The 64,378-nt window shown below is 45.4% G+C and overlaps 1 protein-coding gene, 2 long non-coding RNA genes and 1 other non-coding gene across 5 annotated transcripts; 2 read left to right on the top strand and 2 right to left on the bottom strand.

Moving 5' to 3' along the window:
• The first annotated feature begins 4,629 nt into the window (after positions 1 to 4,629).
• On the top strand, positions 4,630 to 5,651 carry LOC116087564. The gene is made up of 2 exons (XR_004117478.1): positions 4,630 to 4,992; positions 5,363 to 5,651. It is a non-coding gene; the product is annotated as an uncharacterized LOC116087564 (long non-coding RNA).
• Positions 5,652 to 11,282: 5,631 nt separating this feature from the next.
• On the bottom strand, positions 11,283 to 16,910 carry LOC116086920. Of its 2 annotated transcripts, XR_004117201.1 has the most exons (3): positions 14,368 to 16,910; positions 12,203 to 13,204; positions 11,283 to 11,855 (listed from the first exon to the last, which is right to left on the bottom strand). It is a non-coding gene; the product is annotated as an uncharacterized LOC116086920 (long non-coding RNA). The 2 variants fall into 2 exon arrangements; XR_004117200.1 differs by lacking the exon at positions 12,203 to 13,204.
• Positions 16,911 to 17,049: 139 nt separating this feature from the next.
• Positions 17,050 to 32,479, top strand: Ino80c (INO80 complex subunit C). Its single transcript, XM_031365134.1, has 5 exons — positions 17,050 to 17,314; positions 23,096 to 23,206; positions 24,394 to 24,505; positions 25,411 to 25,478; positions 30,565 to 32,479. The coding sequence occupies exons 1-5, from the start codon at positions 17,162 to 17,164 to the stop codon at positions 30,694 to 30,696; spliced, it is 576 nt and encodes a 191-aa protein (XP_031220994.1). The 5' UTR covers positions 17,050 to 17,161; the 3' UTR covers positions 30,697 to 32,479.
• On the bottom strand, positions 27,845 to 27,951 carry LOC116087954. Its single transcript, XR_004117717.1, has one exon. It is a non-coding gene; the product is annotated as a U6 spliceosomal RNA (small nuclear RNA).
• Positions 32,480 to 64,378: the final 31,899 nt, after the last annotated feature.

The raw sequence follows: 64,378 nt of genomic DNA, 5'->3' as shown, positions 1-64,378 counted from the left end.
CGCGCCCTCAAGGCCCTTCCTCTACACCTAGCCTCTCTGGGTCTACAGATTGTATTATAGTTACCATTCATTTAATGGCTAATCTCCCTATAAGTGAATACATCCCACATTTATCTTTCTGGGTCTAGGTTGCATCACTTGGGATGCTTTTTTGTAATTCAATGGCTCTCAAGCTTCCTATCACTGTGACCCTTTAATCAAGTTCCTCATGTTGTGCTGAGAACAACCGTAAAATTCCTTTCCATGCTACTTCACAAGTCTAATTTTGCTGCTGTTATGAATCATAATGTAAATATCTGTGTTTTCTGATGGTCTTAGGCGACTCTTGCAACTGAGTCACATGACCCCCAGGTTGAGAACTACTGTTTTAGTTGCATCCGTTTGCCTGCAAACTTCATGATGTCATTGTTTTGAACAGCTGGGTACACTCCACTGTGTAAAAGCACCACATTTCCTCTATCCATTCTCCTGTCTTCTAGGTCGTTTCCAGATTCTGGCTATTAGGAATAGCGCAGCGATGAGCACGGTTGAGCAAGTGTCCTTGTAGTAGGACAAAGCTGTGAAAAGTTTTATAGTGAGTGCTTTCATGGTAATTGAACAAAGGAAGTTATAAACCAAGGCATTTAAAAAAATACATTGGTGGAAAAAAATCAGAGACATAGGTTATTGCAAAATGGGGGGATGCCAACTATAGGCCTCAATTATAGGGATCTTGATGGCTTTCATCGCCACGCCCTCCCGTTGGTGGGTCATAGGGTTTTGTGAATTAATACATTCCAGAGGTTTTTATCTTTATTGAGATGTTAGGTCTAATGTGGAGATAGGCAGGAACGGCTCTTTGTGGGGCTAAAAATAGCCCAAGAGAAATTGTAATTACGCTCCCAGACCTGTGACATCTCAAAGTCTACTACACTACATACTCATTAAAGTTTTAATCAGCCTTGGTAGCTTCTTTTCAGAAATTCTCATTTGCCAAGCTCAGTCCACAGAATGAAGGTCAGCTTTTCCAAACTTCCCAGCTGCCTTCAGCTATATTAACCTCAGAGTTGTTTATACCAGCATGACTGCCCAGCCCCTTCATGGAGATAATGAAAGAATTTTGAAATGTCCATGATTCTAAAACTCCAGTGTAATTTAAAGCATGTTTTACAAATATCTACTCCTTTCATAGTAATTTTCTGACATTTAGACTTGAACCAATCCATAACATTTTTGTTACACTCTATTTATTTATTTATCTGGGACAGTGCATTTGTGTAATGATGCATGTCTAGGGTTCGAGGACAACTTACAGAAGTCAGTTCTCTCCTTCCATCTTGTGAGTCTCAGAGCTTGGAGTCAGAGTGGTGGCCTTGGGAGCAGACATCTTTCCCCACTGAGCCACCAAAGTGGTCTCAGTTTACCCAGTTTTGATATGAGAGTTTCCGGACAGGAATTCGATATGGGTCATTATGGAAACTTGGCGTTAAATAAGTGATATATTTGTGATGCAGTTGCCAGGTGAAATCAAAGGGCCTGCGGCCTGTTCTCCTCTGACTTAGTTGTGATCCTTTGTTAAGAGATTATGCCAACTTGCCTGTGGCCCTGCTTGAAGTGACATTTCAAACTGCCATTTCTTCTGACTACAAATTCCAGTATTTCAGAGTCTTTTGGCAGGAAACCAATGGCATGACCAAGTCGGGAAATTTTGTGCAGCATTTAATGATAGAACAGTTTAGAAAGGTGGGATCCTGGAGTCAAGACAGCACAGGAGTGGTACAACCCCCACAAGGCTATTATGGGAACCTGGAAGGAATCAGGCCCTCCAAATCCTTGGCTGAGCAAGGTAGCTCACTCAAAGGGACCGTCTCCAGGGGAAGCTGAGAGAATAAATACCCAGGAGAGGTTGTGGTTTGTTTATTTAATCAATGGTGTGTTTGAAGGGAAGGGAAAGACCCAAGGGCAGATCTGGGAGATCATTTGTCCAGGGATGAGCGCTTTCTCCTTTTAAGTAAGCACATCAGAAAAGTGAGTTCATGAGCTCTCAGATACATAAAACTGGAGGAAGCTAAGCCAAAGACCTACACAATGAACAATTGCACTTTTAAAGCCAGAAGGTTATTTTATCTCTAAATATTTTTAATCTATTAATAGGAGCAAAAATATAATCACATAAAAGCCATGTAACCATAGCTTGAGCCAATTCTCGTGTGACGGGATGAGAGCTGAGTCCCTCTTGTACTCAGGATCAGAGTTCTAAGGCACTTGGCATTTGCGACACAGACTTGGGCTAACAGCTGGCCTCTGGGGATTTTATAAAATGGGAATAACTGCAGGCTCAGGTTGAGTCAGGCACAGGGCTATGCACAGATGCAAAGACACAGGGTAAATAAGGATTTAAAAAATACAGAAGTGGAAAATAAGGGGATAAAGTTCTGAGTTAGTGGATTTTGGTAGTAAAAAGTATGTGCATATACACACACATACATATTCTCCCTTCTCTCTCTCTCTCTCTCTCTCTCTCTCTCTCTCTCTCTCTCTCTCTCTCTCTCAGACAAGGTCTTCTATGTAGCCCTGGCTGGAACTCACAGAGACCCATCTGCCTCTGCCTCCCAAGTACTAGCTTTAAAGGCATGCACCACTGTGTCAAGCAAGAGTATGTATTTTTAACAATAGATTGGTATTTAAGCATGATTAATTCTGTTTAGTCAGGTGGTGTGTGTGTGTGTATGTGTGTGTGTGTAATGGACTCTGGTAGATTTTCAGTCCAAGGAAACAATGTGAGACCTCAGGCATAGAACAGTAGATAAGGTAGGCAGGCATGAGTAGTGGGGATCAAATATACGTACAGAGTAAGTATGATAGTGACTCAAAAAATGAAACCTGTTCTCTCTACCTTATGGTAGAATGTAAAAAAGACAGTTTCAGATATTAGGAGATTGTAGGCAGTTGAATGTGAAATGTTCCATTCAGGTTTCTGCATTTGAACATTGGTCCACAGCTGTTTTGGAAGGTTATTGAACCTTGAAGGGGTAGGAGCTAGCCAGAAGAAGAGGGTCAGTGGTGGGTGGGCCTTGAAGCTTGTAGCTTGGCCCCACTTCCTGCTACTGCTGTAATCATAGCGACTGCTTCTGTCAACTGCCTTCCATCCCAGGATGTACAGCACTCATTAAGCACAGAAGTTGACAAGGCATTTTAAGCATTTCAAGCATTTTACCATCCTGGTAGGAAAGTGAAGTTATATTTAACAGAGCCCAGATTTGATAGACAACATATGCAATAAGCCAGGCAGTGGTGGCACACACTTTTAATCTCAGTATTCAGAGGCAGAGGCGAGCAGATCTGAGCTTGACAGCAACCTGGTTTTACAAGTGAATTCTAGGACAGCCAAGGCCACACTGAAAGAGCCTGTCTCAACAAAACAAAACAAACAAACACGTATGAGAACAATGCATATGGAAAACCTTCGTCCTAGTGAAGCAATTTTGAAATGATCAAACTTGTGAAATTAGAACTCTCATACACAAGGCTATAATGATCGGCTATATTAAAAAAAAAAAATCGAACTCCCATCAGGTGCTCTAAGTATAAGGTGAACAGTTTACAACCTAATTAGAAAAATATACAGACGCCATCAATAAAAGCACAAGAGAGATGAGACAAAGGACTCCGTAGTTTTGGCTGCCGGGGTGTCGGGGATTCAGAGGAAGATCTGTGCGGTGCTGGCAGGCTCTCAGGGAAATTGAGCAGACACCAGCTGGGTCTGGGAAGAGGCAGAGAATTTGAAGCATGCCCCAGAGGGAGAGTGGTATCTGGAGGGTAGAGGGTATTTGCGCAGAGAAAGGGGTGGACTAAGGCAATTTAAATAGAACTCATGTCAGAGGCTGTTGGTTCCTGAAGTATTTAGGTCAACTGTGACGGGCGCTCTTTGTGAACTACCCCACAAGTTACAACGGGAATATCACTCAGATGCCAGCTTCACTCTTCCCAGGAGGGAATGGGGACCATTAAAACTAATGACGCTGTCTTCTGTTTGTTATGATGTTTATATTAGCAATGGCAACTGGAATCACTGACAATTGCTGGATTACTCCTACTGACTGTTTTAAATAACAGTCCCCCGATAGTCACAATTAGCTTTACTAGCGAGTATAGCCAAACACACTTAGAATAAGTAACATGCAAAGCTTCACAGAGAACTGAAGAGGAAGAACTAGCTTGTGAATTCAGTTTGTGAGGTTAGTGTTACCCTAGTCCAAAGCCACTAATGCCATGACAAGAAAAGACATTGCGGATCAATATTTCTCATGGACATAGATTGAAAACAAAAAAGAAACAAACAAACAAAACAAACAAACAAAAAACTTAATAAGCTTGTAGCAAATCAAACCCAATATTGAAAGTGTAAGAAAAAATTTAACATAGGAGTTCAAGGCTAGTTTAACTTTAGGAGAAAAAAAATTCTACTTTTTTTTAAAAATTTATTTAATGTGAGCTGGATTTGGTGGTGCACACCTTTAATCCTGGATCTCAGGAAGCAGAGGCAGGCAGAGCTCTGTGAGTGTAAGGCCAGCCTGGTCTACATAGTGACCTACAGAGCCAGACTCTATCTAAAAAAATAAGACAAACAAAAAAACAAACAAAACTTATGTGTATGCATGTGTGTCTGCATGTGGGTATGTGCTTGTGAGTACGGGTGCCTGTAGAGGCCAGAAGAGGGCCAGAGTAGCTGGAGTACAGACTGTTGGTGGTCAACTGATATGGAACTGAGCTCAGGTTCTCTGTAAGAGCAGTATGTGCTCTTTACCACCCAGCCATCTCTCCAACCTCGAATGTGTCATAGTAATGGTATATACAAAAGTCAAACTGTGTGATGTCTTTACTAGATGCCGAGTGAGCAAATGTTTGATGAAATCCAACCTTCGCTTTTAAACAACAACAACAACAAAAAAAAACCCTTGGCAAGCTCACACTAGACCAGACATCTGAAGGAGCGCTGGTGCCTCCCCAAAGGTGTGCTCCAGTACCTGTAAGGTGGTAGTGGGACTTAGCCACAGAACCTGCCGGGTGGGACACCAGCTTGGGCTGTCCCGCTTCTGGTAGGGCAAAGGGGGTCGAAGGTGGAGATTGAGTAGGTTACAGGGAGAGGGGCAGGATGTTAGTAAGTCCCCTCCTGGGATAGTTAACTGTGTCAACTTGACAGGGTCTAGAATCACTATGGAGACTCGCCTCTGCACATGTTTGTGAGGGGGTTTCTAGATTAGGTTAATTGACCGACCCTAGATGTGAGCAGCACTAGTCCATGAGCAAGGGACCCTGGGCTGAACAAGAAGGAAAAAGTAAGCTGAGCACTAGCATTCTGCTCTTTGCTATCCGACTGCAGGTGCAATCTAACCAGCTGCCTCACACACCTGCTACCTGACTGCAGGTGCAATGTGACCAGCTGCCTCACACACCTGCTACCTGACTGCAGGTGCAATCTAACCAGCTGCCTCTCACACCTGCCATCTGACTGCAGGTGCAATGTGACCAGCTGCCTCTCACACCTGCCACCTGACTGCAGGTACAATCGGACCAGCTGCTTCACACACGTATGGCCATACCGTCCTTGCCTTGATGAACAGTAAATGTACCTTGGAACTGTGAGCCAAAATAAACCCTTCCCTTCCTAAGTTGCTTTTGTCTGATGGTTGGTCACAGCAACAGGAGAAGTAATTCGCACTGTGCCTCTGCTGTCCTGTTAATGTTCTTCCTGCCCCACAAAGACTCCTGGTGCAGGGAACAGTGATCTGACAAGCTGATCTGCGAGAATATCCTAGGATTTGAGGACCTAACATGACTTTTCTGAGAAAGATCTGTATTTAAAGAGGTTCCAAGGTTAAGGCAGTGGCCACAGTAGTTCTCCAAGAAGTGGCAGGGGCACCTGAGCTCCTACCCAGGTCAGTCAGTTCTTTGTACACAGCCCCCTGTTCTCATTTGCACTGACTGATTGCTTGCTCTATAGCAGGGGCTGAGGAGACAGGTGAATGGCCTTTGAGAGAATGAGGCACACTTTCTGGAGAAAGCATCATGAGTGAAGAGGGGAGGAGGGGGAAAAGACAGGCATGTGGCTGTTAAACAGTCTGCCCACAGCTGGCACCCATGAGGAAAACCCAGCCATGCAAAAGCCAGATGGTCTGGCCAGCCGCAGGAGGATCACAAATTGGGAGGGGGCCGGGAGCTAAGGAGGTGGACACTGGCTGTGTTTGTGGTGTGTCCTAGTTAGTGTGCAGCTGTGCTTCTGGGGAGAAAGATGAGAAAACTACATTTCCTCTGCTGTTGGAATGAGCATCCGATCGAGTTGTTTGCTTGAGGGAGAGAGGGAGGAGGTGTAAGCCCCTGATGGAGGAGTCACAGAGCACCAGGTTCTTGGTTTGGGAACAAAGCACACTCTGTTAGGATGGCTGCTTATGATGATGAGGGATTAGATTAGCTTCCTCTGACCACCCTGCCTTTGGAAAATCCACCTTTATACCCATGACAGTTGTGTCATTTGGGGATGGGCTGGGTCTAAGGAATGGGTCCTGCAAGCTTTAACTATAGGAAACAATGAGGAATAAAATGTCAGATGAATAACACTGTTTTAACTCAGTTCAGTTGTGATTTGTTTAGAAAGCCGAAAAAGGGGCTGGCGAGATGGCTCAGCAGGTAAGAGCACTGACTGCTCTTCCGAAGGTCCTGAGTTCAGATCCCAGCAATCACACGGTGGCTCACAACCATCCGTGATGAGATCTGACACCCTCTTCTGGTGAATCTGAAGAGAGCTACAGTGTGTTACGCTGGAGGGCGCGGGGCTGGAGCAAGCAGAGGTCCTGAGTTCAATTCCCAGCAGCCGCCATGATGGCTCACGGACATCTGTACAGCTAAAGTGTACTCATAGACATAAAATAAATAAATTCTTAAAAAAAAAAAAAAAAGCTGAGAAAAAAATGACAAGCAGCCATTACTTTGGGTTTTGTTATTAACAGCAACCTTGCTCTAACAGTTTGATCCCTGAAACCTTTCCTTCTACAGAGGCTGGGGAATGCCAGGTTCACATTCCCTGAGTCTCCCCATGGCAAGGCCCCACCTGCCCAGCATGCTAGCTTAAGCTTTGTGTGTTATATGTGCACAATCATGCAGAGACCAGAGGAGGATGTGGGTCTCCTGATCTAGATCTTCCTACATTACTCCTTTGAGACAGGGTCTCTCGTTATGGCTAAGCTGGCTGCCAACAAGCCCCAGGGATCATCCTGTCTCCACTTCCTACAGCACTGAGGTCAGAGTTTTCACAGGGGCACTGGGGATCGGAGCTGGGATCTGCATGCTTGTGCAGTAAGTGATCTTATCCACAGAGCCGTCTCGTCAGCCCTGGGTGTAGCTCACCTGGCTTGGAACTATGATCCTCCTGCCTTTGCCTTTTCAGCATTTCCTATCTGTCTTAGATTTCTATGGCTGTAATAAAGACTGTGGCCAAAAGCAACTTGGGAAGGAAAGGGTTTATTTCATCTTCTAATTCTAGATAACAGTCCATTTCTGAGGGAAGTCAGGGAGGGAACTCAAGTAAGGTAAGAAGACTGTGGAAGCAGGGACTTAAGTAGAGGCTATGGAGGGATGCTGCTTACTGGCTTGCTCCTCATGACTTGCTCAGTTACCTTTAAAATAGAACGGGGGTGGGGCTTGGGGAGGGGCTGGTGAGATGGCTCTGTGGGTAAGAGCATTGACTGCTCTTCAGGGGTCCTGAGTTCAGATCCCAGCAACCACATGGTGGCTCACAACCACCCGTAATGAGATTGACGCCCTCTTCTGGTGTGTCTGAAGACAGCTACAGTGTATTACACTGGAGCGAGCCAGGCAGGAGCGAGTGGGGCTGGAGCAAGCAGGCTGTCTTGAGTTCAGTTCCCAGCAGCCACATGATGGCTCATGGCCATCTGTACAGCTACAGTGAACTCATACACATAAAATAAATAAATCTTTAAAAAAAAATAGAACCCAGAACCACCAGCCCAGGGATAGCACCACCCACAGTGAGCTAAGACCTCCCAGATCAATCATTAGTCTATCACAAATTCAGGCAAGGAATCCATTAATAAATGACATTGAAACCCCAAAAGGGGACTGCAGCACTCAGCTTATCTTGAAGATTTCAACGTACACTCATAAAGGAGATGTTTTAGTTTTTAAAAACATGTTTTTAAAAGTAGAACATTGTCAGCACCTTAAAAGAAAGCTTTATTCCTGTTGTAAATCCAATTGCCAAAGACTTTCCACACCCCATGATTACCTACAGGCAATCCAAAGGGTGAATTTTCTCAGTTCAGGTTCCTCTTCCTAGATGACTCTGACTAGTGTCAAGTTCACACCACCACACACACACACACACACACACACACACACACACACACACACACAGAATCTAACCAAGATACTATTTGTGTGTGCCACTACCACCAGATCAAACTTTATTTAGGGGAAGATTCATGGGTTGGCTGATAGGTGGCACAATGCTAGCTGTCCAAGCATGAAGGAGCAGGTATTTGTCACTGAGTCAGTGAGCATATTGGTTTGGATAAAAATGGCCCCCATAGGCTTGTGGATTTGAATACTTGGTCAGGAGAGAGTGACAGTATTTGAAGTGTGGCCTTGTTTGAGGAAGGGTGTCATTAGGGGGTTGGGTTTTGAGGTTTCAAAAAGCCCATTCCAGACTCAGATGATCTGGATGTACAACTCTCAGCTATTTCTCCAGCACCATGTCCACCTGCACGCCACCATGCTCCTCACAATGGAATAAACCTCTGACACTATAGGCCAGCTCCAGTTTAATGCTTTTCTGTATGAGTTGCCATGGTCATGGTGTCTCTTCACAGCTATGGGACACTGATTAAAATAATGTGATATCTCATCCATCAAGACTGGAATAATACACCTCTGTCACTGGCTCCACTTAAACTCTGTGGTGTTGCCAGCTCTGCCTTACGACCTGGAACGAAATAACACCATTCTGATACCAAGAATTTCTCCGTTTCCTCCCATTTCCCACCCGCCTTTCCTGAGCAGCTCAGCTGGCCAGAATCCCTGAACCACTTCAGCCCCTTTGCTGGAGGCTGAAGGCAGTACCTGGATGGCACCCGTGCAGGATGCTGTTCAGTGTCCACCTAGAGCTAGTCTTGGGACTAATTCACACTACAGGAAGCTTTTTTTTTTTTTCCCCCATGAAAAGCACAAAAATGAGCCAATACTTACAGAGGAAAGTGGTTTAGACATTAGGGCTCCAGAATGACTGTGTGCTTCACATTGTAGCACCTGGATCCTCCCGCTGCAGGGGGATAACTACTTCTAACAAATCCTATTAAAGTACCCAGGGATGTATATATACATATACAGAGAGGTGCACATATATTCTGTGTAAGTAATATATATATAGAATATACATACATACATGAGATAAACATACAGATAAACATACCCTGGTACATCAGAAAGCCATTCTTCATACAATCCAACAGGAGCATATACCTACGCACGTACAAAACACATGTGCACATGGTGTTAAAACACAAGATTTTCTGTGTGTTGGTGCTGGGATTAACACACATGCTAGGCTAGTGCTTTGTGACTAAACACCCCCATTCTGCTCCTACCCACTCCTTCTCAAAGTACTTTGATTCAAAAGAGCCAAACACCCTGGAAAGACCTTAACTGTGCTGTAGAAGGACGGACACCCGGCAGGCTCCCATCACAGCTGTGTAGCAGGGACAGTGAAGGACAACCCCATGCCATGAAATGACCGGAACCAGAACAGACACTTAAGGGGGCATGCAGGGTGTGGCTGCCTGCATTGCCATCCAGCTCGGAATCATTCCTGAGCTAGAAACTGTGGTAGTGACATTTGAGGCAGGCTAATTGTTGGTGATGGGACTGGGAATGGGGAAAATGCATTTCACGTGCTCATATTCTTTTTAAAAATAGTTTTGAAACTGAAAAGTTTACTTTGACTGATAGAAGCCTCACAGTGAGCTGGGTCTGCCGCCTTCCTCTCAGGGTTAGAAGAGCCCAGTCCTAGTAGTGTTTGACTTCTCAGCCTTTGCAATCCTGTTGTACTTTCACTTCAACCTGACAGAGCAGCCACTTTTGCATCTGCTTCTGAAGATGGTAGGCCTTAAAGTTTCTCAACCTGTGGGTCGAGACGCCCTGGAAATCCACCTATTTCATAGGGGTGGCCTAAGACTATAGGAAAACACATATATTTACATTATGGTTCTGATAGTAGCGAAGTTACATTTATGAAGTAGCGGGGGGTGGGGGGGTTACCACAACATTAGGAACTGTATAAAGGTCACAGTGTTAGGATAGTTGAGAACCACTGCCTTACAGCCACAGTGGTGCCAGTGTGTACATTTCATTTTGACACGTTGTTGTTGAAGATGCTGATATTCCCTCCCTCATCCTTCTTCTGCCACCAAGGCCGAAGAGAGCAAAAGAGAGCTCTTAGATTTCTTAAGCTGAATTACTGATGTATTTGTTTTGTAAAAAAAAAAAAACAAAAACAAAAAAAAAAAACCAAAAAAACAAACAAAAAAAAACTCACCTGCTTATATAAATGCAACTTGAGGGGTTCAGTCAGGAAAAGTGCTTGCTTCACAAGCATGAAGACCCACATAAAAGCTAGGCAAGGCCGTGTGCATGTGTAAGCCATGGCAGTGCCACGGGAGGCAGGGACGGGTGGACCCACATAAAAGCCAGGCAAGGCCGTGTGCATGTGTAACCCCAGTGCCATGGGGGCAGGGACGGGTGGACCCCAGAAATTTGCTGGCCTGTCAATCTACCTGAATCAGGGCTTCCATGTTCAGTTAGAGTCAAAAAGCTGAACAAGGGGCTCAGTGGACAGAAGAAGTGCTTGCCATCAAGTCTGACTGTCTTAGGTTGACCTCTGATTTACACACCTGCACCTTGGCACCCCCCCATGCCCCACCCCCACAAAAACCATTAAAAATAGTAAGGTGAAGAATGAATGAGGAAGACATTGACATCTACCTCCATGTGCATGGAGACACACGTGCTCCCTCCCTCCCTCCTTTCCTGTCCCAAAACAAATAAACAAACAAAAAACTAAAAACAAAAAGTGAAACAGCTCCTTATAGAGATAAACAAATCGAAGCCCTTGTTCCTATCCACTCTAACCCTAGGCAGAAGGAAGGTTCAAAGTGTACCAAAGCAGAATTCTTGGTTAGACCAACTAAATTTTCCCCAAAGGCGTTCATGTGCCTTCAGTCTCTGGATGTGCACCTGGTCCTCAGAAGGGCTTTATTCATGGACATTAGACACACTTCTAGCACTGATGGTCGCTTACCACTTTTAGCCCACAATATTTTAAAGGCATAAATTCTGTTAACATGTGTGTGCTGAGGGGACTGTCTAAATCCAGTCTTTGAAGGCAGAAAAGGAAAACCAGAAGGCAAGCACCCAAACTGCATCTGTGCAGGGCTGTGCAGCACGAAGGGAGAAAGCTCTGGACATCTGCTCCTGTCAGAATAGAGTCCGAAAGCCATGCAGCTCACACCAACCATGTGCATTCCTCCTCAGGGGTTCAGAGATGTCGTGTGGGCAGCCAGAGGACACTAACATAAATTTGCAAAGGAGTCCCATGGTAGGGCTGGGGATTGTCAAAGTGAGTGTGGGATGAGGGAGGAAGTCACATAAGTCCAGGAACTGGGATCTAAAGAGCTAAGGCAATGGTAGATCCAGTGGATCCAGGCTAGGGTGGAGCTCAGTCCACAAGAGCCCTGTAGACAGGGCTAGCATGGTCAGTTGGTGTGGTCAGCTGGAGTCGGCGAGCCGCTGCGCAGCAATCAAGTATCCTAGTGAGATTTATAAAGATGGCGTTAGGACGTGGGTTATCCTATGGAGTTTGAGTCTTTATAGGATGAAAGATTAAAAAAACAAACAAACAAACAGGAGTACATTCAGTCTCTGGTTCTTTCGATCAGCAGCAGGCTCCCGTGGGCAAGGCAAGGTGGAGAACAGGACTGTCTTTGTCCCACCAAATTGGGATTATGTCTAAGGCTGTGTCCAGGAAGAAGACTGCTGCCAACCTGGTTCACATTGTTCCTTTAACCAGAAGGACTCTCGGTCCTTAGCCACACCCTCCCCTGGCCCTACCCCTGGTGCCCCTGGGCTGGAGCATTGTGGGAGCAGGACTACTTACTTGGCTCAGCTACAGAAGAGAAGGAGCAGGGGTGTCTGATGAGGGTTGAGGAAGAGATGTTTTGGAAGGGGCCTTCGTTTCTCAGCCTTTGAGAGTTCCCCCCTCCCAAGTTTACAAAACAAGTCTTTCTCACTGCTAATTCCATAAGCAACTGTTGCTAAAGCTTTTCAACTGACCTTCTCTACTACTATCTCAATGTGCTGGTACCAAGGCAGAATCCAAGTGTTAGGCATAAACAAAAATGAACAGCGTAGCAGCAGTTAGGCAAATGATACAGTGGGAACTGAAGCAGGCTGATAATTTAAGAAGACAAGTGTGTTACAGTTGAGTATTATCAAGTTTGAGGTTTGGGGAGAGCAAAAAAAGAAGAGAACCTCAGAGATGGGAGAATTATAGTAATCATCGGTTTCTTTCTCTATGGTATGCACAAAGAGTATGCGTAAAAATAACAGCTCATGCTAAGTGATGGGTAGGGCCTCTGGTAAGAGAGGGGGGAGACCCAGTGTCCAGAGGCAGAATCAAAGAGATGAGTACTAAGGGCCAAGGGAATGCCACTCTGCTAGCAGGATCCCACTTCTCACAATGAAAGACAAGAAGCCCACTATTTGGGACATCTTTGTCAGCCTTTTTAGGGCTATATGTGTAATGCTAAATTGGTATTTACTTAACATTTAAGAAGTCATTTCAGTAAGCAAAATAGTCTATAAAACCCATTTCCCTTTATTCAGACTTTGCAAAGCAACCATCTTTGGGGATCAAATTTTCATGAGCATGGATATGCTAGCTGTGTCTGTAGAAGAGGATCAATATCTGGTCCTTCGCTCTGCAGTGGCTCTAAAGGGTGTCCTGGAAGGGATCTGAGCCCAGCCACACTGTCAGGATGCCATCCCTCGATATCCCTTAGAGTGGCTTCTGTGAGTCTTGCTCTGGGCCTTCTCAAGTCTTTGACACTTTGCACATGCTATGGTTTTCTCCTCTCCCCACTTCTTGTGAAAATTGGGCCTAAGAGATTGAGATCACGTCAACTTCCCAGCACCTCAGTGTGCCTTCTCTTCGACCCACCTTTCTCTTTCCCAGCTCAGCAGTAAGGAGAACTGGAGTTCTCTACCCCTCGCTTGAGTTCACCTGGGGCTTTCTCTAGACTGAGACCTATTCTCCAGGTCCTTGACTGGGCAGGATGGCCCTCTTTTGACCTTGCCTGTCTACACTAAGCAAGGAGATAGAAACAAGGAAGAGGGTCTGCCCGGGTTATTGGCTTCCACTTCTAGAACCAACTCTAAGTAACAAGGACCTCAGAGTCTTTGCTCAAATGGGCTTGTACCCCTTGTCAGGGCCACTGAGGACCTTGTTCCTAGCTTCAGTGCATGTTCTCACAGTCCTGAGGGGTGGTCAACAGGAGGCTGGGGTTGGAGCTCCACATGTGTTCACATATCAAGATAAACTGAGGAGCAAGGGTTCATGGGAGCTGGGAGAGCTTTCTCAGCATCCTGACCTCAGCAGTTTCTAGGTTTATGTCCATTGTTGAGGAATCCTTTACTAGCCACGTTTTACTTGGAAATTATGATTTGCATACTTCATGCACATTATCAAGAGGAAATGCACAGCTTGTTTTCCAGCCAGTAAAAACAGCCTGATCCTAAATATCCACTGTATTTCCTGAGCTTTTTTGAGAGACAATAAACCAGGCACTCTATGTCTCAAAATATGCAATAGCTTAATGAGTATGTTATTTACTTGTAATCTTTAAATCTTAACTGGGATCAAAACTCTGCTTAGCTGGCACATTCAGTCTAGTGTCACCAGCATCCCAGGAAGGCTTTAATAGCCTTTAGTGAAAGAACTGCTGAGGCACTGGTGAGGGACCCAGGAGCTTCAGGAACCAGTAAGGAAGCTGCAGAGTTTCCTTTCACAAAAGGGCACATCTTGCAGCAGAGTTAGATATGCCTTCCAAGTTTTCAGGGATGGCTGGGAGGTTAGGGGAAAGTCACTAGCTAAATATGGGCCAGAGCTGTTCACTGCTCCATGCCAACGTTCACAGATAACGTGCATTAGGCATGCAGTGAAGTACAAGAGGTCTCTCCATGTGCTGTCAGTGGGCAGTGACCAGTGTTTCTGTGGTGGACATAGAGCAGGTTTCTGGCCAGCTTAAAGCCTTTGTAACTTACATGGATGTCCTTCAGCATTCTCATCTCTTTCTTGCCACCGGCTGTTGACGCTCATCTGCTGCTTAATCCTTGATGGCGCTGATAACTGCACACTGGCAGCTTATATCCAGCTGGGAAGACAAAATATCTTTTTCCCTACTAGGCTGGGGTCTCCACAGGAACAGGAACTAGTTGTCTTCTTGGTCCTTCTAATCTCCATCCTCCAGAATTAGAGTATAAAAGGCAACCAACAGGTCCTGGGTGACTAAGACTCGTGGTAACACGGAACTGGATCAGCAGGATGGGGAAAACTAAAAATGAGCCAAGGTCAACCAAAAATGAAAGGGTAAATAGAAGTTACTAGAACTATAGGAGGGAGAACTGGGAAAAAAAAGGTAAGGCCCATACAGGAGGAGCAATGTGTGTCTAGACCTTGGGGGAGGAGGGAATGCAGCTGTTGTTTTGGGACTGACAAAAGTGGAAACTGAAAGGGAGTGCAGAGACCTGAAGAGAGTCAGTCTGCAGAGATAGCATGTTTCTGAAGGCCATTAAAACAATGTTATGGACCGTCAGCTTCATTCTAGGGACTGTAAGGAGGCACGGAAGGGTTCCAGATGGAAAGCATGATATGAAAATGCAGAGTCTGTCATCTGCAATTGAAAGTAATGACTCACACAGGCATCAAAATGGAAAGCAAGGAGACATTTCATAAGGGAGATGGCAACTCAGGAAAAAACTCAACGTAAAAGAATGGAACAGGAGATCCTGGTTCAATCATGGCTACTCATGATGACTCCTGGGACACATTAAAAATGTATCTCCATGGGGATTTGACTACACGACACAATTTTGAAAACCAGTTAGTAGCATCACAAAGCATTTGATAAAACAAGACAACTGTCAAAGAGACAACCAGAGTTTAGGAGGAAGTAAGAGGGATGGAGACATTTTAGAAACCAGGGGGAGAATTTCAGGAAGAAAGCAATCAATGAGATTACATTTGAATTTGGTGGTTGGAAGCCAAATGGTGGTCCGTCCACTTGTCCGACTCCTTCATATTTGAACTCAGTAATCATTATGAGAAGTAGGTCAAAGTCCTCAGAGACACATACACAAAATACAGAGGGTGGGCAAAGGGAAGGAAAGTACAACAGCTGCCTTATTTGAGTTAGAACTCGAACTGAGGCAAAATGGATCATCACCAGGTCAGGAGCTAGGCAACAATGGAAACAATGGAAACAAAAGCTTGAGTTCAGAGACCAGAATACCCTAGGAAACAGAATTTGTCTCTGGCAGAGGCACAAAGATTTGTTGTTAGTTGTTGTAGAGAACTGAACAAAAGAGGGATAAGCCTGAGTTATTAAGGACTTAATGTGCTAAAGTTATATGGTTTTTGTCTAGAGGATAAAGAGGCCTGTACATAAGAAAGTTAAGTGCTACAGTCAGATCTAAAAGCCTATCCTAGCAGCCAGTTTGAGTGAGGGCCTTGGAGCCAAGGATGGATTCTGAAATGACGGCAACTCAGACTTCCATTTGGAGACTGTCACAGGAATCACATGAGAGAGTGAGTCCCTGGGGTAGGAACAGAAAAGATGAAGATTAAGCAGAAGGGGTGCCTGGAGTTTTGATTCAGTGATTGGTGCTTGTGAGGCATGGGTCCTTGAGACAAGAAATAAGGGAAATCGACTAGGTGAGGATAGGGGAGGAGCTCTGGCATGGGAAATAATGTTTCCACGCCAGAACGGGTGTCAGTAACAATACTGCTCAGACTCATTTTCCTTCATTATTCTTTTGCCTCTGCATCTCCTGTCTCCAGCCTGTTACAAATATCCAGATTCACATAGCTGCTTTAACTACTAACTTGTAAGGATTATCTCCTTTTTTTGTTTACAGTACCCAAATATAATTATAATGGATCAATGACTTGCAAATCACTGCGACTGGGGACAAATATGTTTATCTCCAGTCGAACGACTCAACTGTCTGACACCTTACAGAGATATGATTATATCCTAGCCAAAATACATAGATCACCTAGTTAGAAACCATTAAGTTAGATAATGGCATCAAGTCTCTGGAGCGATACAAACAAAACAAAACAAAACAAAAACCCCAAGGTATAGGGCACTGAATTCATGACTTGGTTTAGATGTGATCTTCCTGACAACTATATGTAAAAATGTGTCTGTGGGTACGCAGCTGGTGAGGGGAGTGAAGGAGGAGTATCAGTTACATAGCAAAAAGCGACCTTGGACTCCTATGAGACTGAAGAATACCCTACCTTCCTAGTTTATTGTGCAGCACTGATACGTAGTACACTTCAACCCAGGTACGAAGTAAACCCTAGCGAATAGCTCGGCAAACTGCCCGTGCACTGACATTTAACTCTCTTTAGTCTTACAAACATTGAGATGGGTCGTGGCACCTGCCTGCAATCCTGACATTTGGAAGGTCGAGGAGGGAGGGTTTAGAATTCAAAGATAACTCGGCTACACGAGTTTGAGGTCAGCCTGGTCTCCATAGCGAGCTGCAGGAATGAAGTTCCTAAAAGACCGGATGCTCACTGGGACCCTCCAGGCACGTGCCCCAGGCCAAGGTTCACAACCCCAGCGGCAGTCACCGGCCGGACGCCTTCCGACCCGGAAGGAACACTTCCGAGCCCCGCCTCCCATGAGCCGCCGGGGAGGACTCTTGTCAAGCTCCTGGAGGCTGGCGGAGTCTCAGAGCATCAACACGGAAGTAACATCTAGCCGGAAGTTCGAGGGCTCGCCTTGGGAGGGGTGGGGGCGGGGGCCGCAGGCCGACCGCGGGCAGAATGGCGGCTCAAATTCCAATCGTGGCTGCCACTTCTAGCCCCGCCGTAGCTAGGAACAGCAAGAAGAGGCCGGCTAGCCCTTCTCACAACAGCAGCGGAGGGGGTTACGGTGCGAGTAAGAAGAAAAAGCTATCCGCCTCCGGCTTTGCTCAGGTAGCGTCCGCGCCGGCCGGGAACAAGAGCGCATGCGCAGGCCCGAGAGGCGCCGAGAACGCTTGCGCAGGGAGGGGCGAGGCTGAGGCGCGTGCGCAGTGCTAGTCTAAGAGGATCGGGGTGGGGTTCGGTACTCTCTCAGGAACTTCCTAAATTGTGCTGGAAATGAGTATATTTGAGTCATAGGTTGAACCTGTGGTTTTGGTTAAAAGGTCACTCGCGTCATATAGTAATGTGGGAGGTTATAATCGGTTTAGCAGGACCTCCCAGTTCCGTCAGGGCTAGTTTTCTGTATCTTTCTGCATGATGTTTGCGGGTCACCCGTCGCGCATCTCGCAGACACCCGGTGGGAGTCTGAGGGATCATCCCAGTGTACAGCATAGAGGAGGACAAAGATGGTTGACACCAGTGGTTGCCTTCATTCTCCTTACAGGTGTTAAATCTGGAGGATAAGAGGTTGATGTACTACGCCCTTAATCCCAGTACTTGGAAGGTTAACTCTGCAAGTTCGAGACCAGCCTGCTCTACTGAGCGAGCTGCAGGACACCAAGGTTACAAAGAGAAACCTTGTCTCGATAAACAAACAGAAGGGTTGAGGTCAATGACAAAAGTGCTGGCAGAGACCAGCAGTGTCTTGGTTAGGTTCTTGGCACTTTCTAAGGATGGTTATGCTTAAGGATGGTCAGCTTGTGCGATGCATTTGCCCAGGGATACTTGGTAGTTGGCACCCCACCCCGTTTTAGCATATTATTGAGTTACTACGCTTACTTGCAGTGAAACACACAAACCATGGATAGTCTCCAGATAAGAGAGGTCCAGAAATTTCCTGCTTATCTTGTCCCCATGCCTCAGCCTTGCAGTTCTGTCATGCTCTACGCTCCCTGCCAGAGGTAACTAACTATTCATCCAATATCTCTTACCTCAGTTAGCTTTGTTTTAGAATGTTTTTGTTTTTGTTTAGTTTTATTTTTTGTTTGGCTTTTTCGAGACAGGTTTTCTCTGTGTAGCCCTGGCTATCCTGGAACTCACTCTGTAGACCAAGGCTGACCTCAAACTCAGAAATACGACTGCTTCTACCTCCCAAGTGCTGGGATTAAAAGTGTGCGCCACCCCTGCCCGGCTTTTGTTTTAAAATGTAATATAAACGGAATCATACAGAACATATTCTTGTCTCCAGTTAATAATTAAAGTGAATACTGATGTAATTGTTTGCCTCTTTTAAAACAGGTTCTTGTTCCTTTGAGACAAGAAAAATGTAAGGCAGGCTGGTCTTGAACTCATAATCCTGGCTTAGACTTCCTAGTATTGGATTAGTGGAATAGACTACCATGCCTAATTTCTTCTGTATATACACCTTTGGGGGGTGGTTTGTGTTTGGTTTCTGACCTGGAGACAAAGGACTGAGGTGCATGTTTTACATATGAAAGCAGACCTGGCCTCCATGTTCTCCCACCATCCCTCAGTTCTTACCTGGCATACCCTATCCCCAGTGGTGAACTTCCCAGCACAAGGGGCTTCTCCTTCCCCCGGAGGGTCTCCCCTATATAATCCAGATGTTTTGGTCACTCTCTTTTTCTCTTTATGCACGTGTTCCTTTTCTCTTTCTCCTCTACCCTAACCCCTTTCTCCAAGGAGAATCCTCTGGCCTCAATCCTTGGGGCCAGAGAACTTGCCCACAAACAAGCAGCCTTTAATCTAATCTGGTTTAAATTGGCTCATTTCACCAGCGGCGGCGGCGGAGAAATAACCTATCAGTTTGAAATAGGGTCTCTTTTTAGCCCTGGCTGTCCTGGAACTTGCTCTGTAGACCAGGCTAGCTTTGAACTCCCAGAGATCCACCTGTCTCTGCCTCCCAGTGCTGAGATTAAAGACATGTTTTATCATGCCGTGTTCTTTGTGGGCTATGTTTTGTTTTGTTTGAGACAGGACTTCCTTGCTATGTAGACATTGCTGGCCTGGAAATCACAGACTAGCCCAGACTGGTTTTGTGGCAGCCTTCCTGCCTCAGCCTCTGAATTCCTGGTATTACAAGTATGTACTACCATACCTGACTTAACTTCTTTCTTTCTCTACCCCACCCGATTTTTGAGACAGAGTCTTGCTATATAGTCCAGGCTGGGCTTCTGAATCCAGATTGCTATTAGAAGTTACTGTAGTTGAGTCTCAAGTGCTAACAGAAACCACTGTCCTCTTTATTTTAAAAACACCAGAGCCGGGCGGTGGTGGTGCACACCTTTAATCCCAGCACCTGGGAGGCAGAGGCAGGTGGATTTCTGAGATCGAGCCCAGCGTGGTCTACAGAATGAGTTCCAGGACAGCTAGGGCTATACACGGAGAAACCTTGTCTCGAAAAAACCAAAAGAAAAAGGAAAAAAAAAAAGAAAAAAGAAAAAGAAAAACACCACAGAGAGAAGACAAGGTTGTCCTGACGTCTGAGTCCTACTCATGAGGGCTGCTGTTGGCAAAGCTATTTGTTTGGATTCTACAGTTCAGCAGAAGTGGGTGGGGCCCCTAGGCCTTGCTGACTCCAGTGTGTGACAGCAAAGTCTGTTTCTCTACTCTGGGACACACCGTCTCCTTTAGTAATGGGAAGAAGGCATGGCCTTTAGCTCTAAGCAGGGCTTCTTCATCTCTCTACGGGGCCTTTCATGTCTCAGGACTGGCTATTGCATCTCATGAAGTCTCGCAGTGTTCCTGGTCCTTTCACATATGGAAACAGTAGATCATCTTATATCCTGTTTTATTGCAGCAGAGCATCCCAGGCTTGACTTTCCCTCTGACTAAAGGCCTTCCTGTCATCCTGACACCAGAGTCTCACAGAGACTGTGAAGGAAAGGAACAGGGCGGTGTAACACGGGAATGGGGTTGTGGCAGAAAGGCAAGCTGAAACCAGTGTGACCTCTCTGGGGTTTGTCTGGCTAGAGGTGGCATAGACGCCTGCACCGATGGAGAAACATAGCTTTTCTGTGATACGATGAGTGCTCCACCATCAGGCCAATATCCCCTTCTCCACTCTTCCATAGGCTGCTGCAGGAGCAGCAAGCTTCTGGCCACCCTTAAGCCCCATTACTGCCAGCAGAAGCACTTGCTTTGGTGGGGTGGCTTCTCCCGGCTAGACCGTATGACTGTCAGGTCCACAGTGACTTGGTGCAGCACATGCTTCCGACAGGGTCTCCCAGGGAGTGTCCTCCTGCCCACACCTCAGGGACTTGCGTTGCCCCTGGAGGATGGAGCGCAGAGTTGGCCACACACTGTCCACAGTCGGAGGCCTGGTTTCTTTTCCTTTTAGCATCTCTTTGCTTCCCTGGCAGTTCATCTTGTTTGTCCCAGATGACCTCTTTCCTCCTAGCACTGGCTGGTCTCTTGAGAGTCTCTAGTTGCTTCTAATTAGCAGCTTCTTTTCTTCTTTTGCCCTGGATCACAGCCTCTTAAAACAGAGATTTCAGGGCCAGTGAGATGGCATAGTGAGTGGAGGTGGTAATTCGGCAATACGTGTGCAGCTGGCGCACATCCACAAATACATAAAAAAGAAGTGCAAGCTAGATTTCAGTGTGAGTTTCTTAAGGCTGAAGGTTTTTCATAGTCCTGGGAAGACTGGAGTGACTGAGAAGGAGAGCAGTCGACACTGCAGAGTGGTGTGAGCAAAGCAGAGGAGTCCAGGCCCAGGCAGACCCTGGGAAGTCTGGGAAGGAGCTTCGGGAGAGACCTTCTAAGAACTGTTGTGACAGTGAATGGCCCTGTCCTCCCTTTTCTGTTCCTGTGATAGATCCCACAGAGAGGGCACACGCATACCCCACCATACTACACATACACATACCATACACATATACCACACACATAAACACACCACATACACACATACATACATACACACACCATACATACACACACATGCACACACCATACATGTACAACAAACACACACACATCACACACACATACCCACACACACCATACACACACATACCCACACACACCATACACACACAAACACACACACACACACTCACACATCCCTTATCAAGTTAAAGATGTACTTTTTCAGGAACACAGTTACTTCACTCCTGGGTACATACCCAACAGAAGTTTGCTTTCTTTCTCTGGTGGGGCAGGGTGGGAAGGTTGTTCTGTTTGAGACAGAACCTCTCTAGACAGCTTACTTATCAGACATGTTATGTAGACCAGGCTGGCCTCAAACTCACAGAGATTTGCCTGCCTTTGTCTCCCAAGCACTGAGATTAAAAGGATGCATCACTATGCCTGCACTAGTTTGATTTCTGTCTCTGTGATCAACACCAAAAGTGTTGACAAAAGTAACACAGGGTAAGAAAGGATTCATTTCAGCTTTCACTTTCAGGTCACAGTCTGTCACTGAGAGAAGTCAAATCAGGGGCTTAATGTTGAAACGGTGGAGGATGGCTGCTTCCCAGCTCACTTTCCCACTGGCTTGCTTGGCTAGCTTTCTCATATAGCTCAGGCCTGCCTGCATAGGTTCGGTGCTGTAGAACCCACAGGAGACTAGTCTCCTAGTCAGTCAGTCATCAAGACAGCTCCCTGTGGACAAGGTCACTGGCCACTCTGATCAAGACAATTCTTCATTGTCATTTTCTCATTTCCAGGTGACATGTATCAAGTTGACAATAAAAACTAGCCAACAGCTTTATTTATTTCCATTTGTATGGCTGAGTGTGTGTGTGTGAGCTCTACTTATAATTGAAAATAAACAAGTGTTCAGCAGAAAAATGGATAAATAGGTTTTAACACATCTATGTAGTGAATTCTAGTCTGTTGAGAAATAGGAAAATTGATAACTGCTAAGCTATGTCAGGGATGTCAAAGCTTCTTCCTGACCTAAAGAGGCGGGGTACAAGCCACATCATGATTTCACTTTTAAGTAGTTCTGGAAGAGATGAAATTGATGTAAAAGAATCAGAACACTGGTTGGCCTTGGAGCTGGAAGGGCTTGGGCAGGAAGGGACAAGAGAGTGTTCTGGAATGGTGAGAGTGCACTGTCTTGGAAGGGATTTGCTTATACCAGTGTCATTATCGAGAAACTCCTGAAATCCACACCTGGCATGCCTTTGGCTCTGTGAAGACAATGCCTCTCTTCCTAAAACGTTTGTTTTGGAACTGGTTTATAGTCAGACAACATTTCTTACTTCTGCTGCTTCTCTCTCAGGATTGTTAGCCTAAAGGTCTGTTTTAAAGCAGATCAGCTTCTTGACAGGGCCCTGCATTCCTGCTGCAGCTAGCTGACCCATGTCCCTCCAGCTCCCTCTTTCTTTCTCAGAATTTCCATTCCTGCAGTCCTCAGACCAGCTCCAGCCTGGGTTTTCTGTCCAAATTAGACCCATGAGGTCCAGACTCTTAAGGCTAGCCTTTGTATTTCAAGACATAGTTGACAAGATCCTCACGACATAAGGACTTTATATTGTGTGGTGTCACAAAATGGATTTCTGTTGAAAAGTTGTGTGCTATGTTGCTGTAGAGCCTGACCCTCCGTTTTCTATAAGGTGAGAATAGTTGCACCTCCTTAATAGCAGTTGTCAGAATGAAATGAGACAGCTGGAGGAGGACAGATGTCTGAGCTTGGCACTGAGAGGCCAGGACACGTGGCACCTGGAGTCCTGCTTGTGTATGCAGTGGCCTCTGTTCACACAGTTTGCCCTGGCCTCCAGGGCATTCTACCTGCTGGAGTCCTGTGCACTTGCATGTCTGTCTTCTGGAGAGCAGAAATGGGGAACCCACTTGACTTCAATTTTTTTTTTCCACTGTTTTAAGGGCATCAGCGTTGAAGCTATGAGTGAGAGTAAAATGGCGTCCTCGGAGTTAAGCTCAGGGTCTGTGGAGAAAGCTGCCAAGCCGTTGCCATTTAAGGATCCCAACTTTGTGGTAAGCACCTAAGGTGGTATAAAAATGCAGGGTACTGCACCCTGGCCTGTGATCTTGCTGGGCCTGAGGCGGCTCTGGAGTACCCTCTTCCTCAGTCCCATTTGCCACCTTCTCCTGTGGGCTGTTGAAGACAGGAGTTGGGGTGGAGGAGTAGGGGGGAGTGGGAGGGTGGCATTGGGGGAAGAGGGATATGGGACCGGACAGGAAAGGCCCTTTGTGATCGCCCAGTGTACCACGCTCTTTCAGAATCCCCCCAGAGGACAGAACTTTGAGGAGGCATCTTTTCCATGATTGTTTCCCTATGCGTTTTTACTGGCTTTAAATAATTTTAAAAAGAAGCTTGAAGTATACAACTAAAACAGGAGCGCTCCTCACTGACCCTTTATTTACATCCCTTTGGTTCATGAAGGTTATATTAAGTAACCAGTTACAAATTATAATTTTAAAGGTTTATTTATCTTTTTTTATTAATGAGTTTTGGCAATCCACTGTAGCCATGGTCTGCAAATATGTTAGTAGTCTTTTCCATCTCATGCTTTTAATCTTTATAGCACAGAAAGAAATTTCCAGAAGGCTTGCCACACCATGATTGAAGCTTCTTTGAGTTTTCCAGGACCACTGGTGATTATGAGGCTCAGTGACACACCCCCTGAGGGGGTTTAGAGATGTAGTCTCGAGATTAAATCCAACTGTGTGGTAAACTTATTTTAAAGGAATGAGGTCATAAGTGAATTCAACTAGATTGAACCCCATAAAGAAGTTTTCCCGTGTGCATGGTAAAAAATAGCCATTTACTCCTGTCCCTTCACCAGCAAGGGTGGGGGGTTTGAAGAGCCCCCAAACTAGGTGCTTTTTGTTTGCTTGCTTATTTTAGTTTTTTGGTTTGTTTTTGGTTTTTGAAAAAGGGTCTCCCATAGCCCAGGCTGGCCTCAAACTCATCCTGTAACTAAGGCTGGCCTCAAACTCCCGATTCTTCTGCTTCTACCTCCTGAGTGCTGGGATTATAGGAATACTTACCATGCACAGCTAAAAACTATGTTCTTTCAAACAAAGATTAAAGTGTAGGTGAGGTACAGGTAGTTACTGATGGACGGAGAGGTGCCTGACAGCCCTATCGGGCACAGCTTCACAGCTCTCCAGGCTGCTCTTCCACTGACTTGTCTCTTCTAACTCCTCTCTAATTCAAGCACTCAGGCCACGGAGGCGCAGTAGCTGGCAAGAAGAATAGAACCTGGAAGAACCTCAAACAGATCCTCGCTGCTGAAAGGGCGTTGCCATGGCAACTCAACGATCCTAACTGTGAGCTGTCTAGAGCCTTCCATGTGTTTGTAATGCAGACAGGGACTTCCTTACAACAAGCCTACGCTATTTGCTCGTGTTTGTGCTATTTCAGCCTGAGAACCGTACAGTGGCACCCATCCAGGGATATTCTGCATGTATTCCCTTTCCACTGAGTCGGTGTGGAGTCTGTTTGTTTGTCATCGGTGTGTGATTTTTTTAGTATCGTTATTTAAAATTTCGGTCTGGAGAAATAGGTCCCACTGTAATAATGTCGATGTTTCTATTAAGCTTCTCATTTTAAAGTCTACTCTTTAAGTTTGTTTTCACAAACAACGTAGCCCACCTAATGGGAGCATTGAAACAGTCTCCAGCGCACAGGTACCAGCCACTCTCTCTCTGCCCACTCTAGGGTATCCTAGCCTGGGCAGAACCCATTCGATGGTCTGCTCAACTACATTGGAAACTTTAGGTTCCAAGACCTTTCCACCTCCTGCCCTGCTGTGCGTCTTTCATGGGGGTGACTCAGAGGGTGACAAGTTAGTCATCTGGGTGTGGACCGCTTGAGTCTGGGTGTGTGGATCCAGCTAGTGGCTGTGTGGCCTTTCATCACTGCCAGTCCCTCTTAGCTGGAGCCTGTGAAGTAGCCTGCGGGTAGATAAACCTGCCCCGTCCACTAGAGGAGCTGGTCTCAGCAGGGCAGGACCCTAGCCGAGGCCCACACTTAGTCTGTGATGTGCTGGGCTGGTTTTTGAGCCATCTCCCTTATTTCTCTGGTTAATCCCCAGAGGCTACGTAAAAGTATGTAATCACAAAGGAATAATAATCTTTCAGGACTGTTATCATATGTTAGCTTAGAATAAAGGAGGGGGAATAGGGATATTTGGAAAGTTATTTGGTGATCTTTTTCTTTTCGTTCTTTTTAGACTTTAGTATTGATGCTCCTCCGTCCTTTAAGCCAGCTAAGAAGTATTCTGATGTTTCAGGCCTTCTTGTGAGTATAATTACGTCTGTCTATATTAGCATTAACTATAAGATTTCACAGTTATATTAGCATTAACTATAAGATTTCACAGTTATGTCTCTCTAGACAGATGGCTCTGCCCAGAGTCGATGCTGTGACCTGAGTGTCTGTGTGGGTAGCCTGGAGGGGCCATTGCTCCAGGAAACAAGACACAGAATTTTCACGTTTCCCCCACCTCTGATAGTTAACTGTGTGTGACAACATAAATGAACCAGCCTTTCTGTTTTTACTCTTAAGGTTTTAAAATACTCATATTACACAATTGGTAGTAGTTAAAAAAAAAAATATTCTGAGCTAATGATATAATGGTAGAGCCTGCCTAACAGGCATGCCTAACGCTGTAGAATGAACCTTTAAATGAAAACAAGCACAAACTTATAAGTGTTTTCCAAAATGAAGCAGTGTGTATAACCAACAACCAACATATGTAAAAGAGCCCTCTGTCCATGTAGTACTGTGTAGATCTGGTCCTGTGCCCTCCCCTGCCTCCAGCTGTCCCTTCATGCCTCTGGAACAGAGCTGGAGGTGTGGGATCAAGGCAAAAGCTGATTCTCGGGCATGGAGAGCCTGCTTCCACTCTGGGTGCAGGACCTGTAGAGAAACTCCAGCTCAGCTCCATCCTTTTCCATCTCTAGTAAACTTAAAATGTGGCTTTTCCTGCTAATTGTAGAAACAACAAAGCATACTACGTCTAAAATTCACCTGTGTGTCATTTCCATGGTCTGCAGTTTAGGGAGGATAACTGACTTGCTGCTGTCTGTCACAAACTTGCCAAATTAATTGTATCTGTTATACTAGGAGAACCACTCAATCTCCTCTCTCAGCTCCCGGTCCGTTTCATTGTTCTGGAGTATGCTTCTGTCTGATATAGATACATGCTTGGGTCAAGGTGTTTGTTCTCTTAAACACTCATTTGCTATGAACTTGGCCTCTGTATGGTGCTGTTGAGCCCAAAGAGCTAGGCCTGGTGAATTAATGATGCTTCTTAAAAATGGGTCACATATGAGTCAGATCCCATAGGAATGGATCTGTTTCTGCAGGATTGGGCTGTCATGAAAGCGCCTCTTTTTTCTCTTCTTTCTGAACATACATGCCTTCCCTGTGCTTGGCCTGTTTTCTTCACACCATGTTGAAATGGAGCCAGGTGGGGCCTTCACCAGGATGCCAACATTGAGGGTTTACATGTGGAAGTGTGCTCATGTGTTGTGTGTGCCTGGCACCCTCTGAGGACATCCTGGAGGTGGGTGTCCCGCAGGTGCTCCTAAGCCTTGAGCCACCTCCAGCCCCATAAGCCTCATTTCTTTAAAAGCACCCAGGTATTTTTGAGTAGCACCCCAGAGTGAACTAGAACAGCGTTCCATCTTTCTTTCTGGGCAAGTTTACATGTCATATATGCCATGCAGTGGGTTTTTGTCAGTTTGCTTGTTTGTTTTCCTTAGTCTGTATTTTTGTATTTAGAGTAAGTTTCTTGTAGAGAGGGTCTGGCTTTGTACTCATCTGACTGTCTAACTACAGATGCTAGCTTCATGTGGTTCACATTTCCAGTGGCCATTAGTGTAGCTGAGTTTAATCTACCTCCCCTTAGCACTTTCCTCTGTCCCCTCTGTGTCCCTTGCTTTGGTCTTCTGTCAGTCTCATTGGATACTTTAAACACTTTGGAACGGTTTTAGCTTACAGTGAAACTGAGAGACTATTCTGGGGGACTTGTCACAGACTCCAGATTTAGCTCGTTCTGTAAATGACTATGGTGCATTTGTTCTGATTAGTGAACCAGGAAGGATGGCATTGTTTCTAGTTTCTTTCACTTTGCTTGCTTTGGGGTCATGCAGAGCCCAGTGATAAAGCTTTACCTTTCTGCATAGGGTGGTTTGATCCCTAGTACCACCAACGGGGGTGGGGAAGAGAGACAGAAGGGCAGGTTGGGAGTGGGAGTGGGTCCTTAGCTTTTGGCCAAGCCCAGTGTCCTATTCTGTCGAGGACACCATGTCAGATGTAATTGTCGTAACTCTTTAGACCAGCCCTGACTGTGACAGTTTCTCCAATTTTCCTTGGTGTTTGCCTTGTGTTGTTTGGAGATGGGTAGTCTTATTGTGCTTCTCTAGCTAGTCTTGAACTCCTGAGCTCACATGATTCCCCTGCCTCAGATTAAAAGTGCTGGGATTAAAGGCACAAGCCACCACAGCTGGCTGCTTTATAGGATGCTCTTTGATGGAGCTGTGTCACGTGATTTCCTTCTGAGGGTACCTAGCTCACTGGACATTTAGATTGTTATTTATGCCTCTGTTTTTATTAAAAAGCTGAATGGCCATCCTCATGGTCCTTTTTTTTTAAAAAAAAAAAATATGGAACGCTTCACGAATTTGCATGTCATCCTTGCACAGGGGCCATGCTAATCTTCTCTGTATCGTTCCAATTTTAGTATATGTGCTGCCGAAGCGAGCACCCTCATGGTCCTAATGCTCGTCTTACCATGGCCTGAGTTATATTCAGCACCACACTGCTTGTCTGGAGTATGAAGCTCTTGCTCTAATTCAGCTCTTTTTGGCACATTCTTGTGTTCTAAGTTGTCATGTTTACTTGTAAGATAACACAAAATAGACTATTATTAGTTCTTGCCTTAGTTTTTAGAGAAATAAAAATTTAAAGAATTTTTTGTTTATTCTACTTCTGGCTTTTCTTCCGTGGGTTGTGGCATATGTCCATCTGTCAATCTGACCCCACAGCTTTTAATAGAATGACTTCCTGAACTGCCTCTGTGAGTGCTGTGTTCATGGTCCCTGGTCTGCTGCCTCTAGTCCACTGCACGGTGTGCTTCACTCGCTTCAGTGGTTATCTGAGGCAGGAAAGCTGCTGTGGCCCGAGCTACTCTCTTGTCCTGAAATGGGAATCTTGCCCTTGCCATTTTGAGCAGTTGGATCTCATGGTTTATGAGCAGACATGGAAGCTATCCCCCTGGTGTGTGTCCACTTTCTCCTCAGCCATGGCAAACAGTTGGTTCAGTGGCTTTCACCTGTGAAGAAGCAGAGCATCGTTTTGAAAAATATTACTTCAAGCTGCATGTAAGATTTAAGGTTTCAGAACATCCGATGACCCTTACTACCAAACCACCAAGAGACAGTTCTTAAAAGAAGTGGGGAAGAGCTAGGCCACGGCAGAGGAAATAGAGATAAGTAGGGAGGGTTTCAGCCTCACTGGGAGCTGGAAAGGCCATCAGATGGAGGACTGAGGATGCTAGCTTGTATATATCATCCTGGCTGTAAATGAATTGTGTGTCCATACACTGGCTTGCAGGGAGAAAGGACATTGACACACCTTGAATGACAGCTTGACACTTTCTTCTTAAGGAAAACAAAGTAAGCTGGACAGTGGTGGCACACGCCTTTAATCCCAGCACTTGGGAGGCAGAGGCAGGAGGATTTCTAAGTTCGAGGCCAGCCTGGTCTACAGAGTGAGTTCCAGGACAGCCAGAGCTATACATAGAAACCCTGTCTCAAACCGCCCTCCACCTCCTCCCCCCAAAAAAGGATGTGCAAGGAACTTAGAAATGTTTCTGAGCGACTGTTAGCCAAGTTTTGGGGTCCCATGAAGGTTTGCTGCTGCAGTGTCTGCCTGTTGTTCTGTGAGTTCCCAGATCCACGTGTAACAACATGGATGACGTTCCAGGGTCCATTCCTGACTGGAAGATACCAAACAGTGTAGAGTATATGGTGGTGATACATAAAGACACACATGTACACACTCAATGGGTAATTTCCCTGCTTGGTTCGTTCAGTAAGGGTATAAATTTTAGAAGTCTGGAAGGGTTCCCACCTGACAGTGGCTTTCTCAGGGGAAACAAAATACTTTGAGGTAAAAGATGTTGGTAAAGGGTTCTTTCATCCTCTATGTAATGTTTTCATTTTATGTGTTAGATAACAGTATAGTTCATCTCCCTTGGGTACAGGAGGAAGGCATGGGGGTGCGTCACACCTGCGTGGAACCCTCCTTACAAAGCTCTGATGAATCTTGTGCCTCCAGAGGGTATGGGGAACTGTGAACTGTACCTGTCATCCTAAAGTTAGGGCAGTAGGGTAAAGCTGTTTGCTGAGTCCCTCTCTGCCAGGCAGCCTGTGTTTTCCTCCAGTCTCAAGGGACAGAATCCAGAGGAGGGTGGGACAGTCTTTGCTCATCTGGCTCAGGAATATTATTTGACACGCTCCTTTCTGTTTAGAGCACTGCATGTTGACTCCTGGGTCTGGTCTGTTCCAGCTCTTGTTGGTGACCATTTTGTCTGTGCCACAAGATCTCTGCATTCTAAATTGTTTATATGGCCGTTTTTTTTGGCAGTGAGGTGCGAAGTTGGGTGGCCAGCTCGGTGCAGTTTGGTGGTAGGAGTGAGGCTGTTTTGTATGGAGCCACACCCAAGGCTGGTTCATAGGTTCATATATGGAGCCAAATAATCCAAGCCAAATTCATGTGCCTTCATCCTGCTGAGAACCAGAGGGTGGCTTGCTCCTGCCTGGAAGCTAACCTAACCGCTGAGCAGCCGCAGCTCACCAAAACAGCCTTTTTACTGGTTTTCAAGTCAAGCCTTCCCCTGTATTGCTATCTTCAAAGGAAACATAATTCATAGGAAATAGTATCTGACAGGATTCCTCCCCACCCCCACTTCCCATCCCCCAACTCCTATCCCCTATTCCCCATCTCTTACATCTCTCTGCTCCTGTCCTTGAGACATAGTCCGCTTTGGGCTGAACATTTGGCAGTCAGTTATTCTCAGCACTCTAACTAGCCAGGAGTCTCTGCAGAAGTGAGAGTTAGAAGGCAGGGACGTGTCAGAACTAACAAGAAGTATCCCAGGGTCTGATGGAGCTGTTTCCTCTTCCTCCACACTGTCCCTCTGGTGTGTCTCTCAAGTCTGGAGAGATGACTGAGTCTTTGCTTAGTGTTCCTGGTGACAGTGAAACATAGTGAAGATGTATTTTACTTCAAGTAAAGTAGAAAAAGATTAAAGTTTGTACTTAAAATATCCTCACCAATAACCTCCTGTCCTTCCCTCTTCCTGTTTCTCACTCAGGCCAACTACACAGACCCTCAGAGCAAGCTGCGGTTCAGCACTGTTGAGGAATTCTCCTATATTCGCAGGCTGCCTTCGGATGTGGTCACGGGCTACCTGGCCTTGAGGAAGGCCACGAGCATTGTCCCCTGAGCCTCAGAAGTGGAGATGAAATGGGAATGGCCTCGAAAGCCAACCACACTTGTGACTTTGTTTCATAGAAACAAGCATTTCTGCTGTCAATCTGAAAATGTCAGCACTGGGCTTGGGAAAGAATGCCTGGCTTTACTGTGAGGATTTTTCGGTTTTTCTTCCCCTCCAAGTGCAAATTTCCTAGTTGAATTAAATCATACTTCAGTTGTTGCCTCAACTAAAAATTGTTTGATAAGAAAATGTAGTAAAATTATGCATTTAAATTAACTCAAGCAAGTCCCTGAATTTTGTTTGCAAGTTGTGATCTCTCACCCAACATTTTCAAAGAATGCGCATTGAACACACACAGGCCTGGATCGTTCTGGAGCCTAACTGGCATGCTGGCCTTTCTTGGATCAGAGCTTCTGTGTGTTCTCCACTGTACTGTTGAATGACTTTACCCATCATGGCCTGCCTGTGGGTGATTTATTTGTCTCTGCCGCATAGCAAATTGTGGCATTGGCTTCCGGGGGCCAAAAGAGAAATCCGGCTCTTAAAAGGAAAAATATTTAGCTATGCCGAAGAAAACAGATTGTGGAGGCTTAGCCTTTAAGGCCACTCGTTGCTTTTGCAGGGAAGCCAGGCTTTGTTCCCAGCGCTCACATGATGACCCACAGCTATCTCTAACGCCAGTTCCAGGGCATCCAGTACCCTCTTCTGACTTCACTGGACAAGTATGTACATACACACAGGCAAACTCTCATACATATAGAAATAATATAAATTTTTTTTTCTTAAGACCACACTGATATCAAGGCCGCTCTGACGTGAGTCCTTCTGATACCCGCTGCATGCCTTCCCTGTAAGAGAGGAGCCTCAAGGTGTACCTTAAAGTGACCAGAATGTCAGCAATACACCATGCAGAGCTGGGGTGAGGAAGGGCTTGGTGCCACTGTAGTTATTTTCCTTGCAGTGACCAAGTGCCCGACAAGAAGGAATACATGCCCAGTGCTGTGGGGAATCATGACAACAGGTGCGCGAGGCAGGGCAGCTGGTGACACTGCCTCCACGGCCATGACACAGAACAGGCAAGAAGTCAGGCTGGACTGTAACACCTCAAGCCCTGCTCCAGTGACCCACTTCCTCCAGAGAGACTCTACCACCCAACGACCTTCCAAAAGTGCCACCCACCCCGGGCACTAACTGCCCCAACATATTTTACACCATGTTTCCCCAGCTAGAGCATGCATTCGCCCAGACTTCAAGTTGTTGATGGCACTGTACAGAGGGCCAAAGTATTTTCCATCAGATAGCACTTTCCTGAACCCGCGCCTCTTGGAAAGAGATCACAGGACCCGAACTGTCATCAGATAGGACCAGGTGGCCTACAGGGACGTCACAATGATGGCTTCCCACGTGAAACAGTTGAGTCCGTTTCCAATAATGCTCTCATCTGAGAGAACGCATGAGACTTATTTGGATCCTGATTCAAGCAAAAAGCTTAAACTAATTTATGAGACAATTATAAACTTGATAGATTTTGATGTGTGAAGATATTTATGAATACTTTTACTCAATGCTGGTATACTGTTAAGGAAAGGGCTCATATTTTAGAGACAAAGGCTGAAACATTTATGGACAGAGTGATATGATTGTGAGATTTGTTTTAGGATGATGTGGGAGGGAGGAAATGAAGGGAAATAGTGTTGAAACAGTATTGGCCATGAGTCAGCTATTGTGTGCTAAGAAGTTCCTCACACTGGTCTACTCTGTTTGTGTTTGAATTTCCCCATAATAAACTGAACAAGGACATGTTTTGTTGGGGTGTTTTTTGTTTGCTGGTTTTTGTTTTTTAAGACAACTCTGGCTGTTCTGGAACTCGCTTTGTAGACCAGTCTGGCCTCAAACTCAGAGATCCTCCTGCCTCTGTCTCCCAAGGCATGCACCACCATGCCTGTGTGGTATTTTATTACTAGCAGTTGAATAGAGAAATTACACAGTTTTTGAAGCTTCTCAGAGAGTAGGTTAGGAAGAAGCACAGGGCAGTGACACTCCTCTAGATGCTCTGAGTTGGTGTCACCCTTGCTGAGCTGTCCTGGAGTCAGAGAACTCTGTTGGTCAACTTTCTGTTGCTGTGACGAAAACACATGGAAAAGTTAGCACCCTCATGATCCGGTCACCCCTCAAGTGAGCCACCACCTGGGGACCAATCATCCAGTTCATGAGCCTTTTGTGGGATGGGGATAGTAATCAGTCATATTCTTGACAGAAGCTGCACATGGAGCTTCTGGAATCTGTCGGCACAAATCCAGCTGTCTGTCTCTGAAGATCTTCCCAGACAGACTAGCAAGGAGGACAACAGCAACAGACAAACTGGTACGTTCTGAGCATCATTTCCAGAGTCTGGTGGTGTCTCGGAAGGCGCTTTTTCTTTAGAAAGACCAGAAACGCATCTTTATCTCTAGCTAGCAGTTTCCTCCTGTTTGTTTTCATGAGAGATAACAGTCACCAAGGCCTGGGCTGGCTTGCTGCAAATAGTCCTTGTAATATTCCACACTGCAAAGCCTCAGACCACAGTCACCAGCATTCACCCTGCAAACCCCAGGAGGAATTACATCTTTGAAGCACTAAGCACAGGCAAGCTCTTGGGGTGAGAGGAACTGCTGTCATGAATGTAAGCTGGCCTTACTAAGGAAGGACCTGGGCAGGGGAGGGGACATGGCCCTACAAAGCATTGTCATTGTGAGGTGTACTGGCTGATTTTATATCCTAGACACAAGCTAGAGTCATCAGAGAGGAAGGAGCCTCAGCTGAGGAAATGCCTCTATAAGATCTAGCTGTAGGACATTTTCTTTCTTTCTTTCCTTCCTCCCTTCTTTCTTTCTTTTTTTTTTTTTTTTTTTTTTTTTTTTTTTTTTTTTTTTTTTTTTTTGGATTTTTGAGACAGGGTTTCTCTGTGTAGCCCTGGCTGTCCTGGAACTCACTCTGTAAACCAGGCTGGCCTCGAACTCAGAAATCCACCTGCCTCTGCCTCCCAAGTGCTGGGATTAAAGGTGTGCACCACCACGGCCTGGCAGGACATTTTCTTAATTAGTGATCAGCTGGGGAGGGCTCAGCCCATTGTGAGTGGTATCATTCCTGGGATGGTGATCCTGGGTTCTATAAAAAGGCAGGCTGTGTAAGCTATGGGAAGCAAGCCAGTGAGCAGCATCCCTCCTTGGCTTCTACATCAGCTCCTGCCTTCAGAATCCTGCCCTATTTGAGTTTCTGTCCTGACTTCCTTCAATAATGAACAATAGGCAAGTGTAAGCCAAATAAACCATTTTCTCTCCAACTTGCTTTCTGGTCATGGTGTTTTATCACAGCCTTAGAAACCCTAACTAAGACATTAGGGTTACCGTTGCTATGGTGACCATGACCAGAGCAACTTGGGGAAGAAAGGAGACAAGAACCTGATGACAGGAGCTGATAGAGAAGCCACAGAAAGGTGCTGCTGAGTGGCTTGCTCCCCATGGCTTGCTCAGCCCGTCTTATAGAACCTAGGACCACCAACCCCAGAATGGTACCACCTAGAGTGGGCACCCCCCCTTCAATTGCTAATTAAGAAAATACCTTACAGTGGATCTTATGGCACTCAATTGAGCATCCTTCCTTTCAGCTAACACTAGCTTGTATCAAGTTGACATAAAACTAGCCAACCTATCGTGTCTGTTGCAGAAACAAAGCCCAGGCTCTCCTCCTGCCCCACAAGGTGATCTTTGTGATTCAGCACTCAGAGCTGGGCTTGAGTTACATTTCGTTCCACTTCTACAAGTGACCAACCAGGTAGTCTAGGCCAGTCTCTAGTTCAGTCTTAAATTATTAATCCTTCATAAAATGTACATCCTGATAGACTCAACAAACAGGATTCGTGTTAAACTCGAAAGACTCAGAACATCCCATTCACCCCCTTGAAGTCTGGCTGGGATCTCTCACCTCCCAACCTCCCATGGTCCGAGTTAGAAAGTTGCGTCTCCCCTCTCCCCCCCCCCACCATCGGAACCTCCTGCTTTGACTGTTTTCCTCATTCCTCTTGGATGGAAACTTGCAGCCCATGGGTGGCAGCTGAGCATCCCGTGACAGATCTTCTTGTGCTTGTCTTTGGTTTCTGTCAGCTGTTCTTTCTGCTTATCTTAGATATGTACCCATCTTTTAGTCTGTGTGTTTTAACAAACCAGTTCTTTTTTATAGGTCAAAGGAAGATATAGATTAAGTAGCTAAGTAAACAAAAGTCATTGAGGATGTAGCTTGGTTGGCCGTGTTTGCCTAGCAGGATTGAAGCCCTGGATTCAGTCCCTAGTGCTACAGAAAACCACTCCTGGGGACACAAGCCTATAATCCCAACTTTCAGGAGGTAGAGGCAGGAAACTCAGAAGTTTAAAATTAGCCTCAACTATGTAGTGAGTTTGAAGCCACCCTGGGCTACATGAGACCCTGTCTTAAGAAAGAGAGAGGGAGAGAGGAAGGAAGAGGGAGCGAGAGAAGGAGGAGGGAGGGGGGGAGAGGGAAGGAGGGAGAGGAGGAGGGGAAAGGGGAAAAAGATGGAGGGAGGAAGGAGGAGAGGGGGAAGGAGGGAGGGAGGAACAGGGAAGGACAGAGAGGGAGTGAGAGTGGAAGAATTTGTAACTGAGACTGGGAGAGAGTAAGGCATGGTGGGTAGAGAGCAGAGACGGTGATGGACAAGCTCCTGCGGAGTCAAAATCAAGGATCCCAGAAAAAGCACTTGCTGGTCCTCATAAGCATCCTTAGTTCTTTATGTGTTTGGTGTTCCTTGTGTCCTACCATGATCTATCTGTTCCCCATGGATAGCAGGGTCATAAACCCTTAAAAGCAAACTAAAGTGAGGGCCAGTTGTCTGCTTGTGCTGGTGACTAGATAGGGTGGAGACGGGAATCCTTTCTACTGTAAACACAGGACTCCTGGATCCACCTGGGTTTCTTCCATGACTCAGGGGCCTCTGTTCCAACTGCAGACAAAGCCCTTCCTGGAAGAGCCAGTGTTTTCCTGGTCTACAGGATGCTGGCTGTTGACAGGTGCATGGTGTACACCAAAAACAGCTCTCTCCACTGGGCTCAGGAAGATGAGTCACATCCACCAACCTGGTGACTTGGCGTCTTGGCTCTTTCCATTGTGCATGTGGCCAGCATGGCCTAGAGTTGTGCAATGTGGAATATACTGAAGGGCTTTTGCAGCTCTTCAGTCACAACCTTCGTGATATCTCCCCTAATAACTGGGGAGGAAACTGGTCACCAGTGATAAAGAAGAGAGTGTCTGGTCTTGTCAAAGAAAATACCAGACCTTGAAAAAACAATGCCTCAAAAGATTTCATATGTACAGTTGCCCACACTTCTTGCTTGACTGATACATTTTGTAGAGGAACCCTGGCCACTCATATATGCCTTTCTGTGTAGGAAGCGGTCTCAGGGACATTGGGTCATCCTCACAGGAAACATGGTCTGAGCCTGCCTGAAGCCTCTCAGAACGAGGTAGGGAGGGTGTGCATTGGCTCCCACGGGACCACTGCTCCTCACCACTCTCCTCCGGCCATGGTTTTGTGCAGCATGGCAGCCCCTCTTCAGGTGCTGATGCACTTATACCTCCAGCCTCCAGAACCAGGAGTTCTGATAGAGCAACAGCAGATCATCCTGAATGCCATTTATAGTTAAGAAAAAAAAAAGTTAAAAAATATATAATGGTTCACGCCAAGGAGCTCATACGTGACTCCTAGGCAGGGAGTAGATTATTTGGGGTGGAGGGTGGCAAAGAAGGGGACCTTAAATATTTGGAAAGAGAGGGAGAGAAATCCAATTTAGTTCAAGGTTAAAAACCCAATGATACTCTCTCCTGGAACTTGGGCTCACATTCTTGGTGTGGCACCTTTCTTCTAAGGCTTCGCTCCATAAGCCACCTCATCTACAAGGATGTGGGCCTGCCCTCTCTGTCCCTGAGTCAGAGAGCTTCAGCCATTCCTCATGGGGCAGTGGCCCCTCCTAGGAGAACATCTCTTCTCACTGTGTGTCTCCTCACAGCAAGCCTGCAGAGTGCTCACCTCACACCTAGGGAATTTGAAGTTCAAGAGTAACACAGCACAGCTCCCAGCGGGGCAGCAAGGGTTCCTAGCCAGGCAGCCATGTGTGTGCACAGGACACCCCAGCCCGTTTCCTCTGAAGAAGACTGACCTGCAGTTCCCCAAAGAGGCCAAGGAGGAGACAGGGACTCTGCACCGGCAAGCACATCCAAAATCATTCTGCAATGCATGATCCCACACCAAAATTCTGTGATGGCACCCAGGAATTCAGCTAACCGTGTCCAGATAGTGCTGAAGGGCTACTTTTGAGAATAAATTAATGTTTTAACCAGAGGACTTGAGTAAAGTGTGTTGCTCACCAACATACAGACGGGCTTCAAACCTACTGAAGGCCTAAAAGAGAAAAAGAATGAAGGATGTGTCTTACAGCAATGCACATCCTTCCTGCTGGTTCCCTGAGGAAGCCCTGGCCAACACACTCTCTTGGAAGGGAAGAGTGGGTAAACGTTTTAATTAAGCCCACTTGTCACTGGCATTACAAGGCCTCGCAGTGTGTCTCACAATCACATGTGCTTTGTAAATTTCTGGGTACGACAATTGCAAGAAAGAAGATATTTGATGTCTCTGTCAATTGTGATATTTTTTTAAATGGTTGCTTTGTTCCTTTAGGAGTCATTGAATCTAACAGAACTGAACTTGGGCTGATGAGCCTGGCGGGCCAGAGCTGGGAGCAGTAGGCAGTGAGTGATCTTATTTTCATTTCAGAAGATTTGCTGGCCCATTGTCATTCCAGAAAGGCTAGTTTTTGTTTTTCCTTTTAAATCAAAGTAATGGGGGATGGGAGGCCTGGTAGATGGCTCAGTCATTAAAAAAAAAAAAAAAAAAAGTGCTTGAGGACCTGAGTTTAAATTTTAACACCCACCCAAAGAGTAGCAGGTTACACTTGTGCCTACTGCTGGGGAGGTGGAGGCAGGAGGATCCCTGGGGCTTTCAGCTAACCAGTCTAGCAGAATTGGGGAGCTCCAGATTTGGTATAAGATTCAGAGTGAAAGAGGAAGGCCCCTGACATCAAACTCTGCCCTCCACACACATATACACACACTACACGTGCCCCTGCACACATCCAAATGATCACACACTACATGTGCCCTCCACACACATGTGCACACACTACATGCGCCCCTGCATACATCCAAATGCATACGCTTTGGGGGACGGGCATATTTTTGTGCACTGTGTATCTTGATTTTTGTACCCAGAGATCTGGTTGTAGTCCGGACTTTTGGTATTATCATTACTATGAGACATGTCCTAACTCAGTATTTTGTAAAATGTACTCTATCACTGTCTGATTGAGTTTGTGAGCAGGTCACATACTGTCCCATCAGTACTTATAGAACAACATTCTTGCTTTATTATGAACCATGAAGGAAACAGTCTTGGGGACCCAAGCTACATGAGAGTCGGTGGCCCACGCCTGTGCGGGAGTCTCCCCCTACAGCCAAAGCTGGGTAGGGGAGGAAAAGGTGGGATTTCAGGGCCTAGAGAGAGGGAGAGCATCCCAAGTGGGACATCTCAAATGGGGAGCTGCCATCGGGACACAAATGAAGGAGTTGCCAGAACAAGACTAAGATGGCAAGTAGTGGGTCACATGGCTGGGCAGTAGTCTAAGGCCAGCACTTAGACTACTGTTGGGTACTGTTGTTGGGTTAGAATAGCTCAGAATCTGTCCAGCTATAGTGCCAGAAGGTTCTAATAAATATAAATATCTGCGTTATTATTTGGGAGCATAGGTGGGCATTAAAAAGTCCCTACTTATACACACACAAACACACACAATCAGAGTAAGCTGCGGCTGTAAGAGCCAGAAGACGGCAGCACTGTTGCAAGTTCCTGGTATCTCTTGGTAATAGAGTCCCTTCCTCAAGGAAATACCCAGCCCCATTCCATCCTAGGTGACAACCTGGTTGCCTTTTGCCTATTCTTTTTCTTCCTTTCTCTTTTTTTCCTGTTTGTTTGTTGAGACAGGGTTTCTTTGTGTAGCCATGGCTGTCCTAGACTTTGTAGACCAGACTGGCCTTGAATTCACAGAGAATTCACTTCGCACTCCCGCCTTTGTGAGCAGGTCACATACTGTCTCATCAGTACTTACAGAACAACATTCTTGCTTCATTATTAACTATGAAAGAAACAGTCTCTGTGGCCCCAGCCTGGGGGGGGGAGGGGGCTCTGGGAAGGGAGAGATGAAGGAGTGTGCTGGCTCCCCATCCCACCATCCTCACCACTTCTGCAGAACAGATCCTGATGGAAGCTTCGCATCCTCAATTCATGGTTCTCAGAACTGCATTCTGGGTATGGGAGAGTGCTTAAGTATCACTGACATCTCTGATCTAGTATCTCCTGAAATAAATTGTACCCAGTGTCATAAGCCTTTTCTCACGTTATGGCAACTCCTTCTCTGTCCCTGTTTCCTGGAGCGGCCAATTATCCCTCAGTTCTCAGTTCGGTAGTTGCTTCTTTTGGAAAACTTCCATATCCCTTTGCTGGCCCTGCCATCCTCCCACGGATCCCTACTCCACAGCTGTCTTCCTCACCAGGCTGAGATCCTCTGCTCTGAGAGACTGATTCCCTGTAGACCCTGAATGCAATAGAGCTCTGGAAAGGTCTCCCAGTTGTATTACTGCATGCCCATAATCCCAGCACTTGGAATGTAGAGACAGAAGGATCAGAAGTTCAAGGTTATCCTCAGCTATATACTGATTTGAGACCAGTCTGGACTTCATGAGACACTGTCTTAAAAGAAGCTGTCAAAGAAAAACCCACATAGGGGTGGGATGTAGCTTGGATGACAGAATGCTTGCTTTGCTTAGCATGCACAAAACCCAGGCTCAATCCCCAGAACCACATAGAATCAGGCCCAACGGTGCACTTAGGAGGTGGAGACAGGAGATTCAGAAGTTCAGGGTCAGCCTTGGCTACATAGTGAGCTCCAGGGCAGCCTAGAGTACATAATAGTAACCAATAAGTATTACTAAGCTAAGAAGAAGGAGAGCGTTTCAATGGAGGGAAATAACTAGAAACTTCTTGTTTGTTGGCATCAAACAGATTTTACAGAATAATGAGTAGTGGTGGTGTGTGTGTGTGTTGGGGGAATGGGTGGGCAGTGAGATGGTTCAGGGGCTAAAGGTACTTGTTGACAAGTCTTATGATCTATGTGGTGGAGGGAGAGAATTGACTCCTGCAGCTGTCCTCTGTCTGTGTCTCTGTGTCTCTCTGTCTCTGTGTGTGTCTCTGTCTCTCTTCCTCTCTCTCTGCCTCTCTCTCTCTCTCTCTCTCTCTCTCTCTCTCTCACATACACACACACACACACACACACACACATACACACACACAAAGTGAGAGTATTGTAAGGATAGCCCAAGGGGACATCGGGTAGCACCAGTCAGCTGGGTATAAAACAGCCCATGATGTGAAGAGGGTACTTGCAATTTTAAGTCTTCTTCCCATGCATTTTCTAGACCCATTACCATCCTGTTTCTTCTCTAGAATCTAGTAATTGACAGAATGTAGTCCTAGCTATATATTCATAATATAATTTATAATCATATTATATAATTTGAAATTTGACATGATATGATTGTAGTTTTATTTAAGAGACTATAGTCTACCTGATCTCAAAGTTCTTGGTTGATACAAGTTCAAAAGCATTTGTTTTAGATGTTTGACAGCACTATCTGTCTATTTATTATATATCTATGTGTTGTGTATAATTTTTAAAAATGTCTGCTTACTCTAGCTAGGCTCTGGAATCAGCAGCTGCCCGCCAGCTAGTCAACCCCCATTGCTAGCTAATGCTTTTCCCATAAATGCCAGGAGCAGTGATCGCTCTACACCATCTACTCCACAGCTGGACTGCCAATGACAGCTCCGCAGTTATGCCTTCTCTCTTGCCCACCTGAATAGTTGTGAATGGAAAACATCAGACAATCTTAATATTTTTAAATCGGCCAAATGACACAAACGCTGGGCTCAGAATCTATTGTCCTAAACTCATCAGCTATTCCATATTAGAATTCATCCCATGGTGGAGGCCACTACTGGGTCTAATAGCCCCCAGGCCTACAGGTGTCTGTCTTCTCCGCTGCACAGCCTGGCTGAAAAGCCCTGACTCAATCTTTTCTCCTCCTCTTCCTCCTGGAACCCAGAAAACCCACCTCTATATCTTCGGCCAATGATGAGTTTCTGTCATCTTTATTTGCCCAAGCAAACAATTAGGGATTCTCCCCCTACATGTATGTGTCTGTCTGTCTGTCTGTCTGTCTGTCTATCTATCTATCTATCTATCTATCTATCTATCTATCTATCTATCTATCGGTACTGGCTGGTTTTGTGTGTCAACTTGACACAGGCTGGAGTTATCACAGAAGGGAGCTTCAGTTGGGGAAGTGCCTCCATGAGATCCAGCTGTGGGCATTTTCTCAATTAGTAATCAAGGGGGTAGGGCCCCTTGTGGGTGGTGCCATCCCTGGGCTGGAAGTCTTGGGCTCTATAAGAGAGCAGGCTGAGCAAGCCAGAGCAAGCAAGCCAGTAAGGAACATCCCTCCATGGCCTCTGCATCAGCTCCTACTTTCTGACCTGCTTGAGTTCAAGTCCTGACTTCCTCTGGTGATCAACAGCAATGTGGAAGTAAGCTAAATAAACCCTTTCCTCCCCAACTTGCTTCTTGGTCATGATGTTTGTGCAGGAATAGAAACCCTGACTAAGACACTATCTATCTATCTATCTATCTATCTATCTATCTATCTATCTATCTATCTATCTTCTTTCTTTCCCTCCTCCCTCTTTAGTGTGTGTGTGTGTGTGTATACATGTGGAGTGTAGGAAGGCCAGAGATGGACATCAAGCGATCCTGCTCTATCTATCATTTGCCATCATAAAAGACCTTGAGGCAGCATGTCTTACTGAACCTGGAGCTAGGCTACTGACTGGTGAACCCCATTGATCTTCCTGTCTCTAACAGAGATGGGATTGCAGATGCACAGAGCCACACCCAACCTTTCACAAGGGTGCTGGGGCATCTGATCTCTGTTCTTCCTGTGTATGTATCAGATGCTTTTCTCTGCTGCGCCATCACTCACCATCATTACCCAGCTCCACTTCATTTCTTTATCCATCCACAAAGAATGGCAAGACACATCCTGCCAAATGAGAACTTAAATGATGGTCAAGGTAGCTGGGCATGGTGATACACATGAGTGACATCCCAGCACTTGGGACGCTGAGGCAGGAGAATTATGAGTTTAAGGCTAACCTGAGCATACAGCAAATTCAAACCAGCCTGACCCCCATGAGTCTCAACCTTATCTCAAAAGGGAGCAAGGAAAGATGTAACAGAGGTAAAGGATGCTCAAGAAGACAAGACATTGATAAATGCATAGGTCAGAAGTATCCAGAAAGATGGTGGGAAATGGACTGAGCTGACCAGAGTAGGCTCTATTTATCAAAAATGGTGTTAGAATATTCAGGGGAATGAAGTAAGAAAGAAGTGAAGTGCCATGATATAATCAGATGTAGGGATGGAATAGGCTAGATTTTTGAGGACACAGAAAAGGTAAGAACAGAAAACTTTCCCTGAATGATAGTCATTTCTTACAGCAATTAAAAAAAAAAAAAAGGTTTGGGGCTGGAGAGATGGCTCAGCCGTTAAAGGCTAGGCTCATAACCAAAAATATAAGAGTTCGGTTCCTAGCACCCACGGCTGTCTCTTCAGCCATAAAAAAAAAAAAAGTTTGTGACATGTGTGGAGGAGAAAAGGACGAGGCAAAGACTGAGCAGCTGGTGGCCTGGTTTCCAGAGTGAGGAGCCCAGGCCGCACCAGTGACTCAGAAGGCAGGAATGTGGCCTAAGCTGCCTGCAGCTGAGATAAGGGCAGGATGGGACTCTGCGGAGGACTTCCTGCAACGGCCTTGGGACTTTCCATGTGGGAGCAACCCACAGCCCCCAAGAACTCTGGCCTGCTTGAAAGGCAGAGTGCTTGAGGATAAGCAAGAAGAAACAGGAAAAGTGCTCTCTCCACCCCTTCGCCCACTAGCGAAATCCAGTGGGCCCCATGGACAGCATGTTACAGGGCGTGCAGACTTCTGCGCATGTGCTATGTTGAATACTTTCTGACGCTGCGCTGGGGCATTCCCAGCCTGGAGCCCTCAACCCATGGTTCAAATTGCAGGATATTTCTGCTGCTGCTCTGGTTTGTGTCGTGTACATGTCAGGCTTGTGTCTTAATGTATTTAGGATGCTCTGCTTGAGCCAGAATGACTCAGAGATAAAGCAGTTGCCTAGTATGTGCAGGGTCAACCTTTTTTTTCCCCCCTCGAGACAGGGTTTCTCTGTATAGCCAGGGTCAACTCTTCTTACTAAAAACAAAACCAAAAGCTGAAGAAGCGGGATGCTCTGCTAATCAGGCCTCATTCTGAATATAACTTGTACTTCCTAAGCAAATGCCCACAATGATGAATGACCCACCTGAACTGATTCCACTGCCGTCATCCCCGGAACTCTGAGGCTTTGTTCCTCGACACCCAGTCAGTGCCCTTTCTGGATATCTACTCACTAAATACCAGTGAGTCCAGGGGGTAGGTTCATCCTCCCTCCTGCGAACCAGTCACCTTCATTCAGTGATGGGTGTCAATGGAGCTTCCTGGGAGGCAGGTGAGGCAGGTGAGGCAGGTGAGGCAGGTGAGGCAGGTGAGGCAGGTGAGGCAGGTGAGGCAGGTGAGGCAGGTGAGGCAGGTGAGGCAGGTGAGGCAGGTGAGGCAGGTGAGGCAGGTGAGAGGCAGGTGAGGCAGGTGAGGCAGGTGAGGCAGGTAGATCCTGTTTAGTTAAGTTTCTCTCCTTTTCTCCATTACTGAAGCCAGAGAGCAACACAATGCCACCCACAGTACAAAGTCACCTGGAAAGGTGTGGCTCGATAAGACATGAGGATGGTACTTCCCCACCTCTTGTGGTCTTCCTCCTGAACCCAGTAACTCCAGAACAATCACGAGAATATCAGACAAATCCTTCTAAAAGGGCATTCTATAAAATGCTTAATGAGTACTCCTTAAAACTGGCAAGGTCAGCTGGGTGGTGGTGGTGCACGCCTTTAATTCCAGCACTTGGGAGGCAGAGGCAGGCGGATTTCTGAGTTTGAGCTCAGGCTGGTCAAGATGTGCTAGCCAAGAAGACCCCTTGGAGCCTGGCAGCTGAATGTGGTATGAGATCGTAGCGGGATCAAGGGATGGGAAATAGCAAACTGGGTATAAGCCAACTATGAACCTTAGTGAATAGTGTATCGATATCGGTTTATTAATTCTAACAAATACTCTATACTAAGGGTCAGATGGCAGCAATAGGGGAACTTAGGTATTGGGGTTATGGGAAGTGTATACAGGACTTTTGTACCTAGTCTGAAAATCTGAAGTATTTTATAACTTGCATAAAGAATAAAGAGCCTAAAGCCATCCTCACCTCCACTGGCTCCGTCAGATATCGTGAAGGGAAGCCTTACTCTTTGCATTGTCTGATTTCCTTCTTACGATAACAAACAAGTAACTGAGGGGAAGAAGACTTCTTTTGGTTCACAGTTCAAGGGTACAGTCCATCGCGGCAGGACAGGTTGGTGGTATGGCACATACCGTGTTAGGATCAATAGGCAGCTGGCCACCTCGAATCCAGAGGCAGGAAGCAGAGAAAGACGAATTCAAGTGTTTGGATCACTTTCTCCTTTTTATTCGGTCTGGGAACCCAATTCATCAAAACGTGCTGTTCATTCTTAGGATGTCTGTTCCCTGCTCAGTTAAACCTCTCCAGATCTACTCTCAAAGACGTGAGCAGACGTCTGCCACGTGATCCTGAACCCTGTAAAGTTTAGGCATCAGTGAATCTCCCCATGGCATTCCACAGGAATGCTTGGGAACCCTTGTTCACTGAGCAAGCACTCCTCTGCTCTTGGTTCTTTATCAGTCTCTCAGACATCTATTATACCACCCACAGGGCTGTTAACGTGTACTTTAAAATCCTGGTTTAACTTATTTTTGACTCAAAAGACAATACATTACTAGATAGGACTTGAAAAAGCAAGACATTATAGTCAATGTGGTTTCTGCCTTAAGAAATGGTGTGTTGCAGAACTCCCTTAAGAGATATTTCGGAAAGGACTCCGAGTGCTCGCTCAGCCCAGTCCGTGCTATGCAGCAGAGACTGAAAGGAAGCAGTCGTTTGCAGTGGTAGCCAGCTGTGACAAGCTTAAGGCCCTGTCTATCTGACTGCAGTGCAAAATCTGGCCCATCTTTCCCTCCAGTGATTTGTGAGTTTATAAATGCACACCACTCTGATTTTCATCCTGAGTGAGTCTTTCAGGCTACAGGTGCTCCACAGGGAGAGAGAATTAGAGAAGGAATAAGAGGTTAACTAAGGGGGGTATTTATTATTTATTTATTTATTTATTTATTTATTTATTTATTTATTTAGGTTTTTCAAGACAGGATTTCTCTGTGTAGCCCTGGCTGTCCTGGAACTCACTCTGTAGACCAGGCTGGCCTCAAACTCATAAATCTGCCTGCCTCTGTCTCCCAAGTGCTGGGATTAAAGGCATGCACCACCACTGCCTGGCTTAAGGGGTGTAGTGGCTGGTTTTGTGTGTCAACTTGACACAGGCTGGAGTTATCACAGAGAAGGGAGCTTCAGTTGGGGAAGTGCCTCCATGAGATCCAGCTGTGGGGCATTTTCTCAATTAGTGATCAAAGGGGGTAGGGCCCCTTGTGGGTGGTGCCATCCCTGGGCTGGAAGTCTTGGGTTCTATAAGAGAGCAGGCTGAGCAAGCCAGAAAAAAGCAAGCCAGCAAGGAACATCTCTCCATGGCCTCTGCGTCAGCTCCTGCTTCCTGACCTGCTTGAGTTCCAGTCCTGACTTCCTCTGGTGATCAACAGCAATGTGGAAGTAAGCTGAATAAACCCTTTCCTCCCCAGCTTGCTTCTTGGTCATGATGTTTTGTGTAGGAATAGAAACCCTGACTAAGACAAGGGGGATTTTTAAGGAAAAGTTTTCCTCATTTCCAGGAGAAATGCCTTAAGTATAACATTAGAGTCTTTTTAAAAGATTTTTGTTTATTTAATTTTTATTATTTATGCTTTGAAACAGGTCTCGTGTATTCCAGGCTGGCCATGAATTTGCCCTGTAGCAGACCTTGAACTTCCGATCTTCCTGCTTCCATCTCCCATGTGCTGGGATTACAGGCGTGTGCCACCATACACAGTTTGTGAAATGCTGGTCTGTCATGGATCCTTGAATTTCTGCTAGGCTCTACCACAAGCCACATTTTAGCTCCTTGTTCTGGTTGCTTTTGTGTCCTAGAAAAGTACATAGCATCTCCAGGAACTGGGCTGAAAACTGTTATGAGCCAGCCTGCAGGTGCTAGAAATTGAACCTCAGGATGAGCAGCCAATGTTCCTAGCCACTGAGCCATCTCTCCAGCCCTGAACGTTTTGTTTATTATTTTGAGACATACTCTTACGTAGCCTACGCTGTCCATGAACTTGCTATTTAGCCAAGGGATGACCTTGAATTCCTGACTCCCAACCCCCATCTCTGTCTCAAATTACAGGCGTGTACACCAAGTTCAGCCCCACAGTCTTGGTATGCCTGTTTATGGGCACATCACACACAATACAGCCGAAGCCACAGAAGAAAGAAGCAAGCAGGCAAACTTTGAAAGACTGAGAGACACCCACGAAGCTTGGCAAGCTTGGTTCAGCTCCGGAAGACCGACACTGTAGCAGTCATTTCGCCTTGCATCTCTCTAGCTCTCTTGTCTCCTAAGCTTTCCCACAGCGTCTTCTGCCCTTCCCTGGCCTCTTCCTGCCTTCATTTGCTTTGCTCTCTAGCTTGTGACCTGCATCTGTACATGAGCCAGTCCAGAAAAGCAGGCCAACCAGGCGTGTCTGCCTGTGTCTGCACAGTGGTGCTCAGTAAGGGGCCATCAAACAATCAGAGCAGCCGGGCGGTGGTGGCGCACGCCTTTAATCCCAGCACTTGGGAGGCAGAGGCAGGCGGATTTCTGAGTTCGAGGCCAGCCTGGTCTACAGAGTGAGTTCCAGGACAGCCAGGGCTGCAGAGAAACCCTGTCTCGAAAAACCAAAAAAAAAAAAAAAAAATCAGAGCAACTGACTTCGACTGGTGAGGGCTGAGGAGGTGGCTCAGAAAAGTGTGTGCCAGGCAATCATGAGCCTTGAGTTAGACATCCAGAAGCCTGGTGGAACAAAAACTCAGAAACTTCAGTGCTCAACTTGGGGACCTGTTAACTCATTAGTTACCAAACAAACGGAAATAAGGGAACTGTCTTCAGGGACATAGTTAATCAGCTTTTGGGAATTTGGTGTTCTCTCTCTCTCTCTCTCTCTCTCTCTCTCTCTCTCTGTGTGTGTGTGTGTGTGTATGTATGTATGTCATTTCTCTTGTGTTTGAGACAAGGCTTCTCACTAGCCTGGAACTCACCACGTAGGCTAGGCTAGCCACAGCACCCTGGCTGGGAAGGGTGGAATCTATCTCTGCCTTCTCCAGGGCCAGGGTTACACACCTATACTACCACCCCTAGCTGGTTTTCTGTTTGTTTATTTTTGTCTTTTGTTTTGTTTTGTTTCACCTGGGTTCTAGATGTCTAACTCTAGGCTCATGATTTTGTGGGCCACACTTTGCTGAGCCATCTCCTCATCCCTCACATGTCAAAGTTAAGTCACCCTGATATTTTTGATGACGCCTTACTCTTCAAGTTGCTTTTGATGATATTTCACGCAGCAATTGAAACCCTAACTAAGACTGTGTGTCTTTTTTTTTTTTTTTTAAATTTATTTATTATGTGTAAGTAATCAGATCTCTTTATGGATGGTTGTGAGCCACCATGTGGTTGCTGGGATTTGAACTCAGGACCTTCGGAAGAGCAGTCAGTGCTCTTAACCACTGAGCCATCTCTCCAGCCCCAAGACTGTGTGTCTTGTGAATAGCATTCCTGGGAGCACCTGTGCCTCTGTCTTATGAGTATTACACCCATAAACACTGGTCTGTGTGCCTTATGAACACTGCCCACAGGCATCTTTACAGGTGGTTTTGCCTAAATATTTTTTTTTTTGAGTGTACATCTAGGAATAGAATTGCTGAGTCATAAAATAACTATGTTTGGCTGTATCGGGAACTACTAAGCTGTTTTGAAGAACGGTGTCACCAGGTCACACCCCACGAGCAATGTGCAAAGATTCCTGTTCCTTCCTGACCCTCGATAGCTCTTGCTCATGTTGTTTCCCCTTTATGGTGTGAGGTGTTACCTCACTGCTCTTTGGGTTGCACTAAGGATGCTGAGCCTCTTCTCATGTAATTATTATCCCTTCGTGTTTGTGGGAGAAGTGTATGTGAGTCCTATGTCTGTTTGCTATTAGGTTGCTGTCAGTTTTTGCCGTGGAGTTAGATCTTTCAATATTCTGGATCCTAGACTCTTATCAGATAGAGGACCTAAGAATGCTTCGTTCTCTTCTGTAAGCTACCTTTTTGCTTCTTGTGATCATGTAATTTGATTCATGGGAACAGAAAGTGTATGGGAGTAGGTGGTTGATGTGTGCATGGATGTGTGTGATATGCAATGTATGTATGTGATAGGCATATGTGGGGGCCATTGTGAATACTAATCAACTGTTAACTAGTCCCTCTACCTTTGTAGTCAAATGGGATTTGTAATAATTTTATTTTTCAGTTATTTATTATTGGTATTAGAAATACAGTTAATGTTTATAAAATGCTCTTGTATCCAGACATGCCGGAAGATCAGTCAAAGCTTCGTTTGAGTTCTTTCCAATTTTAGCCTTTAGTTTACCTTCTTTGTTTCTCTTTGTTGTTTTGGTTTTTGTTATTGTTGTTGTTATTCCCATGAACACTGGTTTCTGGTAAATATGGACTGTACTATTCAGAGCGGACACTCTTGCTACACTGTCCATTTTCAGAAGAAACCTTCTGTATTGTATGGTATTAACTGGAAGGTTTGGAAACTTTATTTAAAACTCCTGTGTCAGACCGAGAACATGCATTCTTCCTAGTATGCTGAAAATCTGTATCAGGATGAAGCATCACATTTTGTTACATGTCCTCATGTCTACTCAGATGGTTCTACGGTTATTTTCTCATTAATTCTGATAATGTGATGGATTATTCTAACTGATTGATGTTGAAATAATAAAACAATCTTGCATTCCTGGGAGCAGATCCACTGGGTCATGCTGTACTGTCTCTAAAAAAAAAAATATGCTCAAAAAATATGATATTATTTTGTTAAGAATTTTTGTGTCTGTATCCATGCGGATGATTGGTTTGTGGTTTTCTTTTCTTGTAATGTCTTTGTCTGGTTTTGAATTAAGGTTTGTGTTGGTCAGATTTCTGTTACTATAACAAATACCTGAGATTATGAATTTACAAAGCGAAAAGGCTTGTTTGGGCTTGTAGGTTTGGAGGTGCCAATCTGTGATGGATTGGCCCTATTGCTTTGGGGCCTGGGTGAGGCAGCACATGACAAGAGAAACACGTTAGGCTAAAATTTCATACCACACGGCTAAACAGTGAAGGGGAGGAACAGTTAATGTTTGGGGTTTCATGCCATGCTAACCCCATTGTACGCCTGTGAGAGAAGGATGCACAAAGATCAATGTGTGGTCTTAAGGCACCAGAAGCTGACGCCTCCTTTTTCTCTTCTATCCAAGTCTCAGGACTGAAGTCGGACACACTCAGTGTGTCTGTGTCACGTGATGTCACATCTTCAGCAGGACTTTCGCTAAGGCCAGGTTCTCTGCCTCCTTCATGGTGCCAGCCTCCTCCCGGAGCAGTCAGTGGCTGTCACTCAACATGTTCCATAAGCAAACCATGATCAAACCAGTGTCTAAGGTATCATTAGTCCTTCTCCAATGACAGAAATGGAAACCATGTCCTGGGAACCTGCTACAGGCTTGTATCCACCAAAAAGTCATATGTTGAAGCCTAAGATCATAATATATTTGGAAAGAGTACATATAAGAAGTCTTCATAATGACACAAGGGTGGAGTCCTGATTCAATAGGACCAGTGCAGTTACTTTTCCTTTGATATAATAAGATGCCTGAAGCTGGGTGCTTTATAGTGAAAACAGTTTATTTAGGCCACAGTTTGTGAGGTTGGAAATCCAAAATTGGATAGAACCATTGACTCAGTCTCTGATAAGGAGCCTAGCTAAGACATATCATGGTGGATGGCATCATAGTGAGAGAGAGAGGGAGAGAGAGAGAGAGACAGACAGACAGACAGACAGACAGACAGAGAGACAGAGGAAGACAGACAGAGAGACAGAGACAGAGAGAGACAGAGAGAGATTCCTTGGGATACAGGAGCTTACATCTGGATTCACAAGTACAAGGCAGAAAAAGAGAGATACTGGGAATGGCTCTGCTTTTTGAAACTTCAAAGTCCATCTCCATAGACACACCTCCTCCAACAATGCCACACAATTCCACCAACCTCTGACCAAGTATTCAAATCTTTGAGCCTGTAGGGGCCATCCATTCTCATTTAAACTGCCATAGGTGACATCCCAGTGACCTAAGCACCTCTCACTAGGCCACACCCTTACAGGTTTAACCAATTCAACACAATCACTTGGAGGCCGAAGTCTGTGCCCTGACCTACGTACCTCTGCAGCTGCCCTGAGCTGTGAGCCTTTGAAGGAGAGGTTACAAGATTCTGCTGAACATGGCAACTTACTGCCTGTAGTTTCCCTGTCTTACACATTACCCTCTGTGGAGGCTGAGGCTTCCAGGTGAAGGCTAGAATATAACTAAGTGGTCTTGTAGATCTGCCCTAGTGTAGGAAGAAGAGTGTAAAGCAATGAAAGGGTAGTCAGAAGAAAAATGGATAGGGAATAAAAGTGGGGAACAAAGCCATGGAGGTCTGATCATAGAGGACTTCAAGTTACAAGGCCCTGGCATCAGAGGGAACACAGACACTTATACACAGCAGTATCTGAGAAATCTCCAGAAATTCTAACAGTCAGACACCTGGATGCCCATCACATAGATGGATGCTTATGGACTTTACAGCAGGGCCAGGTGGCAGAGGGGAAGTCTGTATATTAAAATCTTTCCCATTGCTGTGACTAAAATATATGACAAAGCTGGTTAAAGAAAGATAGAGAGAAAGAGAGAGAGAGAGAGAGAGAGAGAGAGAGAGAGAGAGAGGGAATTTAGAATTTGTTTTGGCTCACAGTTTGAGGGGATACAGCCAATCCCATCCGGGAAAGCATGGAGGAATGAGAGAGCCAGCTGGTCACATTGTGCCCCAAGCCTGGAAGCAGAAAGAAATGACCTGTGGTACCCAGCTCATTTTTTCCTTTTTATTCAGTCCAGGACTGATGGGATGCTGATACCACATCCAGTTAAACACTTCTTCAAACACCCTGCTAGACATCCCTCAGCGTGGTTACCATGGCAGTTCTAAATTGAGTCATGCTGCAATGTGTGTATGCTTGGGCTCATCTGGGGGAAGTCTCCTCAACTCCACATGTGTTTGAAACAGCAGCACAGTAGTTGGACTGACACCATCTGGCATCAGTGGGAATGGTATAAATGTTTTCATTTTAAGTCAGGCCAAAGAGTTATTTTACAACATTATCAAATTGTTTCTTCCAGAAGTCGCCTAGTAAGTACAAATGCCCAACAAATGCCCAAGGTGAAGGAGAGCAATATAATACGAAAGTAAGAGATTAATTTAGGTAACAGTAATGCCCGTCTCTGGCCCCAGGCTCTGACCAGCTGAGTACATAGGATTCTGATTTTGTGCCAGGAGCCTCTGTAGAACCCAGGCGTGTTTTCGATGTCTACTCCCACAGTTGAGCTGGCCTGTTACCGTGACAGGGAGTTTTATTTATTTGGTTTTCATTTTCCAGCATGAAATACAGACCTGTCTTGGCTCCCCCACCTCTGGGGCTGTGTGAATGTTTCTAACTGGAGTCTTTCTGCTCATTTTGTAAAGTGAAGGCTTCCCATGGGACTGGTGGGTGCCTGGAAGCTTCACGGGCGTGTTCTGCTCAGAACTCAGCTCTGCTTGGACAGCTTCTATGTCAGGAGAATTGTGCTCAGTTTCCCTGTGGTAGTTAGTTTTATTCTGGGCTGGCGCTACTTCACCGTTTGAAGGAGTATGATTTTCTCACACCTGATGGGCTGCTCTGTCTGGTGATCACATGTCCAGGTCTGGCCTCTCATCATAACCAAAGTATACAATTGTGGGTGCTGAGGTCTTTGTGTGTGTTGGTAGACAACTGGCCTCATATCTGTTGTCTGCATCAGATATGAACCTTGAAGGTATCCAGGGCCAAGGATGGCAGGGAGGGGCTGGGAGGAGCTGGGAGGGGCAGGGAGGTTATAGTTAAAATGATCAGAGGTTCTCTAAAAGTTAATTTGCAAATAGCGTGCCACCTAGCCATTGTATCCATAGATATTTATACTAGGGAAATGAAAACTTGTCTTTATACACAACCTACAGTTGAACTTTCATAGCATCTTTGTACGTAATGGCGACGAACTTGAAACAGGATAATGCCCTTTAACCAGAAGGTGGTTGAACACACTGTGGTACCTGCATGCCATGGAATGCTACTCAACAACTAAAAAGAGAACAAACTACGCATAGTCACCCAGTGAATCACCTGAGACTTATTTGTAGTGGGAAAAAAAAACCCCAACCTCTCAAAGGTTACATACCATATCTTCCTTCACACACACACACCTAACATTCTTGAAAGGACAAGGTAATAGAAGTGGAGCAGATGAGAAGCTCCTGCAGGATATGGAGGAAGGGGAAGGGACATGCTTGGTTATAAAAGCAGGGGAGGGATTGGAAGGGTTGTTGTGTGGGGAATGCTTTGCACTTGACTGTGTAAATGTCCGTATCCTGGTTGTGCTGCTCTGTGTAAGATGCTGCTGTAAGGATGTTGCCCAGAGCCGGGCGGTGGTGGCACATGCCTTTAATCCCAGCACTTGGAAGGCAGAGGCAGGTGGATTTCTGAGTTCAAGGTCAGCCTGGTCTACAGAGTGAGTTCCAAGACATCCAGGGATACACAGAGAAACCCTGTCTCGAAAATACAAAAAAAAAACAAAAACAAAAACAAAAAAACCCAAGCAAACAAAAAAAGGATGTTGCCCAGAGCTAGGATGATGTCACCCAGAGTTAGGGTGACACATGATGTTGATCTTTCATGCTTCTCCAGGATTCTGGGAAAACCTGGGGTTCCCTGGTTTCCATCAGCCTCACGCATCTCTGCTCCATCTTCACACAGTGTCTGCTCTCTGCCTGCCTACCTTTGTCTTTGAACCCTTCTCCCTCTCTCTATGATGCCAGTCAGTGGATTGAGACCCACCCTAATGAGTTCACATCAATTAATTGTTTCTGCAATCATCTTATTTCCAGATGGGAGCATCATCTAGAGATTAGGACTTCAGTAGATGCTTTTGGGTGACACAGTTCAGGCCACAGGCAGGCCACATTTGGGAAGAAACTGTAATGTGAGAGCGGCCCTTGCTCAGAGGAACTAAGCTGCAAACTGGAGCAGACAGCCTCTCTGAGCTCATGTTACGTCCACACCCTGGTCAGCTGACTCTGAATCACTCCCACTAACACCTTGAAATGCATTCATTGCAACTGTTTCTGAAACTTTTTTCACAGAAAACTGATTTTATTTTCTACTTTTTCAACTTAAAATGTTTATGACCTTCAGAATGTTACTCACTACCAGATATATTTACTACTGTGAAAATGAGCATAAATATTCAGTTATTTTAAAACTTAAAATATGATTACATCATTTCCCCCTCCCTGTCCTTCCTCCAATGCATTCCATGTTTTACTGTCTTTCAAAATCATGGTCTATTTTTCTTTGTTATTGTTAGCATACTTATACACACACACACACACACACATGCACACACACACTGCTCAGTCCATGTAGTATTACTTGATGAATATATTTCCAGGGCTGACCATTTGGTATTGGGTAACCAATTAGGGGGCTCATCCCTGAGGAGGATTATTTCTCCTTCTCCCAGCATTCCATAGTTGCCTGTAGTTCTTTGTCTATGGGTAGGGTCCAGTGAGATTTCCCCTTTCCGTGGTATTGTTGTTATATTTCTTTGGGTCTTGTTTAGACGACCATATTGTTGCAGTATCATGGGTGAGCTTTTCCATGTCATTTCTAGGAGACAATCTCACAGAAAATTGCCTGGTCGTTTGATGCTTACAATCTTTCCTCCTCCTCTTCTGCCATGTTTCTTGAGTGTTAGGAACAGGAGTTGCGTTGTGGTGTATCAGTTGTGGCTAGACACCCCATAATCACTGTTCTCTGTATTTTGACAGGTTGTGGGTTTTGGTAATGGTCTCCTTCTGTTGTAAAAAGAAGATTTTTTTTTTTTTTATGACGGTGAGAGCTGCACTATCTGTGAATATAAGGGTAGATATTTAGAACAAAGTTAGGGATTGTGCTGGCTTAGTGAAGTGGCAGTTAAGGGTCCCCTCTGAGATCCATGACTTCACTAGTCCCAGGTAGTAAGTGAGCTTTCCAGTACCAGGCATGGTTTCTCTACTGTTGAGTGAGTCTTAAGTCCAATTAGAGAGCTTTTGGTTACCATCAAAACCTGAATGACAGCACTGCACCTGTAGGGTTATCGTGCCATACTGGTCATCATATTTTTTTTTTGTTTGTTTTTCGAGACAGGGTTTCTCTGTGTAGCCTTGGCTGTCCTGGAACTCACTCTGTAGACCAGGCTGGCCTCGAACTCAGAAATCCGCCTGCCTCTGCCTCCCAGGTGCTGGGATTAAAGGCGTGTGCCACCACTGCCTGGCATACTGGTCATCATAATTCTTGCATTTCAGCTGTGTAGTAAAGTGAAAATTTTGGGGTTTGTTTTGGAAAGTCAGTTGTATGATGGTTTTTTTTTTTAAACTGTCTTATGAGAAAATGTTTTTTTCAGAAACAGACACATGAGAGGATGTTTTGCTGAGAACAAACGTGTTTTTTGGAAGCATCCTGGAAAAATGACATGTGATGTTTTAAAAAGGTATAAGTATAACCCAACAGACAGTGGATGATGCTGTGTGGTATTGGTATGCCTTACCATTTTTTGACTGTCATCCTTGGGCTTTGCTGATGCTGGTCTTTGCTGATGACACTGTGTGGTATTGGTACACCTTACTATTCCTTGCTGGCCATCATTTGTCATGGCTTCATGGAGAAAAATGCACCAAAACCAGAACAAAACAAAACTTTCTGGTGGTGTTTTGAGTTTGTGGTGTCTCAGCAGCTTCTTGCTGCTTCTTTGGACTGATTGGCAGAGCCTCGAGGTTTCTTCTGGATCGACCTGCCATTGCTGATTCATAAATGGTGTTTACAAGTGGATCAACCTGCTGCTGAGGATTTGTGTAAACTGATGATATCCTGACAACACAACTTAGATTTGCTCCAAAAAAACTATTTCTAAACAGGTCATCATCATCCTCCATTGCTCTATTAACCTTTCCTTTCTACTACCTCTGGTGGGTGGTGGACTAGAAGGGAGGTTAAAGCATTTTAAAACCCTTATTAAAAATAGGTTTTCAAAAAATCTAAGCCTGCAGGGTAGGACCTCTGGTTGCTGCCTTTCCTTGAAAACTTGCATAGCACCTTCCAGTATTAGAACAGCTAGTCTTTAGGAGGGAGGTTTCGGGTTAGATCCAGCTCAGATCCTCTAGATCTTATATCTGAAATACATGTTGTTTTCACAATTGGAATTTACCTTCAAACTCTGAGAGGTAACCGAATGATAGCCTGTATTATTTTAGGAGTCTCTTAGACAACCCTGAGCAACAGCTCAGAGGTTGGAGCTTTGACTGCTATTGAGGGTTTTGTTAGATAGTCTATGACTTGGGGTAAGTATTGTTGGCCCCAGTAGAATAGCCTGATTATATATATATATATATATATATATATATATATGTAATATATATATATATATATATTACATTACATATACCATTACTACTTTTAAACTAAACCACCCAGATGTTTCTGTTCTTAAAGACAATAGCATTTAGTTAGTAGTGAATTCTTGACAGTCAAGCAGGTACCTTGTCTTCAGCTCTTCTCCTCACTCCTCCAGCTGGGAAGTAGATGGATAAAGGTAGATCAAATAATGAGGAGCCAGCAGAACCTTGATTAGTTTGGGTAGATTGTGGGGAGCTATGTAGGTCTTGATCAGAGGAGTGACATGGGAGAAACAGTGTCTCCCAGGCTACAGAGGGCTGGTGAGGACACAAAAGACCAGGCCTGGGGATCATCAAGATGGGGACAGAGGAAAGCAGACTATTGAATGTCTCTTAGAAAGTCAGATATGAGCCATGGACCCCTTCCAAGAGATGGAGAGGCTTTGGCCTAAAGTGCAGAATCTGCAGGACAAACAGGCAAGGACTGTCCTGAGTAGAAAAGGACAAAGAGGCAAAGTGTGTGGCACTGCCAATAGGAAAGCTTTCCTCTTTCTCCTGCTTTGAGGGTCCTAGAACCGGCATGCATGTCCTCCTGATCCTCTTCCCATGTTGTACCAGCTGCAGAATAAATGCTCGGGCAAGAAGACATGGACTGGAAAGGGCCCAAGGGAAGTGGTCAGGCTGAGAACTTTACATTGACCTCAGCAGATCTCCAATTTTGATAAGGATGGAAAATACATAAACCATGACCTCAAAAGGCCTGTTTCCTACAGGATGACAGGGAAATATTTATGATCCGCTTTGGAAACAAAGTCAAAATTAAATTGGGAATTCTGAAATCTGGGCTCTCGTTAATGTATATACTTGTTGCTAAATTAAATACTTGAAATAATTTCCTGCTGGGAAAATGTGAAACTCTTGCTGTTTGGGCAAGTACATTTTTCAAATCCAAGGCTCAGATCTTCAGTATAGGCTCATAATGCCTATTGAAGAATGCCTTTGGTTTCTGAGGGTGAAATGTCAGTCACACCATTGCTGTTTTGTGAAATTTAACCTTGATTTTTACTACTCCTTCATATCCAAGTACTTTACAATAACTGGTTTCCTTTGGGGATACATGTAGCTGAAATAATTTTTATGGAAGCAAAGTAGTCAACAGAGCCTTCTCTCTCAACACAAATAGAATGGAATTATTGAACAACCAATGAAGAAACTCAGTCAGGGTTTCCACACTGCTTAGGGATGGATCCGTTTGGAGTTGTTCTTGATTCCTGTCATAACTTAAAGGGAAACTTACACAATGTCTGGAGCCTTGGATGTCCTGCGGATGAAGGAGGAGTTTGTCCTCAGGTTCCTTGCCATGGGAAACCACTTAGATGGCACCCACCGTGACTTTCAGATGGAGTACATCTACAGGAGAAAGAGTGATGGTATCTACATCATAATATGAAGGGGACTTGGGAGAAACTCTTGTTTTCTGCTCGAGCTCTTGTTGCCATTGGGAACTCTCATCTCCTCCAGGAATGCTGGCTAGTAAGCTCTGCTGAAGCTTGCAGCAGCCATTGGAGCCACTCCCATTGCTTCCTGCCTGGGACCTTCACTAACCAGACCCAAGCAGCCTTCAAGGAGTTGTGACTTCTAGTAGTGACTGATGCCAGGGATGACCACCAGTCCCTCCCAGAGGCATCTTGTGTCAACCTGCCCACCATGTTCTGTGTAACACGCTTCTGGGCTACATAGGCATTGCCATCCCATGCAACAGCAATGGATGCTCACTGCATGGGTCAGGCGTGGTGGATGCTGGCCTGAGAAGTACTCCACATGCGTGGCAATTTCTCCATGAGCACCATGGGAGATTATGCCTGATCTTTATTTATCCAGAGACCCAGAGGGGGTTGAGGAGGAGGAGCAGGCTGCTGCTGAGAAGGCTGTGACCAAGGAGGAATTTCAGGGCAAATGGGCCACACCAGCTCCTGAGTTCACTCCTGTGCAGCCTGAGGTGGTGACCTGGTCTGAGGGTGTCTAGGTGCCCTCTGTAGCCACCCAGCAGTTCCGGAGTGAAGACAGGAGTACCCAGCTGGCCACTGAGAACTAGTCAGCAGATCCCACAGCACAGGCCACGGAGTGGGTTGAAGCCACCACTGAGTGGTCCAGAGCTGCCTTGCAGATGCCTGTGCAAAGAGGGGAAAAGGTGGAAGGAAAATAAAGTTTCTTAAAGATGAAAAAGATAAAGTAAGAAACTCAGTCAAACAAACAAATGAACAAGTAACCCTCCCCCCACCCCCAGCCCCCCACTGTAAGCCCAGGTGACACTGTGGGCTTTTGTGGCGCTTTTCCTGGCCTTGGCTGTGCCTTCCAAGCTCACTCATCAGTGTGTGTTCAGTCAGGGTCAAAATGGCACTCACTTTAGTTAGAGTGGAGGTAGGGAAACCCAGGGCCAGCAACAAGTGGGAAAAAAATCTCACAGATCTGGCCTGATGTGCAGACCTGGTTGAGATGAGCCATACTGGGCTGACAGAAAGTTCCCAGGAAGATCCTGGAACTGAGATAGGATGATGGGGCTTGATCAGCATGTCATATATGCCCAGCTGTCCGGCAGCCTGTGAGCATGTGCAGCAAAGACCCAAAGAGGTCTGCTGTTAAAGGAACATTGGGTCAGAATTGAATATGGCTTAAATTTTAATGCATTCCCTAATTTGAGCAAAGATCCACCAGCAACAAAATTTTCTGAGTGAACCCCGCCCCAGAAGCCAGTTTCATAATCCCATGTGGTGGTTTGAATAAGAATGGCCCTCACAGGCTTATTACATTCGAGTGCTTAGTCACCAGAAAGTGGAACTCTTTGATAGACGTAGAAGGATTAGGAGGTATGACCTTGTTGGAGGAATTGTGTTGCCTGTGTGTGTGTGTATGTAGCTTTGAGGTTTCAAAGCCCATGTCAGATGTCAGGCACATGTTCTCTCTGTCTCTTTTGGCCTAAAGATCAAGATCTTAGCTCTAGCTCCAGTGACATGCCCCCTGCTATGATGGTAATTGACTAAGCCTATGAAACCAGAAGCAAACCTCCAATTAAATGCTTTCCTTTATAAGAGTTACCTTGGTTGTGGTCTCTCTTCACAGCAATAGAACAGTGGTTAAGAGCTCTTGTTCTTCCACAGGACCAGGTTAGATTCCCAGCACCCATGTGGTGGCTCACAGCTGTCTATAACTTCTATCCCAGGGGATCTGGCATTCATGAGCACTAGGTACACACAGGGTAAACATATATGCATAGAGGCAAAATATTCATACACATAAAAATGACTTGAAAACACACACACACACACACACAGCAATAATAAGTAAGATTCTCAGAGAAGAAAAAGAAAACAGAATCCAGACTTGATTCTGTATGTTTCTGAAGATATGCACATTGTAATAAAAAACTCGTGGACTGTGTACAAGAAGGCAGCAAACTGTGACCTTCCTGGGGAAAGCCTTGGAAACCGCCTTTTGAGTGGTCCAGATGTTGGATTCAGCAAACATTTGAAAGCTGCTATTTAAAATATGTTTTTTAAAAAAGCGAAAGAAAACCACGTTTAAAGGAATTTAAGGAAAATATTATGAAAATGACTCGAGAAGTAGAAATATCAATAAAGAAATAAGATTTTTGAAAACCCACATGGAAAAGTCTGGAGTCAAAAGGCTTTGCAACAAAGAGCAACACTGATCGTACGGGGTCAGGAGTAGAACTGAAACATCTGAATGTTAGTGAGTCTATAGGTAGATAAGCAGTTTCTGAAAAACAGAGAAAAGGCTTGGGTCCTTGGGGCAGATGGAGCCCACCAGCTGCAAACAATCACAAGATGGAGGGGAAGAAATACCCAGACATTGGCTGAGCACTCCCCTAACTTGAATGAAAAGCATTAATTTGAGGTTCAAGAATCCAAAACTGGGCTTTCTTTTTAATCCCAGTGGCCATCAGTGCATGGAAACCAGACATGACTAGTTAATGAGTTAATTTGTGTCACATTGACCCACTTAGAAAAACTGACTTTTTTTTAAAAAAAAAAAAAAGGAAATTTGTTATGGGGAGAGGGTTCTAGAACTTGAATTATTTTCTTTTCTGTTTAAAAATGTACGAGACTATCCTATTTACAGTCTTATACATAAACGAGGTTGCTCCACATAAAACAAAGCACTTTCTACAATTGAAAACAAGAGTCCCCAAGAATTCCAAGTGGAGAAAAAAAAAACACAAAGAAATCTTCACCTAATTGCATCAAATTGTCAAGAAGAAAAAAGTAAAGTGAAAAGCTGAAAATGAGGGAAACCAACTGTCGCTCTAGAAAAGCAACCATTTAGAAGCCTCTCCTCTCATCAGTAACAGTGGAGGTGAAGGAAGAGGATGGCGCCTCAGGGTATGCAATGAAACAACTGGCAGCCAGAGAAACTCAGCCAAACTCACACTCAAACACGCGGTCAGATAAACAAGGACCGACACACTGGATCGCTAACAGTCCTGATGGAACCGCTCCTAAAAATGCTGAGAGAAGTCTTTCCGGGTGGTGGCCAGCTTGCTGACAGCACAGAGGATCCAGAGGTGATGGATCAGATCACATGGAGAAAAGGCATGATAGAGCAATTTCCTGCAGGCTGCCATGGCCACCGGCCATCGTGGAGCAGAGCTGCCAGTGCCGGCCTTTGATCTTGAAGCCATGGCAACAAGAAATGTATAGCAGCAATGCAGTAGTAGCTAGATCCACGCTGGTGGTGATGACGGGATATTATCACTCTCCTTTAGAAAATGGGGACAACTAGACATTTTTTTTTAAAAGATTTATTTATTATGTGGAAGTACACTGTAGCTGTCTTCAGACACACCAGTAGAGGGCATCAGATCTCATCACGGATGGTTGTGAGCCATCATGTGGTTGCTGGGATTTGAACTCTGGTCCTTCAGAAGAACAGTCAGTGTTCTAAGCTGCTGAGCCATCTCTCCAGCCCCCAACTAGACTCTTTCTTGAGAGTCCAGCCATATACCCCTCCTGCCCCTCAGCTGCACATGGTCTTGGGGAGTCCTGGAGTAGCAGGGAGGTGGAAGGTTAACTGAAAAAGGGACCTACAGGTGCAAGATGGCTCAGTGGATAAAGAACTGCTGTAGAAGCTTGAGGACCTGCTTTCTGAACTCAACATCCACATAAAATCTGGGTCTGATGGTGCAAATCTGTACGCGTTGCACTGGGTTGTTGATGAAAGGTAGAGCGTTGGGGGCTGCAGATGTGGTGAGCTCTGGGTTGCATGAGCGACCCCCACCTCAAGAAGTGTGTGGAGAGGCATAGACCATACTACCTAACATCAATCTCTGGCCTCCCCACCTGCAGGCATGCATAAATAAATGCCCACGCATATGCACATACCACACTCATGTGCAGGCATGCACACACATACACACACAACAACGACCCAGAAAAAGTACAAGCCTTGTATGCTAAAAACTATAAAATGTTGTGAGAAAAATTAAAGGTCTAAATAAATGGAGAAATGTTTTGTCTATGTGGATTCAAAAAGCACTGTTATTAAATGGCAGTTAGCGGGAGTCCTAGTGTTGAGGGGACTGAGTCATCAAGATGAACGTCAGGACTTTGAGGTGAGCATGGGCTACGTGGAGAGACCCTGTCTAAAAGCAAAACTGCAGTGCTCACCAAAACATGCTGTAGACTTAACAGAGTTCTGATTAAAACCCTGCTGGCAAACCAGTCCCAAATGCATGTGAAATGTAAAGGACCTAGAATAATAATAGTTAAAAGCACTTTTTTAAAAAGGAAAACACATTTGGAAGGCTCACTGTAGGTGTTCAAGGACTACAGCAGCATTTGCAATCCCAGCACTCGGGAGGCAGAGGCAGGGGGATCATTTTAAGTTATAGGTCAGCCTGCTGTAAATAGTTCTAAGCCTGCCAGACTACACAGTAAGACATTTTCTTAAAAATTCCTTCCCTCGGAAAAATAGGAGGAATGAACAAACAAAGAAACAAACAGCCCACCAAAGCTATAGTAACTGAAGCAATGGTGGTATCAATGGTGTAGCTTGGTGTAACGTGTAGATTATGTACATAGTTAAAGCATACTGGCCAATCAACATCTGGGGCTGGCAAGATGGCTTAGAGCTTGAGACCAAAAAGAATGCCTGAGTTCAATCCCTGGACTCACATGGTGGAAGGGGAGAGGTAACCCTATAACTCCTTCTCTGGCTTCCATTCATGTGCTGTGGTATGTGCAAGCCCATAGTCCCTCTCTCTCTCTCTCTCTCTCTCTCTTTCTCTCTCTCTCTCTCTCTCTCTCTCTCTCTCTCTCTCTCTCTCTCTCTCTCTCTCTCTCTCTCTCTCTCTCTCTCTCACACACACACACACACACACACACACACATACACACACAAGCAAGTTTTTGATTAAGAAAAAAATTAATCTGTGTATTTATCATCAACTAATTTTTAACAAAGATGGTGAGGTAGTTCAGTTGACAAAGACCTTCCACAGATCTTGTTAGGACAACTGAATATCTGTAAATTGGAAAATTCAACTAGATGCATTAAGATATATGTGAAAATTGACCGTAAATCCACCAATGGCTTAAGAGTAAGAATTGTGAACATGTAGAAGAAAGCATTACTAAAACTCTCTGCGATTAAGGGTTGGGGGTAGAGTTCTTCAATAACATCTGCAAAGCACAGAACACTAAACACTACGAGCAAACAAACAAAATAGACTTCAACAAAATTTAATCTTTTGCTTTTCCTTTTTTTTTTGGTTTTTTCAAGACAGGGTTTCTCTGTGTAGCCCTGACTGTCCTGGTAGACCAGGCTGGCCTCGAACTCAGAAATCAGCCTGCCTCTGCCTCCCAAGTGCTGGGATTAAAGGCGTATGCCACCACCGCCCGGCTTTTTTTCTTTTTTAAAAAACTTATTTATGGGCTGGAGAGATGGCTCAGCTGTTAAAGGCTTGGCTCACAACCAAAAATATAAAAAACTTATTTATTTTTTACACTCTGTATTACATTCCATGCCCCGCCCCCATCCATCCTCCAACTGCTCCACATCCCACACCTCCTCACCCCCCCACCCCACCACCATCCCCCATCTCTACATGGATGCCCCCACTTTCTACCCCACCTGACATCTAAACTCCCTGGGACCTCCATTCTCTTGAGGGTTAGGTGCATCATCTCTGAATGAACACAGACCTGGAAGTCTTCTACTGTATGTGTGTTGAGGGCCTCATATCAGCTGGTGTATGCTATCTGTTTGGTGGTCCAGTGTCTGAGAAATCTCGGGGGTCCAGATTAATTAAGACTGCTGGTCCTCCTACAGGATCTCCCTTCTCCTCAGCTTCTTTCACCCTTCCCTAATTCAACAACAGGGGCCAGCTGCTTCTGTCCATTGGTTGGGTACAAATATCTACATCTGACTCTTTCAAGTGCTTGTTGGGTCTTTCAGAGGGCATTCATGATAGGTCCCTTTTTGTACGGACTCCATAGCCTCAGTAATAGTGTCAGGCCTTGGGACCTCCCCTTGAGCTGGATCTCACTTTGGGCCTGTCATTGGACCTTCTTTTCCTCAGGCTCCTCTCCATTACCATCCCTGCAGTTCTTTCAGAGAGGAACAATTATGGATCAGAGTTTTGACTGGGATAACAACCCCATCCCTCACTTGATTCCCTGTCTTCCTGCTGGAGGTAGGCTCTGTAAGTTCCCTCTCCCTACTGTCGGGCATTTTATCTAAGATCCCTCCCTTTGGTTCCTGAGAGTCTCTTACCTCCCAGGTCTCTGGTGCATTCTGGAGGGTCCCCCCCGCCCCCCCCCATGCAACAAGATACACTGAATCTAATAGAAGAGAAAGTGGGAAAGAGCCTTGAACTCATTGGCACAAGAGGAAATTTCCTAAACAGAACTCCAATGTCTCATGCTCTAAGATCAAGAATTGATAAATGGCACCTCATGAAACTGGAAAGCTTCTGTAAGGCAAAGGGCATAGTCAATAGGACAAATCAGCAACCTACAGATTGGGAAAAACTTCACTAACCCCACATCTGACAGAGGCTAACATCCAAAATATATAAGGAACTCAAGAAGTTAATCACCAAAAAACAAAACAACCCAATCCAAAAATGTGGTATAGAACTAAACCAAGAATTCACAACTGAAGAATCTCGAATGGCTGAGAAGCACCTAAAAAAGTGTTCAAAGTCCTTAGTGATCAGAGAAACGCAAATGAAAACCACCCTGAGATTCCACCTTACATCAATCAGAATGGCTAAGATCAAAACCTCAGGTGACAACACATGTTGGAGAGGATGTGGAAAAAGAGGAAGATTCCTCCATTGCTCATGGGATTGCAAACTGGTACAGTCACTCTGGAAATCAATCTGGAGGTTCCTCAGAAAATTGGAAATAGATCTACCTGAAGACCCAGCTATACCAACCACTCTTGGGAATATACCCAAAAGATGCCCCACCATGCCACATGGGCACATGTTCCACTGTTTTCATAGTAGCCTTATTTGTGATAACCAGAACCTAGATGTCCCATGACAGAAGAATGGATACAGAAAAT

Source organism: Mastomys coucha, unplaced genomic scaffold (genome assembly GCF_008632895.1).
Source record: "Mastomys coucha isolate ucsf_1 unplaced genomic scaffold, UCSF_Mcou_1 pScaffold13, whole genome shotgun sequence".
Classification (NCBI taxonomy): domain Eukaryota; kingdom Metazoa; phylum Chordata; class Mammalia; order Rodentia; family Muridae; genus Mastomys; species Mastomys coucha.
Note: the sequence above shows the minus strand (reverse complement) of the source record. Positions and strands in the feature narration are given on the sequence as shown.

Coding starts and splice junctions, on each gene's coding strand:
- Ino80c (XM_031365134.1), top strand. CDS start 17,162: ATGGCGGCTCAAATTCCAATCGTGGCTGCCACTTCTAGCCCCGCCGTA. Junction 17,315..23,095: donor CCGCCTCCGGCTTTGCTCAG/GTAGCGTCCGCG, acceptor CACTGTTTTAAG/GGCATCAGCGTTGAAGCTAT. Junction 25,479..30,564: donor CTGATGTTTCAGGCCTTCTT/GTGAGTATAATT, acceptor TTTCTCACTCAG/GCCAACTACACAGACCCTCA.